We start from the raw sequence: 68,517 nt of genomic DNA on the forward strand, positions 1-68,517 counted from the left end.
GAGCTGACTCTCCTGGGTCAGTCCAGACAGCCCGTCGACTGACCTTGAGTGTTGTCTGCTCAGAAGGCTGTGCGACCTTCACGTCCACCCGTCCCCACCGCTGTTTACCTTGCACGTCTGAACCCTTTATCCTTACGCGGTAGCCCCCTCTGCCCCCTCGGTTCCCGGCCCCTCCACCTGCTCCTATCTGCACGCGCCGGCAGCTCTAAGCGCCTCGGGCAGGCGGCGCTGCTGGCGTTTGTCCTGCTGTGACCGGGGCATTTCCCTCAGTGTTACGTCCTCAGGCCTCACCTGTGCTGCAGCAGTCTTGCTCGGTCGCGTGTGATGACGCATTGATTTCCTTTTCACTGGTTTTCTATTCTTGTGTCTCTGGATTATATTTCAGCTGGCTGTGGTGTATTTCCGTATAGAACACGCCACATGGCCATCTGTATTCCGTTTGATTTGCTAATCTTAAAGCACTTTCGTGTTCATGCCCATGTCGGAGATTGCCATAATATTCCTATCTTGTGGTCAGATATTTATGAAGTTATTCTGGCCTTATAAATCAAGTTGTGAAGTATCACATTTTTCTTCCGTCTTCCCTAGAACAGTGTGTATAAGACTGCGGTGATTTCTTCCACGGCATCTGGAAGAGTTTACTCCTAAAGCCAACTGGATCTGGACTTTTTGTGGGAATATTTTTAGTAGGACTGCTGCTGCTGCTGCTGCTAAGCCGCTTCAGTCGTGTCCGACTCTGTGCGACCCCACAGACGGCAGCCCACCAGGCTCCCCCGTCCCTGGGATTCTCCAGGCAAGAGCCCTGGAGCGGGCTGCCACTTCCTGCTCCAATTTAGTAGGCCTGTATGGACTTAATCTTTTTTCCTGTATCAGTTCTGGCATGTTGCGTCTTCCAGAATTCGCTCCATTTGTCTAAGCTGTCAGGATTACTGGCACAAATCACTCAGCAGGCCCTCTCCTGACTGACCATCCGTGAGGTCCTCGTTGGTGGCTCCTTTCTCATCGTTGATGCTGCTAATTGTGTCTCTGCATCCTCCCTGGATTAAAGGTCCCAGGAGTTTATAATTTTGTTTTTCTCATTCTGTTTCAAGCAAGTAACATTTGGCTACTGATTTTTTTTCTTATATGTTTTATATTTCATTAATTACTGATTTTATCATTGCTGTATTCTTTCTGATTTATTGAGTGTAATTTTTACTTTCCTGTCCTTTTCTCAAGTTCTTGAATAAAGTAATTAGTTCCTTGATATTCAGCATTTTGTCTAATATACACAAGTAAAAGTTAAAACACTTTCTTTCCAGTACAGCTTTAGTACAATCACACAAGTTTTTATGTCATCCAATTCAAACTATTTCCTAATTTTCATTGAGACTTCTCTTAGACTAATGGATCATTTAGAACTTTGGCATGTTATTTTCAAACATTTCAGGTTTTCCCCAAGTATCTTTCAGTTATTGATTTCTAGATTAATTTCAATGTGATCATTCATCATTGTTGTTTTCAACACTTAAGAATTCGTTGAGGGATTTTAATGACACAAAAGGTCATCAGCTTTGGCAAATGTTCCTTGTGTACTCGGAAGAATGTGTGTACTGCGGCCGTCCGTTAGACACAGGGCTGTGTGCGTGTTGACCAGGTCAGAGCTGTTTATCGTGATCTTTAACTCTTCACTATTTCTACCAGTTTTTGTCGGCCTGCACGGTCCCTCGCCCCACTCTTCCTTATATACGTGCTCACGCTCACATGTGTCATTGGAGAAACAATTGTTCATTTTCTTTCATTTTTGTAATCCAGCCTGACCATCTTTGTCTTCAGTTAGAGTATTAGTGTACTTTAATTATTTAACAAAAGAATGGGCCTGTTATTTTGGTGAAATAAATGATACATTTGTGTCAAACTTACTGCGTTACAGTTTGCTGTGTAGGGATCTTCCTCTGCCAGATTTTTGCTAATCAATTGGTTTATGATTTTCCCCAGATATGTTTTCTATTTCTCTTTCAGTGATTTCCCACAGGTGTCCTTGATATATTAGAGTTAGTACTCCCAGCTTCCTGGACAAAAAGCAAACACACCTCAACTCTTGAATCCCATTCACCTACCCTAGCTTTTTTTTTTTTTCTGTACCCTAATTTTACATATATTTAAATTCTACATGCTATTGTTATTGTTACAGTCAGTCAGTAGCCATCTAGGTTTCCCTCCACATTTATTCTTTCTATAGTTTTCCATAAATTTCTCACTTTAAAAAAATCAGTATTTCCCTTCTACCTAAAAGTTTTCCTTTAACATTATCTTTAATGAAAATCACTATGACAAATTTTCTCAATATTTATTTTAATACATCTTCATTTTATGTTTATTCTAAAAAAAAAAGAAAAACATTTTAACTGGATAGAGTTCTGGGTGAGCTGTTATTTCCCCGGGATTGTAAATACACCCTTCAATTTTCTCCCACCTTCCATCATCTTGTGGAAAGCCAGCTGCCTGTCGCTGTGTGCAATACCCCCTTTACACCGTCTTGTGGAAAGCCAGCTGCCTGTCGCCTGTGTGCAATGCCCCCTTTACACCGTCTTGTGGAAAGCCAGCTGCCTGTCGCCGTGTGCAACGCCGCCTTCACTCGCGCTTTTGAAGCTGGACTGCAGTGTGCTCAGGTGTGCTTTCCTTAGTGTTCATTTTGCTTTGTTCTTGTGCATTTTCACAAATACATGGCTTGATATCTTCCACTGGCTTGAGAATTTCTTCACCAGCAAATCTTTCTCTTGTTCTCTCAGCTCTCCTTTGCATGTTATGGCTTCTCCCTAAATCTCAGGCGTTTTTGCGCTGTTACTGATTTTTCCCTGCCGACCTGTCTGCCCGTTCGCTGGCCTCTGTTCTGTGCTCTGAGGCATCACTGAACCCACATTTCAAGTGTCGCTGTTTTTCTGTCTCTAAGTCGTGTCTGACTCTTTTAGCCCCATGGACTGCAGCTCACCAGGCTTCCCTGTCCTCCACTGCCTTCCTGGGTTTGCTCAGACTCACATCTCTTGAGTCACTGCTGCTATCTAACCATCTCACCCTGTCGCCGCCTTCTCCTTTTGCCTTCCATCTTTCCCAGCATCAGGGTCTCAACCTTTCCAGTATTTAATTTCAATCAATGTAGACTTTAGTTCTAGAATTTCTACTAATTAAAAATATGATTCCAGTTCTCCTGTTAAATTGTCCATCTTGTCTTATCTCTGTGTATATGTTAGTAAGCTGTTAATTGCTAAAAACTGGTCCAGGAGGAGCGAAAACAGTTAACTGAAACCCACAACTGGTAAGTCCAGCGTCTGCCCACGGCTGATTCTGCTTCCTCTGTCTTTCTGTCTTGCCGTGTTTGGCCACTCGGTCCTTGGTATGGCTGGAGACGTTGGGTGTATTTCAGGTGCAGTGCACAGAAACAGAGGTCTTGGGTGATGTACTTTCCTCCAAAGACCGTTTGGTTTACTTCTCGGGGGACATAGCCCTGAATCAAGGAATCTAAACACTTGAGAACTTTAAAAATCACAAAGGGAAAGCCACAAACCAGCGAGCTTATAACATCTGAAACAGGTGTTAGGACAGACAGACTATTTGAAATTAGCACGACAAATGTCCTCAAAAAGTGAGGGAAGACATTAGCAACGGGGAAAGAAAAACATCTGGAAAAAGGAAGGAAGTAGAAATAGCAAGCACACAGTACTTGGAAGGACAAACTATTTTGAGGGCATAATAAAGCTATTCTCATAAGATTTCAAAAGACTTGCCAAGGAAACCCACAGTGAAAATATTTTTGGAAGAAACCTCAAAATAAAAAGAAACAAACCCAGAAAAGCTGTAAGATAAGAAAAAGAGAAAGGCTAGAACTACACCTTTATATGAAGTTTATTGTTGTCTTAAGAAAAAATTAAGACCAAAGAAAAGAAAGAAGCTCAAGCCCAGAACTAGAAGTGTCCAAAGTGTTGGCGGGTGAGGGGCCAGGACGCGGAGACCAGGGGCTCTGAGAGGCCACGAGACCCTCCTCTGATCAGGTGAGCCCGAATAAAGGCAGAAATAAGAAAAACAAGTGAGAAACAAGAATGGAAATTTAAGAGATGACAGGAACTGCCCAAATAGTCAGTGACCTCGGGAAACCCGGGTGGGCTGACAGGGCTGTGCCCAGCCTCCAGGCTTGCCGGCTGCCCTGGCTCTCGGCTCCCATCACCTTGCTGACCGCTTCTCCCGGTGCCCAGCCTCTCCAAGGTCCTCCATGTGATGACCTTGGCTCCTCTCCCCGGGGCCGCAGACGTGAATTTTTCTGACATCCTCTGTGGGTGCCCCTCTGGCACGTCCACTGACACGCACACCCACAGCCCGCCCCGCTCCCGGGAACCAGCCCCCGCCTCCTTCTGGGCCTCTGGATGAAACCCCAGAATGGTCCTGGCCGCCCCCCTCACGCTCCGCCCATCGGCAGATGCCCTCAGCTCCCCTGTAGCCCACCCAGGACCCAGGCACTCCCACGCCTGCCCTGTCCAGGCCCCAGAAGCTGCCCTGGGCACTGACCACCCTCCTGGTGGGTCTTGCTCTTATGCTCTCCATAGTGTATCGATCATGGGCCAAAGGACCCCTAGAACCAGGCCCAGCCACCCCTAAGCAGCTCCCGTGTGCCCACACTTCAGCCTCCCAGGAGGACTAGAGTCCCCGAAGCACCCACAGCACAGGCCACTGCCTGCCCACCTCAGCTTCCTCCAGCCAAACCCCCTGGTCCTGCCCCAGGACAGGGCTTCTCTGCCCGAGGAGCGCAGAGGCCAGATCCCACAGGCCTTGGGTTTCTGCTGGGAGCCTGCGCTGTGGGGACCACGTCCCCTGGGCCCTGGTCACAGCCGCCGTGTGGACACCGCACAGACATGCTCATACCTCCCCAGCCTCACCAGGTGGCTGCACCCCAGGCCCGGAGCTGGGCAACCCCACGCGCAGGGCCCAACGCCCCAGGGCAGTGGTGATGGAGGAGACTCCCTGCAGTCCACCACTGGGGCAGTCAGGCCGTTTCGGTTTGTGAGGCCCCTCCCAGATACGTCCTTGTGTCTGACGCCCTGCTTCGGGGTCTGTGTTGGGGGGGACACCACACCTGCATCCCTTCTCTGACCCACATGGGCCCCCGCCAGTACATGAGAGGCAACCTGTGCCCGCCGCAGCCCCTGGAGGGCTAACCCTCTTGAGGGTGGGGACATTATCTCACCGCTGGGTACCCAGAGCCTGGAAGAGGGCTTCCCAAGCAGGTGCCCCAGAAACTGTTGAGAAAGAGAAAAGAGAAAGAAAGAAAGACTATGGACTGAGTCAGCAAGGGCAGCTGCCCCGTGCCGGCAGAGGAGGTGCCTGCTGGGGTGGGCGTGGGGGAGGGGCCTGGCCTGCCCCCAGCCCCGGGGGTGGGGAGAACTTGGAGGGGGTGCTTCCATCGCCGCCGTCCTGTGACCCCAGCACACGCCCCGGCTGGATCTCAGCTCAAGAAGACAGGTACCGTGGGGAGTGGTCCCTGGTCTCCAAGCCCGGGCACCCTGGTCAGGCATCCAGCTCTGGCCTTCCGTCCAGCCCCCTCATATGGAAGTAATGCTGGGCCCCATACAAGACCTTAGTTCTTGCTTCAGCTTATGAAATGCCTTCTCTCTGGGTAATACCATGGCGGGCCATGAGTGAGGTTTTGAATTCCAGCTTCAAGAGGAAGTTAAATTAGTCCTAAACCACAGCATGTAAGTTTGTAATAAATTGGATGCCATCTTCTGCTGCCAATTAAAAGAAACTATTGGACGCATTCCTTTGAATTATTTGAATCTCTGTGCACATTGTGCCCTTTAGAGCCTTCAAGTCATGAACAAAAGTGTGAACTTCAACAATAATTAATGCAATTTGGAACAATAAATAAACTTCAAAGCCCTGCAAAACAGCAAAACTTCATCAAAGCAGAGAAGACAAATCTGTTTCCAATTGGGATCTGAAACCTGACCAGCAGCCCAGGGTCTCATCTTGAGGGGAGGCTTGCAAAACACTTTGGAAGGAGGCCACCCCTGCCCTCCCCGCCTCCACAGTCAGGACACGGCTCCATGCCCAGAAGGACGAGAAGGATGGCTGTCTACTCTGTTCCAAGAAGAGAAATTCCCACTGCTCAGAGCGGAGGCTGCCCAGCACCCAGCAAGATGCTGCCCAAATGGCCACTTTAGGTAACGTCACTCCCTTCTCCAGGTCCAGCCCTTTCCAGCAGCGTGACCTCAGGGCGTCCCTGCTGACCTCGGGCCTCCCTGTGATGCCTTGGAAATGAAAAGCAGATGAGCATAGTAAATCTGCTACAAACGAGTGAGTTCCCTTCCAAGAGCACATTAGTGCGTCCAGTGTGTTCGTAAGTCCAGCAAAGTTAGCCCAGGGGCCCGACGGACACGATTGGCTATGCGGTGCTATGCTGTAGTGGCTTTGGAAGACTTTCCACACAAATAATACATGGAAAAAATAACAAAAACATTTTTAGTCTTGCAGCACAGCGCTTTGAGAAGTAGAGTAGTCCAGGACAACAGCGGGCACCCAGGGGCTGGCACCCGTGAGCAGGCAAGAAGGGTCACAGACTAGAGGAGGGGGCGGGGGACGGAGCGGCACAGCTGAAGGGCCGTCAGCAGTGGGCACGGAGGGCCAGCCGCAGCGGCACTCACGCCGAAGTCGAAGGCGTAGGTTTCAGTCCCTTGCTGTGTTCAACCCTATCTACTGTCTTGAGAAAGTAATCCAGTGATGTCTGGGTAGCGGCGCTTTTTCTCTCGCCATAAATGGCACCCTAGCGCTGGGCTGTGCTCTGAGCGGCTGCTACAGTCTTCTGTACTCTTCTCGCATTCAGGCTCTATGCCTTAAAACCCAGCAGTGCCCCCTCAGATTCCTTGCCATTTCCTGTGTCCTGAACCTCTTTGGTTCTTCAGTTACTTCTGAAGAACTGAACCAGCTGCTTCTGGACATCCTGCGCTTGAAATAAGGGTCCTGAACCACCCACGCCACTGCTGCCGTTCGCCCGCCCAGCGGTGTCCGACTCTGCGGCCCCATGGACTGCAGCACGCCAGCTTCCTCCGTCCTCCACCATCTCCTGGACTTGATCAAACTCACTTCCATTGAGTCGGTGATGCCATCCAACCATCTCATCCTCTGTCGTCCCCTTCTCCTCCTGCCTTCAATCTTTCCCAGCATCAGGGTTTTTTCCAGTGAGTCAGTTCTTCGCATCAGGTGGCCAAAGTATTGGAGTTTCAGCTTCAGCATCAGTCCTTCCAGTGAATATTCAGGATTGAATTCCTTTAGGTTTGACTGGTTTGATCTTGTGGTCCAAAGGACCCTCCAGAATCTTCTCTGGCACCATTGTTCAGAAGCATCAGTTCTTTGGAGTTCAGCCTTTTCTATAGTCCACCCTAACTCTGCCGCTTCTGTACACAGGACTGTAAAGACGCAAAATGCAGCCACTTGTGGGTGACGCGCACACGTGAGCGTGAATCCAGACAAGTGAGCTGACTTTCCTGATTGCACGCGCCGACACACATTTGCATCTTCTAAATTTCACAACCTGAAGGCTCATATGTAGGGGACTTACTGTCCTCACTAAAAGTTAGTCTGTCAAAAAGATGAGCTCCGTGTTAAAATGTGCAAAGGTGGCTTCCCTGATGGTCTAGTGATTAAAGAATCTGCCTGCCAAAACAGGGAGCACGGGCTTGGCTCCTGGTCCAAGGAGATGCTGCATGCGTGGAGCACTAACCCCGTGCTCCACAGCTATAGAGCCTGTGCCCAACAAGAGACGCCAGCGTGGTGAGGAGCCCTCAGACTGCAGCAAAGAGCGCACCCTGCTCACCGCAGCCAGAGACAGCTCACAGCAGCACCCAAGGCCCAGCAGAGCCAAAGCTGAAACGTAAACACATGAGCATGTCTCTTGAAAAGCTTTAACAATTGGTACAGCCTCTAAAAGCAAATGAACGGAGATGCACAGAGGCTGACTGTGAGTGTCCATCACAAAGCCCTACTGTGTGAGTTAGTCCTTGGCTTCATGAGGCCCCCACTACTCCTGAAAGCACGCACGATCCCTCAAAATGTGCCCGTCGATGCTGGCTCTCACTTCAGCTCTCTGGGGTCCAGAAGGCTGGAAGCAATCCTTGTTAAAGCTCTCAGCTGCTTCCCTGTTTTCCTCTGCCCCGAGTCCTGGGCCTCCGACCCAAACACCCTGCAGAGTCCTGGGGCCTGGGGGCCAGGGGAAAACAAAGGCTTTCTTGGGAATCTGTTCTTAAGTTTAAGCTCCGGCCAGGAACTCATTCTTTGTCAACGTCTCCACAACACCACCATATTGAGTCAATTAAGGGAAAAATAGTCGCCAGCCCACATGGGGCTTCTCTGTGGACTGAGCTGATGGGCTGTAGGACGTGACTGTGGCCCTGGACGGTCTATTCCGACCTGTGTGCCTTTGAGGTCATTTGGGCCCATGTTTTTCTGCCAGTTCCCAGCTCAGGAGGCGACGGGTTTGCTGCAGGAGCCTCCTCTGCCACTACAGCGGCAGGGCGGCCTCCCCTGTCTCCTAGGAGAGGAGGAGATGGCCACACTGCCTGTCACCTGCTCCCTCGCCTGGTCTGTGCTGGGTGATGCCGCCTGCCCAGGTGAGGCAGGCCAGCCCTCTGTGCCCTGTTCTCCTGCAGAAAGGTTGGCAGACCCGAGCCTGCTCCCTGCCATCAGTCCACCGTGGCCCAGAGCTTGGGTGAGGCTGGGGCCTCCCGCAGGCCCAGCCCTGACGGCTCACCACTGCCCTGAAGTGTCTGCCGGGTCCCTGCTGTGTGCAGGGCACTCGGCTGCTGTGGGGGCCTTGGGGAGGTGGCTCCTGTTGTGAAGTTCTGGAAGCCTAGAGGGCAGGGAAAGTGACATGAAAGTCACTCAGTCGTGCCTGACTCTTTGCGACCCCACAGACTATAGAGCCCATGGAATTCTCCAGGCCAGGATACTGGAGTGGGTGGCCTTTCCCTTCTCCAGGGGATCTTCCCAACCCGGGGATCGAACCCAGGTCTCCCGCATTGCAGGCGGATTCTTTACCAGCTGAGCCAGGGAAGCCCAGAGAGGAGGGAAGTAAGATGTAAACCGGAGAGAGAGAAGGGCGGGGGCTCCTGGGCGGCACCCCGAGGAAGGAAGGGGACCCCCCCAGCCATCGCTGCCTGCACCCTGCAGAGCCTCTCGTCCTCCCTGGGCCCTCCCTCCCACCCCAGAGCCTCTCCCGACGACCTGGGGCCCGAGAGGCTGCTCCCAAGACCCAGCAGAGCCAAAATTAAGATAAAACGCATGAGACCACGGAGGACTCGGGGCCCCTCCCCCCGCGTGTGCGCCTTCTCACGCGAGACCACGAAGGGTCAGGCTGCAGTGAACCCTTCCCAGCCGGACCACGAGCCTTAACCAGGCGTCCAGCTGGCCTCCCCTGAAGCCCTCTCTCCTCACGCTAAAGGCTGCAGACTCATCACCCGGATGGCTCTCTCCACCCAGATCAGCGTCAGCCAGGCCACCGGGACAAATACAGACCTCCAAGCAGCTGCATTAAAGAAATCAGAAAGAAATGGATGATACTGATGCTAACAGTACGTGTTATTTAACCCCAGGCACCCTCCGCCTACCACAACAGCGAACGTTGTTGCTGAGCTGCCCTGCGTCCGGGCCTGGCGTCTTCACACCCGCAGCGCCTGTCTCCGCAGGGCTGGCTCCAGGTGCCCGCAGGCCTCCAGGTCAGCCGCTGCACCCTCACCCCAGGTCCCCTGAGTCAGCTTCGATGCTGCACTTGGTCTGCATGGCCAGTGGGGGAGACTGTGTCAGAGCAGTCCCTTGTGGGATCAGGGTCGGGAGGACATTTGGGGCCCAGGGCGGGACAGGGGCCATGTGGTCAGGACTGGCGAGGACCCAGACTTTCTGCCCTGGGACCCAGAGCCCCATGTGGGTGGTAGATGCCCAGCTCTGAGGGCAGATGCTGTCCTGGGCCCGGGGAACACCCGTCATGCCCAGGCCACAGGCCAGCCTCCCGGGGACCCCCACGCACCTTGTCCACTCTCAGGACACTTTCCCTCTGGCCTCGTGCTTGTTCATTGAAAAGAAGGATTGCCCTCCAGGAGCTCCCTGGGAAGTCTCGAGGGGGCTGAGCGACCCCCACCGCCCTCTTCGACCTGCTGCAGTGAGAGGGGGGAGGAGGTGAGGGATGATGGCAAGGACAGAGCAGGCCTGGAGGGTGGGGTGGGGGGTGGACTCGGCCCCCAGGTAACAGGAAACGCTGCCCTCCAGCTTCTCCCCAGGAGGGTGGGCAGTGAGACGGTGGGTCTGAGAGACCAGGGCCCCAGGCAGGGGGCAGGGGCCCCGTCCTGATCACTGGGGAGGATTGTCCTCACCCTGTCCTCTTGGCCACAGCGTGACCCCCAGAGGACTGAGGTCACACAGTAGGCCACCTCCCTGGATCTAGAGGGATGGGGGTTGCAGACCAGGGGGCTCCTCCAGTGGCAGACAGACTTCCCCAAACCTTCGTGGCCTTACCTTCAGGAACCCCACCAGGTTCTCATGCTGAAGATCCAAAACCATCCCCTCTGGGTGCTGAAGAACGGCAGTGAGACAGCCCAGAGAGCCAGTCTCCACGGAGGATGAAGTTTGATCACAGGGTTATGGGTGCCCGCCACTGACCACCACACCATCGGGGGCCCACTGTGACCCAGGGGTCATAGCTGAGAAAGCCACAAGTGCAGAATCCACACGAGGAAGGGCTCTGGGGACCCCAGCGACCAGGGGAGACGGACGCCAGGACCTGGGGGGGGCTGCAGCCTGAGGACCGTGAGTCTCGCAGGAAAGGCCCACTCAGCGCCGTTCCCATGACCCCGTGCTGGTCTGTCTGCCAGCAACTCAGTGCAAGGCGGGAAAGGTCCGAGGGAAACACAGTCAGGGGAGCAACTGAGCCATCAGAGCCAGACCCAACAAGATAGAGCAGAGATTTGAGGACCTTGAGAAGAGGGATTCAGAACACCTGTGATGACCCATGAAGGCCCCAGTGAGAAAACGGACAAGATCACAGCACACGGGTAGGGTCAGCAGAGACAAAACTCTCAGAAAGGTCCCAAGGAGATGCGAGGAGTCAGCCGCTGCAGGAACGAAGGCAGGCTCAGCAGTAGTCGGCCACGGCGAAGGAAGAGTCCACGAGCTAAGGCGGGCTGACATCATAGAGAAAGGAGGACACAGGTCACCCATAGGACAGTCCAGCAGTGCAGCAAGTGTGCCCCCGGGGCCCCGGGAAGACACGGGAGAGCGGGCGGGGAGGAGAATTTGACGCAACAACTGCTGGGAACTTTCCGGAAGTAATGACAGGCACCAAACCACAGGAGCAGGAAGCTCCACGTGAGCGGGAGGAGACGGAGGGACAGGGGCTCGCGGTGAACGGAGGCGGGGGTGCTTGCCTCTGCAGGGGCGCAGCCTTCTCTCCAAGACAGTGAAACAGGAGGGGAAGGGAGCCGTACCTGGTGGTCCTCCTCCAAAACAGGGAGCCCAAATCTGATGTCCAAACACTCAGACCAGTCATACTGCAGGGACGGCTACGAAACACCTGGCCCATCTCCCTCGAGGCAGGCCACGTCTGAGAAGCTGTCACGGCCGAGAGAACCAGTGCTGGCTCATCCCGGACAAGGTCCTGGGACGTTTGGTAAACACTGAGGCAGTCTGAAAACACCGTGGACTTTGGAGAATAGTAATGCCCAACGAGGCTGGTAGGCGAACATCCCGCACTAGCCCACGTGAGACACTAGCTCAGGGAAGCGGTGCCTGGCCCAGGGATTCTCGGTGCCACCTCAGCAGCTTCCCTGTGACTTCAGAACTACGCTGAAATTAAGTTTCTTTTAAAACAACAGAGAGTGAGTGAGAAAACGGTGGAATATTTTGACAGAGAGATGAGTGTGCTCAAAAAGACACACACGGAAATGCTACAGGTGAAAAGCACAAGTAAACAAGAAAGAGGTGAAAGCATCTTTAAGGAGACGCTCCCCCTCTGAAGGCACTCTGAGAGTGTGAGGGGGCTGGAGGGGGCCCTGGGTGGGCCCTGGTCCAGCCGTGTGAGGCGCCCCCATCTGGAAATAATCAGGTTAGCTCTCCCTTGGCTGGCATCCAGCTGGGCCCCACAGTTTCTGGGCAGCCCCCAGGCCCGCTGGCCCACAGGGACCAGAGAGCTCCCTGCCCCCGACGTCACCTGCCCCCTTCAGTCAGGGTTCCCGCGGTTCCCAGGTCAACTCTGGGGAAGCAGCTGCTTCGCCCCTCAGCCCAGGACACGAGCATCCCTCATGGAGGTTCCGCAGGGCCAGCTGGCCCGGCCGCGTCTTGGGCAGAGGCCCATGCCCTGATGACCTCACAGGCTTCCCTAGCCCCAGCCTCCCGTCCTCAGCCACCCAGAGCCCGAGGTGCCTGTTCCAGACAGGACTGAGGCGGGGTGCCCAGATGGCACGGCTCCTGGACTGGCCAGCTAGGGTGGGGAGTGAGCTCATGGGGGCGCCTTCCACAGCCCAGATGTGAGCCCCTGGTGACCGTAGCATCCCCACCTCCCGAGCGTCAGGGGCAAGCAGAGACCCCCGGTTCCGGGTGCATGAGAGCCTCAGTCAGGGGGCAGAAGCCTCCCACCCGCATTCCCCACCCTGCAGCTTGTGGTAAGTCATCGCCCTTGGGTGGCACAGATGCTTCAAGACCAGCCCTGCCCAGGCCAGGCTCCTGACTGTGTGACCCCAGAAAAGTCACTCAGCGTCTCTGGACCCCACTGTTACCAGCAAACCGGAGTGTTTGAACTGAAGAGGCCTGTGGTGACCTCAGGGTCATGAAGAGGAGGGCTGGAGAGGGCCTGGGTCCCCGCGAGGCAGCCCCACTACAGACAGCACCTTCAAGGTCACGGAACTCGGAGCCCAGGGCTTCGGGCCGGGTCCCCGCTGGTCGTGCCTTGGTTGTGGGAGGCCTGCCCTCGAAAGCTCAGGCGGGGTCAGTGCCCCCGTGCTGGTCTGGACTCTGTGAGCCCGACACCTGCCTTCAGGAGCAGGCAGCTGGACCCTGGGACGGCTCGGGGTGGCCAGAGCTCGCAAGGCTGGTCACTGTGGGGGCCGCACCCCAGCCTGGGCCCTGCCCTTCCCCTCCCCTGCTGGCCTCCGCACCTGCCCACGGTGAGGGCACCCTGAGGACAGAGGCCCTGGCGACTCTGAGTCTGAACGAGGCAGAAAGGACACGTGGACGGAGGCTGGCATGCAGAGCCTGAGGAGCTGACTGCTTCAGGGCGGCAGGCAAAGCCAGCAGAGAGAGGCACAACCCAGACGCCAGCCTCCCCGGGACTCAGGAGGAAGGGGGACCCCGCCGGGTCGACACAGACTGAGCTCAGAGGCTGAGCCTTCCCAGATGGAGGGGCCCATTCAGTTAGAAACGGCCTCGAGGGGGCTTCCAAGGTGGTCCAGGGGTTGAGCGCCCCCTGCCAGCGCAGGGCACAAGAATTCGGTCCTGGACTGGGAAGACCCCATGTGCGAAGCACTGAAGTGCGCGCACCACAGCCCCTGAGCCGGTGCTCCGGAGCCTGGCAACCGCTGACGCCGGGGAACGTGGAGCCTGGGCTCCACACAGAAAGCCGGGCACTGCCTCTAGAGGGGAGCCCCGGCTCCTCACAGCTGGAGCTCGCAGAGACCTGGCGCAGCCAAGACAACAACAACAACCACCACAAGGGGCCCTCCTGGATTTGTTCAGAGGAAGAGGCTGCAAACCATGCAATTAGAAACGGGAGGCTGCTTTCCTGGCGCGATTTCCCTGACCCGCGGCCGCTTGGGGTGCCAGGTGGCTGGAGGGCTGGCGGGGCGCGGGGCACGGGGTGCGGGGCGTGGGGCACAGAGTAGGGGCCCTTGCACAGCCCAGCCCCCGTCTGGTCGTGTGTGCCCACGTTCGCGTCTCTGAGGGGCCGTCTCCCCAGGAGGAGCAGGGTGGCCCAATCCCCCGGATTGGCCTGTGTGGATGCAGGGCCTGGGCTGACTGAGGCGGCCCTGAGGCCCGGGAGATCTGAGGCCCATCCACGCATCCTGCTTCACGCAGGCCAGCTGTGAGCGGGCCAGCTGCTGGACATAGCCACACGCCCCACTGACAGTGGGAGGCGACACAGCGTGCAAACCACACCCATGCCAGCTGTGGTGCAGGGTGGGCAGGGTGCCAGTGCTGGGGGCAGGATTCCCACGCAGCATTTTTCATCTGATGTCTGGCAGGAGATGGACAATGTGGGCAAGTGAGGCCAGGCCCACCCTCCCGCCTGTGCAGAAAAGAAGGGGAGACAGGCTCGGCGGGTGGGGCCACTGTGCCCCCGCCCAGGGCCAGAGCAGAGCTCACGAGGCCAGCGCCTCCATGCCGCCCGAGGCCCACGAGCCCTGGTCATGCTGGGCTCGGCCGCCAGCCGCCACGTCCACTCACACGCCTCCCTGGCCTCCAGTCTCCGAGGAGCGTCCTGATAACAGGCTGACTGGCCACGCCAGCAGTGCTCTGTGTGGTGAATTGAGGAGAGGGTGGACTCCCCGCTTGTGGAGGCTGACGAGGGACCAGTGGCTGGGGGTCAGTGGGAGTGTCCCTGGATGCCTCCGTCTCAGCTTCAGCAGAGACCTGCCCCCTGGACCCCCAGGTCTGTGCCCCGATCCCTGGCTTAGAACTCGCACTTTCCCGACAACCCGAGCTCACACTCTGGTCCTGGCACGCAACCCTTTGACCTGTGTTCACACAGTCACTTCTTTGCGAAACTTTTGAAAGAAAGACGCTCTAAATTTTGGTCAAGACCGCAGCCTCCTTCCTCTCTATGCTGGCCTCCAGGTCACCACCAGGGGCCCTGGCCGGGCTAAGACCGTGGAGGTGGGGGCGGGGGCACCGGCCATCTGTCAGGGGCCCCGTTTAGCCCAGACACCTTCCTGTCATCCTGGACACAGGCCAGCCATCGTGGGATAGCCAGGAGTCCCAACATGGATCAGCGTTGTTATGAAAAGAAAACCCTGGGTCAAACAAAACATAGGTCACCTGGCGTGTCCACCCCTGGAGGCTTTGACACCTGTGTGCTGACTGGAGCTGCCCCCTTGAACCTAGCATGGCTGTGGGCCATGACTCCTGCCCCCCGGGGGGCAGGTCACTATCACTCCAGGTCCCTGTGGGCCCACCTGGCTGTCAACACTGGCACAGAGGCCTCAGTCTTGGGCGCTGCTGCCCTCTGACTTTGCCCCCTTTGCCCCCTTTGCCCCACTCTTGCCTGGCTGGGTTGGAGGCCCCTGGGTCCCTGTGATGCTCAGGTGGCCTCCGAGAGGCATCGACTCTGGGAGAGCCTCTGCCAGGGGAACGTGGGGCCTGGGGTCTCTGGGCTGAGCCCTAAAAACTCTCCTGCCTGCTCAGGGGACCCCAAACAGCCTTCTGTTGCCCCTCGATGTAGGGGAAGGATTGGAAGCTCCTGAGAACCCTCCGCCCGCCTCTCCGGGAAGCCGACCAAATGGTTTCCCTGGAAGCAGTTCCCCTCCCAGCCCCACCTCCCGTGGTCCCTGCTTTCTGGACTCACCCCGAGCCAGAGAAGGAATTCGTCCTTCCTGAGGGGACCTCACAATGGGCCTGGGCTCCCACAGACACAGCGGCAGGGAGCCCCGGGAAGGCTGCAGGGAGTGGGGGGGCACAGAACCAGTGCAGGGCCTGGCGTCCCACCCTCAGCCAGGGAAACTTATTCTCACTGCTTCCACAGACGGGGCTTTCAGCAGAGACGGCTCTTGAGGGAAACTTCCTGGAGTTTCTAAAATCTGAGATGTGCTGGATGAATATGAGTGGCCGTGTTCCGGGCTCAGAGGGAATCTGGCTCCCTAAGGTCCTCACTGTGAGGGTCTGCTGGAGTGAGGCCTGCTGGAGTGGGGTCCCCTGTGAGGGTCGCTGTGTGGGTCCGCTGGAGTGGCAGGCGCAGCCCCTCTCCCCAGGCTGTCTGAGTGGAACAGCCACCCCCGGGGCTGTAGTGAGCCTCTGTGGGGCAATAGGCCACACATCCGCTCTGATCTGGCCCCCAGGTCACCGCCGGGGGCCGTGGCTGGGCTCTGTAAGAGCGTGGAGATGGGGGTGGAGGCACTGGCCACCTGCTCAGGACCCCGTTTAGCCCGGACGCCTTCCTGTCATCCTGGACATGGGCCAGCCCCCCCGGGACTGCGGGAGCCCCCCCCCAACCAGGGCCTGCGTGCACAGGGAGCCTGCGGCGAGTGTGGCCGCGCTGCGGTGGCTGCACAGAAGCGAGCAGCCGCGTGACGGGCACACGTCCAGCCCCGGACGCCGGCCGGAGGGGTCAGCAGGCACAAGAGGAAGGGAAGGAGCCGCTTTCTCAAGACAAACACGGGGGGCCCAGAGGAGCCGAGCCTGTCGACCGGTGTGGCCTCCTCCCCCTGAGGGCACACCTCCCTGGGGCCCAAGCTCCGCCCCCCGCCCCCTGGGGCACACCTCCCTGGGGCCCAAGCTCCGCCCCCCGCCCCCTGGGGCACACCTCCCTGGGGCCCAAGCTCCGCCCCCTGCCCCCTGGGGCACACCTCCCTGGGGCCTAAGCTCCGCCCCCCACCCCCTGGGGCACACCTCCCTGGGGCCCAAATCCAGCTCTGGCTCTTCCTGTCTGGCAGCCTCAGGTGGTTATTTCATCTCAAAAGCCATGTCTTCCTCTGTGTGTGTGTTCAATACGTTACCCAGACCTCCACCCCCAGCTTCCTCATGCCCACCACAATAGGTTTGCCTGGAGTCGGGGAAAGGACAGACACAGGGGCCACCCTGGCCCGGGGGTTCTGGGGGTCCTGCCCCCACCTCCCTGTGGGCCTGGAAGTCAGCACTGAGGCGGGGGCAGGTGGGCCCCAGGCTGAGCAGCTCAGCCCCTGTGGACAGACGCTCCAAATTTCAATAGCAGGACAGTCGACAGAGTAGGCTGGACTCTGCCCAGAGAAGAGTCAAGGCCCACACGTTCCTCATTCTGAAGCCAAGGAGACTTTCCTGACTGCATAGGCACAGAGCCGCTCTCTGGAGGTCAAATGGAGGGCATCACCTCAGAGTACGAGGTAACCCACCCACGAGCCCCTTCACGGGAGCCCATCTTGGCTGAGAGACGAGCACACACCTGGGAGGACCCTGAGATAAACCAAGTATCCAAGTATGGATTCAGAACCGGGCAGAGCAGGAGGACTCTCAGAGGAGACCCAGAAGTGGACCCAGAACCGGGCAGAGATGGAGGACAGGAAAAACCATAGCCTTGACTAGACGGACCTTTGTTGGCAAAGTAATGTCTCTGCTTTTGAATATACTGTCTAGCTTGGTCATAACTTTCCTTCCAAAGAGTAACAGTCTTTTAATTTCATGGCTGCAGTCACCATCTGCTGTGATTTTGGAGCCCCCAAAAATAAAGTCTGACACTGTTTCCCCATCTATTTGCCATGAAGTGATTGGACTGGATGCCATGATCTTTGCTTTCTGAATATTGAGTTTTAAGCCAGCTTTTCCACTCTCCTCTTTCACTTTCATCAAGAGGCTCTTTAGTTCTTCTTCACTTTCTGCCATAAGGGTGGTGTCATCTGCACATCTGAAGTTATTGAAATTCTCCCAGCAACCTCGATTCCAGCTTGTGTTTCATCCAGCCCAGCATTTCTCATGATGTACTCCGGATATAAGTTAAATAACCAGGGTGACAGTATACAGCCTTGAATTACTCCTTTCCCAGTTTGAAACCAGTCTGTTGTTCCATGTCCAGTTCTAACTGTTGCTTCTTGACCTGCATACAGATTTCTCAGGGGGCTGGTAGGATGGTCTGGTATTCCCATCTCTTTAATAATTTTAGTTTGCTGTGATCCACACAGTCAAAGGTTTTCATGTAGTAAATGAAGCAGAAGTAGACGTTTTTCTGAAATTCTCTTGCAGCTGAATACCCTTCTTTGCCCAGTGCCTACAAAAATGAGCACTCAGTGAACAGAGAAGTAAGGTTTAAAATCATAAATTATAACCAAGGTGACAGAGAAAGAAAACATAACTTCAAAAATGATCATCCATATGTTTGAGGCTTAAGTTCCAGTCATAAATAATTCAGAAAGGTTTCCAGTCATAAACGGTAAACCAGGTGTTAGGAAAAGGGTTCTAGTCGCCGATCATAAGTAAGGTGATAGTGGCTTCCTGCCAAAACATACCCCGGTAATGGAGAAAACCGATGTCCAGTCCAAAGGGCAGCACGGCTGGTAGAAGGAAAGTTTGCCGGTCGTGAACAGTAACTCAGATGATAAAGGTTTCCTGTCAAAAGTGTTACCTCAGGTGATAGAGACCGAAGGCCTCCGAGTGTAAATGGTAATGTGATTGAGACCAAAAGTTTTTCAGTAACAACAGCTCCAGTGGCGGATACGAGTCCACTCACAGTGATAACCCAAGTGCTAGAGAAAGTAGGTTTCTGTCATAAATGCGAAGGCAGGGGATAGATGGAAAGGCTATTCAGTTATGAAGGAACACTCTTGTGATGGAAAAGGTTTCCTGTTATAAATTATGATGTAGACGTTGGGCAAAGAAAAGCGTTCAGGTGCAAATGATAATCCAGGTCATGAAAAATAAGGTTCCTCATCACAAATGAAACCAAGCCATGCCCGTGGGGCCCCCCATGGGGGGGTCATGGTGGAGAGGCCTGACAGAATGTGGTCCGCTGGAGAAGGGAACGGCAAGCCACTTCAGTATTCTTGCCTTGAGAACCCCATGAACAGTATGAAAAGGCAAAATGATAGGATACTGAAAGAGGAACTTCCCAGGTCAGTAGGTGCCCAATATGCTACTGGAGATCAGTGGAGAAATAACTCCAGAAAGAATGAAGGGGTGGATCCAAAGCAAAAACAATACCCAGCTGTGGATGTGACTGGTGATAGAAGCAAGGTCCAATGCTGTAAAGAGCAATATTGCATAGGAACCTGGAATGTCAGGTCCATGAATCAAGGTAAACTGGAAGCGGTCAAACAAGAGATGGCAAGGGTGAACGTCGACATTCTAGGAATCAGCGAACTAAAATGGACTGGAATGGGTGAATTTAACCCAGATGACCATTACATCTACTACTGCAGGCAGGAATCCCTCAGAAGAAATGGAGTAGCCATCATGGTCAACAAAAGAGTCTGAAATGCAGTACTTGGATGCAATCTCAAAAACGACAGAATGATCTCTGTTCATCTCCAAGGCAAACCATTCAGTATCACGGTAATCCAAGTCTATGCCCCAACCAGGAATGCTGAAGAAGCTGAAGTTGAGCGGTTCTATGAAGACCTACAAGACCTTTTAGAACTAACACCCAAAAAAGATGTCCTTTCATTATAGGGACTGGAATGCAAAAGTAGGAAGTCAAGAAACACCTGGAGTAACAGGTGTTTGGCCTGGAATGAGGAATGAAGCGGGGCAAAGACTAATAGAGTTTTTCCAAGAAAATGCACTGGTCATAGCAAACACCCTCTTCCAACAACACAAGAGAAGACTCTACACATGGACATCACCAGATGGTCAACACCGAAATCAGAGTGGTTATATTCTTTGCAGCCAAAGATGGAGAAGCTCTATACAGTCAACAAAAACAAGACCAGGAGCTGACTGTGGCTCAGATCATGAACTCCTTATTACCAAATTCAGACTCAAATTGAAGAAAGTAGGGAAAACCGCTAGACCATTCAGGTATGACCTAAACCAAATCCCTTATGATTATACAGTAGAAGTGAGAAATAGATTTAAGGGCCTAGATCTGATAGATAGAGTGCCTGATGAACTATGGAATGAGGTTCGTGACATTGTACAGGAGACAGGGATCAAGACCATCCCCATGGAAAAGAAATGCAAAAAAGCAAAATGGCTGTCTGGGGAGGCCTTACAAATAGCTGTGAAAAGAAGAGAGGCGAAAAGCAAAGGAGGAAAGGAAAGATATAAGCATCTGAATGCAGAGTTCCAAAGAATAGCAAGAAGAGATAAGAAAGCCTTCCTCAGCGATCAATGCAAAGAAATAGAGGAAAACAACAGAATGGAAAAGACTAGAGGTCTCTTCAAGAAAATTAGAGATACCAAGGGAGCATTTCATGCAAAGATGGGCTTGATAAAGGACAGAAATGGTATGGACCTAACAGAAGCAGAAGATATTAAGAAGAGGTGGCAAGAATACATGGAAGAACTGTACAAAAAAGATATTCACGACCCAGATAATCACGATGGTGTGATCACTCATCTAGAGCCAGACATCCTGGAATGTGAAGTCAAGTGGGCCTTAGAAAGCATCACTACGAACAAAGCTAGTGGAGGTGATGGAATTCCAGTGGAGCTGTTTCAAATCCTGAAAGATGATGCTGTGAAAGTGCTGCACTCAATATGCCAGCAAATTTGGAAAACTCAGCAGTGGCCACAGGACTGGAAAAGGTCAGTTTTCATTCCAATTCCAAAGAAAGGCACTGCCAAAGAATGCTCAAACTACCACACAATTGCACTCATCTCACACGCTAGTAAAGTAATGCTCAAAATTCTCCAAGCCAGGCTTCAGCAATACGTGAACCGTGAACTCCCTGATGTTCAAGCTGGTTTTAGAAAAGGCAGAGGAACCAGAGATCAAATTGCCAACATCCGCTGGATCATGTAAAAAGCAAGAGAGTTCCAGAAAAACATCTACTTCTGCTTCATTGACTATGCCAAAGCCTTTGACTGTGTGGATCACAATAAACTGTGGAAAATTCTTCAAGAGATGGGAATACAAGACCACCTGACCTGCCTCTTGAGAAATCTGTATGCAGGTCAGGAAGCAACAGTTAGAACTGGACATGGAACAACAGACTGGTTCCAAATAGGAAAAGGCTGTATATTGTCACCCTGGTTATTTAACTTATATGCAGAGTACATCATGAGAAACGCTGGACTGGAAGAAGCACAAGCTGGAATCAAGATTGCCAGGAGAAATATCAATCACCTCAGATATGCAGATGACACCATCCTTATGGCAGAAAGTGAAGAGGAACTAAAAAGCCTCTTGATGAAAGTGAAACAGGAGAGTGAAAAAGTTGGCTTAAAGCTCAACATTCAGAAAACGAAGATCATGGCATCCAGTCCCATCACTTCATGGGAAATAGATGGGGAAACAGTGGAAACAGTGTCAGACTTTATTTTTTGGGCTCCAAAGTCCCTGCAGATGGTGACTGCAGCCATGAAATTAAAAGACGCTTACTCCTTGGAAGAAAATTTATGACTAAGCTAGATAGTATATTCAAAAGCAGAGACATTACTTTGCTGACTAAGGTCTGTCTAGTCAAGGTTATGGTTTTTCCTGTGGTCATGTATGGATGTGAGAGTTGGATATGAAGAAGGCTGAGAGCTGAAGAATTGATGCTTTTGAACTGTGGTGTTGGAGAAGACTCTTGAGAGTCCCTTGGACTGCAAGGAGATCCAACCAGTCCGTTCTAAAGGAGATCAGCCCTGGGTGTTCTTTGGAGGGAATGATGCTAAAGCTGAAACTCCAGTCCTTTGTCCACCATATGCGAAGAGTTGACTCATTGGAAAAGACTCTGATGCTGGGAGGGATTGGGGGCAGGAGGAAATGGGGATGACCGAGGATGCGATGGCTGGATGGCATCATGGACTCGATGGACGTGAGTCTGAGTGAACTCTGGGAGATGGTGATGGACAGGGAGGCCTGGCGTGCTGCGACTCGTGGGGTCGCAGAGTCGGACACGACTGAGCGCCTGAACTGAACTGAGGGCATCTGTTAAGACTGAGCGCCTGGACTGCACTGAGCTGAATCACCAATGATTAGAGAAAGAAGGACTTCCCGTCAGAGGTGGTGACTCAGGTGATTGAAAAGAAGGTGCCAGTCATGAGCTAAAACTTGGAAAATTTTTAGATGTCAGTGGTATCTCAGTAATAGATAAGGAAGGCTTCCAGTCATAAGTAATGAGTCAAGTAATGGAGAACAAAGATTTCCTGTCATAAATCATAAATTAGTTCATAAAAAAATAAGGTTTCTAGCCATAAGATACCTCAAAGTGTCTCCAGTCACTAATGATAACTCAGCAGATAAGAAACAAAGTTTCCAGTCCCAAATTTTACCTAAAAGAGATACGTACAAATAAGGCGGGTCCAGTCACAAGTCATAACATGGTCACAGAAAGAAGTGCTTCCATCAAACATCATAATCAAGATATAGAAAAAGAATCTGACTCATAAATGGAATTTCAAGGGAACGACAGAGGATGAGATGGTTGGATGGCATCACCGACTCGATGGACGTGAGTCTGAGCAAGCTCCGGGAGATGGTGACGGACAGGGAGGCCTGGCGGGCTGCAGTCCTTGGGGTTGCAAAGCGTCGGACACGACTGAGCGACTGAACTGAACTGAACTGAACTGATAAGGTCATAAGTTTCCCAGTATCACACGATGACTCAGGAGACAGAGAAAGAGGCTTCATGTCATAAATGAAAAGTTAAGTGATGGAGAAGGGAAAACTGCAATCATGAAGGGTGAAACACAAGAGAGAAAGAGGGTTCCCAGTCACAAAGGAAAAGTCAGGTGACAGAAAAGAAAGTTTCCCAGCCATAAATGATAACTCAGGTGAGAGAGAAAAATTCTGTCATCATGATGATTCGGGAAATAGAGAGAGAGGATCTCCAGTCATAAATGGTAACCGTCAACAGTGGTTGACGACAGAAAACTTTCTACGTTTACTTGATTACGCAAGTGATAAAGAACGATCCAAGCCGTAAAAGATAAACCATGTGATAGAGTGTTTCCAGTTCTGAATAACTCAGGTGACACAGAAATCTATCAAGTGAGAGAAAATGAAAGCTTTTCAATCAAAACTTGTAACTCAGGCGATAGGGAAAGAATGCTTCCAGGTTTAGGCCATAATTCATAGGCTAGAAAAGAGGGTTTTGAGTCACAAATGAGAACTTATAGAGAAAGGTTTCCAGTCATGAGTAATCATTCAGGTGATACAGAGAGAGGGTTTCTAGTCAAAGAAGAGAACTGAGGTGATAGAGAAAGAAGATTTCTGGTCACAAATAAGGCGGGAAAGAAGGTTTCCAATAACTAATGATTCAAGTGACAAAGAAAAAGTGTTTCACTCATAAATGATACGTCAGTTGAGAGAAGGAAGCTTTCCAGGCCTAAATGTTGCCAGGTGATAAAAAGACAAGGTAGCTTGTCATAAGTTATGGAGAAAGAAGATTGTTCGGCCATAGATGGTCACTCAGGAGAGAAAAAAATTCAGTCATGAATGGCAACGAGTCAATAGAGAAAGAAGGCTTCTAGTCAGAAATGGCAACCGACATTATAAAAAGCCTTCCACCATAAACAACAACTCGGGTCACAGAAGAAGACTTTTCGTCACAAAGGTAACAGGGGTCACGGAGCAGGAAACGTTCCGGCCTTGTGTGGCGACTCAGGTGCCGGGCCAGAAGAGGTCCTGTGGGAAATGAGGGTTTGCGCGCCAGAGGAGGAAGCGAGCAGTCACAAACGGCAGCTCAGGCAGCAACGCTGAGGCTGCTGCTTGAAACTAGTAAGAGAGGAAAGTCTGCACCAGGAATGGTGGCTCAGGAGGTGGTGGGAGGCGGCTGCCAGTCACAGCGTCGACGCCGGGGGCAGCAAGAGAAGGGTCAGCCACAGACGCTGAGCCGGAGCCGCCTAAGTGCGGCTTCCGACCCCGCGTGGCAACTCCAGGGACTCAGGGCAAAGTTCCCGTCGCAAATGGTCACCCAGGTAACATGAAAGGACTCCAGTCATAAAACCCACGTCGGGTGACACGGAAAGAAGTTTCCTGGTCATAGATCCTAAGTCAGGTGGTCCAGACGGAGGCTCGCCCATCAGAGGCACGCCGGGTGACGGGGAAGGTCATTTGCAGCCACAAGCAGCCCAGGGGACACGAAATGGAAAGCTTCCTCCCGCTCTGAAGTGATGATTCTCTGGAAGAGAGAACAGTTTCACGTTGTGAATGACGTCAGGGGACAGAGGAAGGAGGTCTGCGGTCAGTAATCAGGACTCGGGCGACTGGGGACGAAGTCTCCTCGTCCTAACCTATGGCGAAGGCCGGAGGACACAGGCTTCCAACAGCAGAGCCGACGGCCTCAGCAGGACGGCCCGGGGCACGCGGTGCCGGGGACTGCCAGGGCGAGCGCCACGGCTCTGGACGGTAAGGAGTCAGGGTCAGAAATCAGAGCTCAGGGGATGGAAACCCCCCTCCCCACCCGAAAGGACGCTTCAGCCGGGAGCGGGGCTGCCGCGGGGACACGAGCCCCCTCCCCGGGAGCAGCCCCCTCGCTGGGGCGAAGAAGCTGCCAGGCGGGAGCCACAGCCTCCGCAGCAGGGCCTCCGCGGTTGTCGGCTCTCCGGGGGCCTTTCCGCCCCGCGTCGCCTCCGCGCCGGGCAGGGGGGCTGTGGCTCAGCACGTGTCTCCTCCGTGGCATGACCCTGACGCTCACCCTTGCGGTCCCTGTCACCTCGGCCTCCGGGTTGTCCTGCCGGGGACGGTTGCTCCGTCGGGCCGTGTCCTCGGCCTCTCTCGCAGGCGCCCCTGCCCGCGGAGGGGTCGGACCTGAGGCCTGTGTGCTGGGCCGGGGACTCAGCAGAAGCCGGGCGGGCAGCACCACACCCCTGGGCGTCCCAGGCTGGCACTCTGGCCCCTTTCCCGCCCGTGCCCACCCAGAAGCCTGCCCCCGTGGGAGGACAGCGTGCCCCCTTCCTGAACCCAGGGCCCAGCCGCGGGCACCTCGGGCTTTCAGCCATGGCCCAGAAAGTGCCCACAAGCCTGTGCCCGCCTCTATTTGGGGGCCCGGGTGCGACCCCTCCTCCTACCAGGCCCAGCCCCAACCCAGTGCGCTGGCACCGAGGCAGCGGTCAGAAGAGCCACGCCCCACCGCTGCCAGGCATGCGTGCTCAGACCTCCGTGGGGCCTGGACGCATGCTGGTGTGGGCGGGCCTACCAGGCCGGGGCGGGGACGCAGCCAGGCGGCTGCCTCTGCGGACCACTCCTCCTCTGCCCCGAGGCCCCTCCTGTCCATCCCACAGAGCAGCGCTGCCCCCTGGTGTCCGTGGACGGCGGCATCAGACACGCCCCCTCACTCTGGGAAAGGGCCTGGAGGACGGGCCACCCCTGACTCAGGGTGCAGGCCTCGCCCACCCGCCCCCAGCCCGCTCGGGGCTTCAGTGGCCACTGCATGGACCACCCCTCAGATTTGGGGTGCAGGCCTCGCCCACCCGCCCCCAGCCTTCTCAGGGCTGCCCCCCTGGGCTGCCCCCTCACTCATCTGTCCGCCCCTGTACACGGCCCCGCCCTGGGCAACCCCTCCCAGACCCTCTCTTCCCTTTGGGACGCTGGGCTCCTCAGCAGCAACCGTGGAGCATGGAGCACCCCCCGTGTGCACAGACCTCTCTTCTCACCCTATTTTAGGGTCTTGAGGAAACCACAGAGCCGGGCCCTGGCCCCCAAGGCCATGCTCGCTCCAGCCCTGGACCTGACCAGAGCCGAGGCTGGCTGATGGCCCAGGGGTGGAACCCTGGGTCCCCCACCCCAGCCTGGCCCCGATCCTGGGCCTCCCCAGGCTGCACGGCCACGTGCAGACAGCGCACCTCCACCCCCACGGGTTAAGACAGGCTGAAGTTATGTCATCATGTGAGTGACTTAAAACTCAAAGCGTTTGGAGTGTTAAGAGAATCAACATGAGAAAATTTTGGAAAAAGATTTTTAATACTTAAAAAATTTTAAAACAAAAGGTAACATATTCTTTTAAAAATGTTTTATAAAACAGTGATATGAAATTTATTTTAGCATGAGATAAAAGCAAAGCAAGGTTCTGTGGAATACACCAATTATTGGCCAATTCACTTTAAATCTGTTATTGGGAATCTTCGTTTAAGCCGTGACTAACGTCCCTCAACCAACGCCTCACCGGGAAACATCGCCATGAGGCCGGCCACGCTGGTCCCCAGGGAGGCAGCCCCGTCAGCTGCCCCTCCCTGACAAGCAGAGCTGCTGTACCTGCTACCAAGAGCACTGGCCTTAAACTTTTCTCTTGATTCCTGTAACACAGGGACAGACCCCTATTCACCGCATAGTCTGCAGGACGCACGCACTAACCAGGACGAGCTTGCAGCAGGAAGCAAATGCTGCCTCGTCTTAAGCAACGAGTACTTTTTTTTAATGCTATGATTATATTCTTCTTCAAGGCAATGCAATTTCTCTTCTGTTTCTATAAAACTTACATTAATTATCTTTTTAAATAAAACGTCAGCATTTTGGGTCCAATCAACCAGAAGCAGGATACAATCAGGACATCTCGACAGGTCTTTATAAAGAGACACTGAGCTCAGATGATCGTCTTTCAAAACAGAAAACAGGCTGTTCTGTCTTCAAACACGCACTTAAAGCACATAAACGCAACACACTTCTTGAGCAACACCGTGTAAGCACAACACGCTTCTGGAACCACACCAGCCTGCAGGTCTCAGCCGTGGCCTCAGCTGTCCTGGGGCAGCCGCTGCTTTGAGGAAGTGATGGTGCCTTCCCGCGGTGTGCTCAGCGAGGATGGGGGTGCCAGGTCATGTGCACGACGAGAGCTTCTTTCTCTCCTCAAACTGCTTCTCCACAGCCAGAGACAGGGCGTGGAGGAAGCCCTCGACGGTGACGGTGGGGGCCTGGGGATACACAGCATCGCGGCGGTCTGCCCTCGGGGTGGGGGTGGCCTGGCAGCACCCCCCTCCAGGGCACAAGCACTCTGAGGTGGCAGGGAGGCCCTGGGCGTGAGCTTTCCACACACCAGTGAGGTGAGCAGACACACGCCAGCCCTCCACTGCCCCCGGGCCCGTCACTTCAGAAATACGGGAGGTGGTGGAAACCCCAGGGTGGCAGGCGGGACGCTCCTCGAGGCCAGCCCTGCAGACAGCGCGGGCGGTGGGGCCGGGGCCCAGGCACTCACCTGGACGTACAGCGCGTGGGCCAGGGTGGCAGGCCAGCCCTGCGGACAGCGCGGGCGGTGGGGCCGGGGCCCAGGCACTCACCTGGACGTACAGCGCGTGGGCCAGGGTGGCAGGCCAGCCCTGTGGACAGCGCGGGCGGTGGGGCCGGGGCCCAGGCACTCACCTGTATGTACAGCGCATGGGCCAGAAAAGGGAGCTTCCTCAGGACGCGGCCGCTCAGGCCCTCGCTCTTCCTGTGAACATGACCACACTGCTGTTAGCGCCACACGGGCCGCGGGGCACTTCAGGACGAGCCCCCAATCTCCCCCCAGAGCCCCTCGGGGGGCGGGCAGTCTCCCACACGCCTCAGCTACTGCTCCGGGAGGGGCAGGGTCCCGACACCACCCATGGCCTCGGCCGGGGCACCGTGAGGTGGGTACAGGCCGGCTCACACCTCCGAATTCTTGCACAAGTCTGCACTGCTGCCCTCTGTCCCGCCTTGGCCACTGTAACTGAGTCTCCCCAATGCCCCGCCAGCATGTCTGGCCCCTGGCGTCTGCCCCACAGCCCACCTGAGGCCCTCACACAGTGGACGCGGCCTCCCTGACCTCCCCAATTTATCCAGAGTCCAGCTGTCCTCAGAGGCTCTGCTCTGCTTCCCAGCTCGATCCCCGGGGGCCACCTGAGCACCTGCCAGTGCTACCAGCACGGGCTCGGGCAGGTGTGCCGGTGACCCTCCCGTGTGCTGTGGCTCTCAGCAGCCAGGCAGTGGGGTCACACAATGTCCTCCCCACAGCACCAAGGCCTGGGCCCTAACTTTACCTGTTTACTCTGCTCGTCAAAGAAAAAGCCTCCACTTTCCTTTCTTGGCCATTTGTAAAAACTCAACAAACGCTGTTTAAGAATCACTGATGCTACAGAGAGCCTTAATCTGAAAGCCTGTCCTGTACTGGCACAGTGCTTTGCCGGCTGTCCGTGGGCACACAGGGAAGGCAGCTGGCCTCACCCTCCCATCCAGGAGCCCACGGTCGGGGAGGCCGGAGGGCATCTGCTGTGGGGGAGACGCCCTGGGATTCAGCCCCTGCCACCCAACCCACGTCACCACCTCAGGTGCTACAGGCAACGACCACCCCTGTGGCCAAAGGGAATGGGCTTCTCTAGGCTGCAGAAGTGAGGTCACCTCAGAATGGGAGAGAATGCTTGCAAGTGAAGCAAGTGACAAGGGATTAAATTTCCAAAACATACAAACAGCTCATGCAGCTCAATATCAAAAAACCAAACAGCGCAATCCCCAAACGAGTGGAAGATCTAAACAGAAAGAAGACAGACAGACAGCAAACAGACGCACGGAAAGAGGCTCAACATCACAAATCATCAAAGAAATGCAAATCAAGACTACAGTAAGGCATCACCTCACACTGGTCAGAGCAGTGATCATCAAAACGTCTACAAGCGATAAATCCTGGAGAGGGTGTGGAGAGAGGGGACCCCTCCTACGCTATTGGTGGGAATGCCAACTGATATGGCCCCTACGGAGAGCAGCACGGAGGTTCCTTAACAACCTAAAGACAGAGCTACCGTATGACCCAGCAACCCCACTCCTGGGCAAGCATCTTGAGAAAACCGAAATTCAGGAAATCCACGCAGCGCTGTGTGCACAGCAGCACTACGCACAAGAGCTGAGACACAGAGACGCCCAGATGCCCACCAGCACGTGGATGGGGGAGGGCAGCGCGGCCCAGAAAGAGCGCGCAGCGTTACTCCACAGTGAAGAGTGAGAGCGCCATCTTCAGCAACATGGATGGGCCGGGAGGGGAGCATACTAAGTGAGCCAAGACGGACAAAGACAAATACCACACGATACCACTAACACGTGGAATCTAAAAATCATACCGATACACTTCCCTACTAAACAGAAACTGACTCAGACTCAGGAAACAAGCTTCTGGTTACCAGAGGGGTATGGGGAAGAGGCATCAATTGAGAGGCTGGGATTGACACGCTGCTGTCGAGTCGCTCAGGCGTGTCTGACTCTGCGACCCCACGGGCTGCAGCGCGCCAGGCTCCTCCGTCCTCCACCACCCCCTGGAGTCTGCGCAAACTCATGTTCACTGAGTCAGTGGCGCCATCCAGCTCTGTCACCCTCTGCCACCTCCTTCTCTCTGCTTTCAGTGTCTCCCAGCATCAGGGTCTTTTCCAGTGAGTCAGCCCTTCAACTCTGGATAACATACAAGCTGCTACACATAAAACAGGTGACTGACGAGAATCGGTCACCGTGGGGCATAGGGAACCCTACCCGGTACTCTGTCATGACCTGTAAAAAGAATCTAAAGGAGTAGATACATGTATACATAACTGAGTCGCTTTGCTCTACGATATTTATTGCAAATCAACTATATTTCAAAAAATTTTTTAAAAAGAAACAGTGAGGTCAGCACACACCTTGAAATTTCGCTCAGGAAGAGGCTCAACTTGGAGACGTTGTTTTCAACGAAGCCGATCACCTCCAGCTCGCGGAGGGTCAGCAGCTGCTGGCGAGGGTATACGATCTGGCACTGTGGGACAGAGGGCGGGGCAGCAGGAGCGTCGGGTCAGTGATTCCCCCCGCGCTCAAGCTGCAGACCCAGCAACTGCAGTGTTCAACGTAGGGCGGCGGGTGCAGGCTGAGGGACACCTCCTTCTACACCGGAACCCGCCATTGTAAGCTATGCCAACAAGTCAAGAACCCACAAGAAAGTTAATGTGTTCTCAGGAAAGCAAGAAAAAACTCAAGGCACCCTCATCAGCTCTTCCAGGCAGGAGAGGTAAATCCTGAAGATGGCCGCTGCCGAGGGCGGCCCGACGTACTGCCTGATGTCAGCCCTGTCCACGAAGGCCACGTCGATCTTTTCTGTGATGTTGGACGTGGTCAGGATCACCGCGTTGGAGTGCCTGCGGGCAGAGGGCGGGCCCGGTCACCCCGGGCCACAGGGACTCGACCCCCCCGCCCTGACACACGCAGTGAGAGGACAGACCGGCGCCAGGGCCCAGGCGTTCAGCCAGCTTCGCACCCTGTGCCTGCCCCCCACCCGCGAGGCCTTCTGAGGCCCCGCTTCTCGCGCTCCGCCTGACGCCCCTCCTGCCAGGCTCCGGCTGCGACAGCACGGAGCCCCCGGCTCTCGCTCAGCAAGCTCCCCACCTATGGACAGCTCTCGCAGCCCCAGCTGGACCGCCCCCGCCCCCTTCACTGCGGTGGAGCCCTCACTCTGCACAGCGTCCCTGAGCCCCCGCGCTGACACTGGCCTGCCTGGGCACCGCCACACCCGCGCATCACTCTGATTGCCCCGACAGCTGTGGCGCCGAGCTGTGCGATTCACCCTGGGGACTAGCGGCCCTCCCCTCCGGCTCCCAAACTCCCCAGAGGCCCTATCATCCAGTCTGCTCACCCCCGGGCCGGCAAGGAGCAGGAGGGGCACCCTGGGGAGCACACCGCCTGGCCTGCTGGGCTCGAGTCCCGGGGATGAGGCAGGGCTGCCCCGGGCCCGCAGGCAGCACACAGACCACTGGCAGCTTTGTGGCCGGGGAGCACCTGGACGGCTGCCCCTTGACCGACCCCGGTCCTCTGACCACAGGTAGCCAGTCCTTTACAGGGTGAGCAGAGCTGAGCCAGGTGAGGGAGGCACACGGGGCCCAGAGTCTGGGCAGAGGCTGGTGAGCGTGGAGTGCACACGGGGCCCCACACACAGCTGGGAGCACGTGCCAGGATCGGGCTCTTCACAAATGGTCACTGGAGCGGGCCTGAATCGCGCGAGCCAAGGGAGGTGAGAGAGACTGCAGAGACAAGTCTCCACTCCTCCCAGAGCGGCAGGCCGGGGGTCAGGGAGACCCCCTTTTCTGAGCAGAGGGTCCTTCTCCCCACACCAAAGCTTTGCTGTGCATTGTTGACACTTCCATAACGTAAAAAGTGCGCAATTTGTAAAAAGCTTATGTAACACACACTGCTTCAAACATAGAGAAAACAGAGTCCACACCCAATGCCAGACGCATTCTGAGCTAGAAAAGCTGAGGGTGAGGCCGGGGGTGTGCGTGTGGAGGGGTACCTTTTAATCTGATCGATTTGGGTCAAGACAGCATTGACGACACGGATAGCGTCCGAAGGCTCGGTGCCTGCTCTGCATGCGTTCCGGGCGGCGGTCAGGCTTTCCACCTGTGGGCGCAGAGCGACGGGGTGGTCAGCTGGGTGGACGCGGGGCGTGTGGACACAGCACGGAGGGCCTGAGAGGCCCCGGGGCCAGGCCTGCAGGATGCAGCCTTTGGGGGCTGGACAAGCACGGGCTGGTGGCGCCGGCAACGCCAAAGGCCACCCAGTCCTGCGCTTCCTCTGCTCAGTGTGACGTCTGAACACACCCACCTCATCGATCAGCACGAACACCAGAGCATCCTTGTCATCAATCAAGTCCTGAATCTTCTGGAACATCCTAGTCACCAGCTTGCCACTCTGGAAGTGAAACACTCCTTACTCTCAGGTCGCGCGCTGCAAGCTGCCTGGTGCACGCATGCGTCCAGGCTCCACCTGGCTGCGCTGACCCCAGGGGGCCCCACAAGCCTGCCGTCTCCTGACAGCCCCTTGGAAAACTCCCTGAATCAGAGAAGCCAGGTCTGCAGGGAACCTGGAGGCCTGCCCTCCTGGCGTCATGGGCAGGGCCATGCTCGCACCTCAGCCCCTTTCCCCCCTTTCCTGCCCCGGCGGTCCTGGGCGGACTGGGTCTCGGGTGCAAATCGGCCAGGCGCACCTCGACAGGCACTCCTGTCCCCGCCCACCATCCGCCAGGGGCACCGTCCGACATGGGGCCTGCAGCAGAGCCTTCCAGAACCAAGGGGCAGCTGTGACATCACCCAGCCTGAGTGCCTCAGTTCACAGCTGGCGAACAAGGCTCAAGCTGAGGGTGCAGTCCCATCAGAAGGTGACCCCTCCCTCCTCAGGTAACAGTGAATGCCCCGTGCCCTAGCCCAGGTCTGGAGGTGACAAGCAGAGGGTCCTCTCAGGCCTCAGGTGGTTTCCAGGTTATCACTAAGCTCTGGAACTTTCCTCTGACTACACAGAGTCCCTGTTCACGTTCCTATTTAATCTATTTCTCTCCTAAAGCTTTTGGAGGAAAGAGTTTGCCTAACCTACCAGACAAGTTTTCAACTGCATGGTGGACAATCCAGAAAATTGGATTAGCATAAATACTTACCTCTGAAAACCACTTAGAAAAGAGGCTGTGGCTGTTTATTTCAATTAACTGGCCATATCGGTACCTAAGATGGTTTACAAAAAAGAGGGAGAGCAATCGTTACAAGTCGTCCCACAACATCCCTGGGGGCAACCACCTCGGTCTCTATAATGCAACGCTGCTCAAGGGCCCAGCAGGCTGAGAGTGACTGCTCTGCTCCTGCCGACCCAGGACGAGGCGCCCGCAAGCTGCACACTGACAGCTATGAGCAGTCTAACACGACGCGCCAGCAGCGACAGTTCCAGCTGGAGCAGACTCAAGTGTCTCAAGCTGACGGCGTCTTCACTTCAACTAGAGCAGGAGAGAGTTTTGCTAAGATGGCGGAGCAGAAGGATGCATGCTCATCTTCTCCTGTGAGAACTCCAAAACTGCAACTTGCTGCTGAGCAACCAACAACAGGAGAGTGCTGGATCCCACCAAAAACAGATACCCCACATCTAAGGCAGAGGAGAAGCCCCAACAAGATGGTAGGAGGGGCAAAAATCACATTTGGAATCAAACCCCATACCTACCAGAGATGCTCAGAGGGCGCAAATAAAACCTTGTGCACACAGGATCCCGGGACCCCAGAGGCTGAGCCAGACCTCCTGTGAGTGTCTGAGCGTCTCCTGCAGAGATGGGGGGACGGCAGTGGCCGCCGCGGGCATGGGGGCTCTGGCTTCAGCAGACCTGGGAGGCGCGGCGTGTGGCCTAGGCCCTCGTGGAGGAGATTGCCATTATCTCCATCACTGAGCCACTGAGCAGACGACCCACAAACTGCAGAACAATTATACCAAAGAAGTTCTCACACTGTTACAAACATTCCAGGGCACACAACAGATTTGCCAACCTGGGGATCCGGCAAGGGGACTGAGAACCCCCAGGGAATTTGACTTTAGAGGCCAGTGGGGTTTGATTCCAGAATTTCCACAGGACTGGGGAGACAGACTCTTGGAGGGCACAAACAAAACCTTGTGTGCACCAGGACCCAGGAGAAAGGAGCAGTGACCCCACATGAGACTGAGCCAGACTTGCCTGTGAGGGCAAGAGATGGGAGCACCAGACCAGCTGACCCGCCTCCCGAGAAGTCTGCATGCAGCTCAAGAAGCAAGTTAGAAACGGACGTGAAACAACGGGCGGGTTCCACACTGGGCAAGGAGTGCGTCAAGGCTGTATACTGTCACCCTGCTTATTTAACTTCTACGCCGAATATATCATGCGAAATGTCAGACTGGATGAAGCACAAGCTGGAATCAAGATTGCAGGGAGAAATATCAATAACCTCAGATATGCAGATGACACCACCCTTACGGCAGAAAGCGAAGAGGAACCAAAGAGCCTCTTGATGAAAGCTAAAAAGGAGAGTGAAAAAGCTGGCTTAAAACTCAACATTCAAAAAATGAAAATCATGGCATCTGGTCCCATCACTTAATGGCAGATAGAAGGGGAAATGATGGAAACCGTGACAGACTTTACTTCCTTGGGTTCCAGAATCACTGAGGACAGTGACTGCAGCCATGAAATTAAAAGACACTTGCTCCTCAGAAGAAAAGCTATGACCAACCTAGACAGCATATTAAAAAGCAGAGACATTATTTTGCCAACAAAGGTCCATCTAGTCAAACTACGGCTTTTCCAGTAGTCACGTATGGATGTGAGAGTTGGATCATAAATAAAGTTGAGCACCAAAGAAATTGATGCTTTTGAATTGTGGTCTTAGAGAAGACTCTTAAGAGTCACTTGGACTGCAAGGAGATCAAACCAGTCAATCCTAAAGGAGATCAGTCCTGAACGTTCACTGGAAGGACTGATGCTGAAGCTGAAGCTCCAATACTTTGGCTACCTGATGTGAAGAACTGATTCACTAGAAAAGACCCTGATGCTGGGAGAGACTCAAGGCAGAAGGAGAAGGGGACGACAGAGGGTGAGATGGTTGGATGGCATCACCGACTCAATGGACAAGAGTTTGAGCAGGCTCTTAAAAGTTGGTGATGGAGGGAAGCCTGGCGTGCTGCAGTCCAGGGGGTCGCAGAGTCGGACACGACTGAGCGGCTGAACTGAAGACTTGATGCTTTTCTGGTTGCTTAGCCGCTCAGTGTCTGACTCTGTGACCCCCTGGACTGTAGCCCACCAGGCTCCTCTGTTCATCGCATTTCCCAGGCAGGAATACTGGACTGGGTTAGCATTTCCTTCACCAATAGTTAAAATAACTACTTAAATACAATTAATTCTTAATACTGTTTTTCGTCTACTTATAATTTAGACCATTACCGGTATTAACATGGCAAACAAATCAAAACACAAGCATCAAAAGTCTTTTGCTCACAGTTGAACATTTTTTTCTCCTTCCACAAAACCCAAAGGAATGTGAGAATTTGTTTTCCAGAACAAAATCACTTCCCTCAAACCTGGAGCCCTGGAAAGCTCCAAGGGAACCGGGACACTCACTGTCTGAAATCCAGCACTGATACCCCATCTATCATGGAGTCAGCGAGGGCTCTGGATGCACTTAGTTCTGATTAGAATCAAACAGGAAACGGCCAGCAGAGAAGCCACCTCCCAGATCCTTTTCACAGTTTCTTTCATGTTGAGAGTCCACAGAAAAAAATAATTACTTTAAAAAGTATCACTGACTTTCCAGTTGAAAAACATCATTTAATAATTTTGTTTACAAAAGAGGAAAAGGGGGAGATAGACAACCTAGTGAATATAGATTGGGTGGAATATCACAAAATTAATCATAAAGCACTCTGACTGTTAAGGAAGGTGAACTTCAGTTAATAAAGCAAAAAGGCTCGATGAGGCTTCTTCTTGCCACAAAATAAATACCAATTTCCATATCTTTGTACTGGAAAACGTCACATTTCTTGTAATAACACCTTTACTTTCCAGTGTTTCAGAAAACTGCCCTCAGAGATTACCAAACACACATGTGTTTCACTATGTCAAGATAAAGGCCAAGATACTGAGCATAAAACAAAGGGCCGAAACAGAGCAACTTCCCTACTTTTAAGACAGTTTTGAAAAGAAAACAGATTTAAAAGTAAATCTCACAGGATTTCCTCTTCTGAAGTCATACTAGGCTGAAAGGGTGATTTACCTTCTGGCTTAACCAACTAGAAAGCTAGACAAAACAGAGAAACAATGTCTGAGAAGGGCAGCAGACAACACCACCGGGGACTGCACCCTGGAGGCGGGCAAGGGGCAAGCGCGACGGCCTGATCTCCTGCCTGGAGTGACACTGGAGGGGACCCAGGAGAAGAGGCCAGGGTACTGAGCTGAGGAGACGGAGGCCAGAGTTCAAGCAGCTGAGGTGTCTGGAGGCCACAGGGCAGGGCAGGGTTCCAGGGAAGAAGGAGACGCAGGCAGGAAGCCTGGCGAGCGTCACGGGGCTGCAGTGTGTGAGGAGGGAGCCCAGCGCTGGAGGGCTCGAGACCCAGGGCCGAGAGTACTTGCTGCTGATTCAGGGGCTCAACCGAGACCCCAGAAGGGTCCTCCTGAGGGTGAAGTCTAGACCACACTGAGACCAATCTTGAAAAAGCTTATAAACAGACCTCAAAAGGATCACACCAAATGCAAGTACCCAAACCCCTGTCAGAATAAAACCCAGCGGTTGTTAAAGACAAGCAAGAGAACCCAGTCACTTCACATCACTGTGTCCACGTTCAACAATCACCTGGCACGCCAAGAAGCAGCAACATGTGACCCATAACCAGACCCAAATGGCAACGAGGATGGAATTGGTAGACAGAGCTTACAAGCATAAACAGAACTGAACAATCTTCAGACAAGAAAACCATTCTCAGAGATGGGAATTTCGCTGAACAGAAGTAAAAGTAAACCAGATACTGCAGGAAACCATCCACAGTGAAACTCAGGAAAGTTTTAAAACTTGAGAAAAGATGACAGAGCGCACGAGTGGCCTGCAGGGCAACATGAGACAGCCCCACAGGCGGGGGCGGGGCCCCACAGGCGGGGGCGGGGCCCCACAGGCGGGGGCGGGGCCCCACAGGCGGGGGCGGGGCCCCACAGGCGGGGGCGGGGCCCCACAGGCGGGGGCGGGGCCCCACAGGCGGGGGCGGGGCCCCACAGGCGGGGGCGGGGCCCCACAGGCGGGGGCGGGGCCCCACAGGCGGGGGCGGGGCCCCACAGGCGGGGGCGGGGCCCCACAGGCGGGGGCGGGGCCCCACAGGCGGGGGCGGGGCCCCACAGGCGGGGGCGGGGCCCCACAGGCGGGGGCGGGGCCCCACAGGCGGGGGCGGGGCCCCACAGGCGGGGGCGGGGCAGGGGAACTAGCCAAGAGCCGGTGCCCAAGGAGTCTCCAAACACAGGGGAGCCCTAAATCCCCAAATGGCCCACACTCAACAGAATGAGCTACCAACAAATACGCTGTAACATAGAAGAGCTTTGGAAAACATTACGGTGAGTGAACAGAGCAATTAAGAAAAGACTACTACATACTGCATAATTTCAATTACATGAAATGCCTGGAGTAAACAAATGTGGTGGAACCACAGATCCATGAATGGACTACACTCAAAAGCGGCAGACAAACCCAGCGCTAGGCCTGGACGGCAGACAGGTGGTCCACACAGACATCAAGCCAGCACGGATGGTCGGCCCAACGTGAGCAGACGCTGCCCCAAGTGTGCACAGGCGGGCACCACGAGAGACCCTGTGCCGGTCACAGGGTGGGTCTCAGCACATGTAAGGAGACTGGGATCAGAGCTCAAGACTATGTGAGCACAGAAGGATCCGTTACATTACGCTGAGACACCTACTATTCACGCAAGATGATTTAAAAATAGAAGCAGCTCCTCATCATCACAGCTGCAACAGGGCAAGCCCGCCTCCACGGCTCCTCTTTCCAATCACCAAAGTTACCTGCTCGAGAGTCTGATGGTCAATTTCTGGGCTAAGGCTTTACACAGCGATGTTTTTCCAGTTCCTGGAGGACCTGTAACAAAATGCAAACAAATAAGTGTAAGTGTGTGCTGTAACAGATTTTTTGAAACAGTAGTTGCATTACTCACAGGATATAACATAAGGAACAGAGTGTAATGCTATAAATGTTACCATCACATGAATCGCTTAAGTTACCGAAAATCTGTTGACAATGTAAATGCTGGAAAGCATCACCAGGAGCTTCTTGGCCATTAATCCACTCTGATTTCTTGATTCGATCCCTGGGTTGGGAAGATTCGCTGGAGAAGGAAATGGCAACCCACTCCAGTATTCTTCCCTGGAGAATCCCATGGACGGAGGAGCCTGGCGGGCTACAGTCCACGGGGTCGCAAAGAGTCGGACCCGACTGAGCGATTTCACTTTCACTTTTCACTGAAACCCTCCCTGTCCCTACATGTCTTCTATGAAATCCATTGATTATGAAAATCCACCTTTCAAAGGTCAAACAAGCCTTTCCTGATAACCACCAGGAGCTCAAGGAACTGGTGCTTGCTGTTCCTGAAGCCCACGGCGCCCACGTCTTTCACTCTAGCTCCGCACACGTGGGCCCGAGCCCCAAGCTACCCAGGGAGAGCGGTCGGGCAAGGCCTGGGCTCTGTGTGCCCCTCAGCATAGCAGCTGACAGGAGCGGAGGACACTGATGTGAGAGCACAAACGCACCCAGCAGAAAACGATGACATTCAATTCTGACCTTCTGTGTTTTCCGTAATTCACAAGTAAATATGTAACCGATTCTAACTGGAAACACTGTATTGCACCTTGTGATCACGTTCTCTGACTCTAGTATTAGAAAATTTGCCAAGACACCCTAAAGACACCGTTTTCATAAAACTGAACACAAGCCTACAGTCTTCATTGTATACGGAAGCTAATCACTCTTTTAATTATAGCTCTTACCTCACTATAATTTGGGCTTTCAATTCTTTTTCTCTCCTGGGATAGTAACAATAAAAACAACAACACCCCCAGTATTCTCTTCCGAGAACTAGACAGAGTTCTGTGAAGTGTGGACTTTTGCGGTTTATTACCCATCAAGAGAAGCTCCAAGGATACTGTGAAGAAATACAAGGCAACTGCTATCCTGAGAAACCCATAACCAGTGGGGAAACAAGGCAGATACTGGGAAAGCTGAGTAACAGCATAAAAAGTCACAAGGGATGATCAGGTGGCTGCCCTACGAAGGGTCAAGTAACCAACGCGCACAGAGCATGCTCACGCCTGGCTTCACAGAGGACGACGTTCCTGGCCCCACTAGGAAGGAGGAGCTGTAACTCTTCGCAGGGCAAAGGCAGGAAGAAAAGCCTGACTCCACGCAATTTATTTTGTCAAACGAAACCAAAGTGCTCACCGTGAAGCAGCACCACCCGGTTCCAGGTGACGAGGTTGCTGTCGACATTCTTGTCTGAAAACAGCAGGGCCGTCGTCACGTAGTCGAGGAGCTGCATGAGGAAAGGGAAGGGCGAAGCTAAGTCCTCGGCAGAGCAAAGGCTAGGCTGAAAGTGCCCTGAGTGAGCAGAAGGAAGGAGAGTCTTCAGAGCCGCCAAGCACACTCAGGCTCTCACACTGAGGTATCTCAGAAGATACCTCAAAATCTAAGAGGACCAGGGCTGGGTGTGACCATTACAAGGATAAAAGGAAAACTGAAGATCACTTAACTGAGGGCTACACCAAGTCAGTGAGCTCCTTCCTCCAGGACACAGCACTGGACAAGCTGTGTTTGCTAAAAGAACAGCCGGGGCTCCCAGGGGAGCCGGGGTGGGTGACAGGGGTGGTGGGGACGGACTTTCTGGCATCCTCCCCTCCCTCATCTGTGTGCAGGACTCTTCCCCTTGAAGGGGGCTCAGATACGGTGGTACTCGCTCAGATCGCCCACCTCCTCTGCCCCTTGGCACTGCCTTCTCAGCCCACAGGTTCCTAAGAGTGTGACCCCAGTGCCAGTGGGTTCACTTTTGAACCCTCCCCCTTCTCCCGAGGGGAACTCCCCAGAGTACAGCTCCACTCAGAGCAAGCCCAGAGCAGATGCCCAGGACCGAAGACAGACCCCCAGGGCACGGGCTGCTGGCAGGCAGCACTCCTAGAAGCCCATGTGAGATGAGAGGCGCTGGAGAGAACACAAGAGTGAGGCGCCTGAAACATGGAAGCCTTCCAGGAAAAAGCATAACTCACGTGAGATTTGACTTCCGTGTCATACACCAGGCTGTCCCAAAGCCCATGGAATTCAGCTGAAAGAAAAAGACAAAACCAGATGTTAGGAAAGCAAGCCTTGTACCTACTGGTTACGTTCACCCTGAGCCACTGACATCCTCAACTGCTCCAGAGGTGGCAAGCTACAATCCTGGTTACAGAGAAGCTAAACTTTCAAAGTCATTTCTAAGTTAAGGATGTTGAATAGGCGGCAGTCACACGTGGCTTTGGGCAGAGAACGAACCTCCTGTGGACCTGCGCGTGGACCCAGCACTGCCCTGAACTCACCACTCTCCCCACAGGCCAGCGCTCTGGCGGGGCCGCGGGGCAGGTGGAGTCTAGCTTTGAAGACGTCAGGCCTAACGTGGCTTAGACGTGGGATTCAGCCTGCTAGATCCCAGTGGCACAGAGAAGTACAGAGAGGGTGGGAGGAAGGAGTGGTCCCGCAAGACCGGCCGACTGGGCAGGAAAGAAGAGTGCCAGCGTCCTCCTCAACTAGCACTAGCTTTGAGACCCATCCAAGCAGCCTCACACTGGGAATTTCTACTTTTCTCTCGTGTGATATACTTCCTAACAGTTGAAATGCCCTAAAACTCCGCACAACAGACACGATATCCGGAGCCTGAGGTGTGCGCTGCCCCTTGCCCTCCCGCGGCCGGCGTGGGCCGCCTACTGCTATGGTCGCAGATACCTGCAGGCAGGACCCAGTGATTTGCTGCAATTATGTTTTCTGTCTCTTCCTCCAGATTTTCACTGCTGGGGCCGTCCTCATTCAGCTGGAAGATGTGAAGTGCAATATTGCACGCGCTCAAATCAATGGGCTGTGACGAGAAAGGAAATCAAATAAGTCTATACAGCACACTATCAAAACAGCAAATGCGTGCTCTTGGGCCACGGGCTAACTGTCTCTTAGCCTGAGAATTAAGTTACCTGTGGATCTTTGGCCTTTAACTCCGTGTCAACAATAGCCACAGCCTGCACATTTCTGGTGAGAAAAGGCTCGTCAAACTCAGACCAGGTGTAATCGCCGAACACAATGTTATGCCTGTTGAGTAGCTTTCTAACACTCAGCTTTATATCCTCTTTCTTTGCAGTGCTAGGAACACAAAACACATAAAATCAGATCTGAGTTTAAAAAAAACCCTAACATCTTAAGAAAGAGTGATTAAAAACAGAACAGACCATAGTGGGGGAAATGCACCCATGGGGAGGGCTGGCGGGAGGGCCTGCCCGGAGTGATCTTGTGCCAACTATGGGGAAATGCATTCATGGGGAGGGGGCTGGCGGGAGGGCCTGCCCGGAGTGATCCTGTGCCGACTAGGTGCTGGCGTAACTGCAGGCTGTATGACCCAGGGAAGCTGCCCAAGGACTCTGCCCAGGCCCCTCAGAGGCAGGGGGTGAAGGCGGAGTCGGTGCCACCTGGGCTGCTGGTCAGCAAGCTGGAACTGCTGCCTAGGTGCCAGCCCCACAGCTGGGAAACAGCAGCAAGTCGGGGGGGCGGGGAATGAACGCCCACAGCTGGGGGCCCCAGAGGTGTTTCCCGGGCTGGGGTCCGCCCTCAGCCCCTGCCCCCCGCGCTCGCTGCCTCCCCGAGGGCCCAGGCCCTCCAGCGGCCCCTGCGGCGGTGTCCGCTCCCCAGAGCGCCCGGCCCCCGTGGAGACCCGCCGCCACCAGCACCTCCGGGGCCCATCGTCCCGAGGGCCTGGCCGGGGAGACGGGATGGTGGGCGAGGGTGAGGGCGCAGGGGCGTTTCCCAAAACTGAGTCTGCGGGGCCGGCTTCGCCGGGCTCGGCGGGGCCTGCGGCCGCGGTCTGGGCCGACCCTGTCAGGGCGGGTCTGCCCGGGGCGGGGTCCCGTCAGCTCGGACCCCGCCAGGGCCGGGCGGAGGCCGGGCTCACCTGCCGCTCCGCTGGTGCACCTCCACGTGGACCGTGGGCGCCTCGGCCACGCAGGGCAACGCCTGCTTCAGGTCTCCCACAGCTTCGTCCATGTCGGCGCCGCCGCTGGAAGCCGCGCGGAGCCGGCCGTCCCTTCGCCGCCGCCGCCTCGCGCAGCGCCGCGCCACCTCAGCCCGCCCGGGCCCTCAGGCGGCGCCCCGCGCGCTTCAAACCTGCCGCGCGCGGCGCGCCGCCCCCTTACCCGGAAGCGCCGGCGCCAAAGGGCGCGTCACTTCCGGCCGCCGCAGCCGCTTCCGGCCGCCGCAGCCGCTTCCGGCGCGGCCCGGCGAGCTCCGCGGGCGAGGCGGGCGAGGCGGGCGGCGGGCCGGGGCCGGCGCGCGGCGGCCGCGCTCCAGGCGGGGTCGCTGCTGCCCTGGGCGCTGCCGCCATGGGCAAGAAGCACAAGAAGCACAAGGCCGAATGGCGCTCGTCGTACGAGGGTGAGGCGGCGGCGCGCTTTGTGACGCCGGGCGGGTCTTCGCGGCGGCGGGGGCCCGGGCTCGAGGGCGGGGACTCCCCGGGCCCCGGGGGCGCGGCTCTCAGGCGTCCGCGCCGCTGTCGCCGCGCCCTGGAGAAAAGCGTGGAGCATCCCTTTTCTTTGGCCGTGTTTCCTGAGTCTCTCCCCGCCTGCGCGCTGTCCTCCCGGTGTCAGGGACCCCGCACCGGGGGGCTGCGGCAGGGCGGGAAGGGGGCGACCCGGGACCCGGAGCTAGCGGGCCGGGATTGGGCTCCGGGGCCCCAGGCGTGGTCTGGTTCCTCCGACAGTGGCCTGGAGACCCTCCTTTCGTCCGGTGGAGGATAACTGGGCGGGGAGGGGAAGGCCCCCCCCCCGGCTACCGTCCTTTGCACTCACCGCCGTCTTTCTCTGATGGTTCAGGCAGTGCCCTGCTCGCCTCAGCTCGGCCTGTCCTCCCACCTTCCCGGACCTCAGTGACCTCCCGGTGTCCCCTCACCTTGGGCCGAGGTGCCGCCGGCTGGGTAGCAGTGTGCGCTGCTGAGCGGCCTTCCCGAAGCTCGCACGGTGAAGGCCGCCTCTGTGTCCACAGACTATGCAGACAAGCCCTTGGAGAAGCCCCTGAAGCTGGTCCTCAAAGTTGGAGGAAGCGAAGTGACGGAGCTCTCGGGGTCCGGCCACGACTCCAGTTACTATGATGACAGGTCAGACCACGAGCGGGAGAGACACAAGGAGAAGAAGAAGAAGAAGAAGAAAAAGTCGGAGAAGGAGAAGCACCTTGACGATGAAGAAAGGCGGAAGCGAAAGGTGAACGAGGGCGGCCCGAAACCCCTGGGGCAGAGGTGGACGGAGCCAGGGCTTCTGGGCTTGGGCTGGGGTGTCCTCTCTGGCGGAGCGCGCCCCGCAGAGTCAGGGCCTCCCGTTTCTCGTCTCTCGCCCGGCCCCTGTGGAGGGTCTCTGAAAGGGTCGGGTCTGCAGTGAGAAGGGTCCCGGAAGAGGCTTTTCGCTCTCAGCGCCCCCTTAGAGACGGCAGGTCTGTTGAAGACCACCTCGCTGCCTTGACCCTGCCTCGCAGGAGGAGAAGAAGCGGAAGCGGGAGAAGGAGCACTGTGACACGGAGGGGGAGGCCGACGACTTTGACCCGGGGAAGAAGGTGGAGGTGGAGCCGCCCCCCGACCGGCCGGTGCGGGCCTGCCGGACGCAGCCAGGCGAGTGGCGGCACTCGGGGTGTCCTGGAGCTGGGGGGCATGTCGTGGGGAGCAGCGGTTGGCTTTCTGCCCTTGGGCTTGGGGAGACGCCTAGGGTGGAAGGAGCCACGCTCTCCGTTCCCAGGCCTCACAGAGAAGCTGGGCCAGCCTGAGTTTCTTGCTGCTCGCTCTGAGCTTCTAGAGCGGGGCTTGGCCTGCTGCAGCTCCTGGCCTCTTAGCGCGAGAGTCCCAAGAAGGTCCTCGGAGATGGGAGGAGGCGAGCGCTGGCGTCAGTCGTTTGGGCCCTTAGATCCCCAGGAGCTGTGCTGGCTTCAGGCGCGAAAACCTGGAAAGCTCTGGCTCCCTCTGATCTGTGTGGGGAGTTCCCTCTGGTTTCAGACTGTCAGGCGCTTCTCGGGGGAGGCATGCTGGCTCTGACTGGAGGTCTGACCACCTCTGATTTGCTGGGGGAGCAGGGAGACATTGTCTTGCGGTCATGGAGGTGGTGTTTGCTGGTAGCCCCACTCCCGGGGAGCAGTGAGACATGGGGCCACTGGGCCTCCTGTGGGGGAGACAGGTCAGCACAGGGCAGCAGCTGCTCAGCTGGATGTGGCTGTGGAATGCCTGCGGCTGCTGCTGAGTCGCTTCAGCCGTGTCCGACTCTGTGTGACCCCACAGATGGCAGCTCACCAGGCTCCCCCGTCCCTGGGATTCTCCAGGCAAGAACACTGGAGTGGGTTGCCATTTCCTTCTCCAATGCATGGAAGTGAAAAGCGAAAGTGAAGTTGCTCAGTCACGTCCGACTCTTAGTAACCCCATGGACTGCAGCCCACCAGGCTCCTCCATCCATGGGATTTTCCAGGCAGTGGAATGCCTGCGGTTGCTAGTAATAACTCAGCTCATTCACACCGCCTGTTGAGTGCCCTCCCCTGTGTGCCTGGAAAGCCTGTGGTCAGATGAGGTTTCCTTGGGCCTCTCCTGGTCTTGCTCAACAGTGTTGCCCTGGTGACCAGAGTGACCCCAAGGACCCTGGTTCCTTGGTTGAGAAGAGCATTTTTAGCCCCAGATCTGGGGCTCTGGGTGCAGCCTCGGGGACACAGTGGGGAAGACCATGAGCATACGTACTCTTGTGGAGGGAGACCTGACTTCTGTGTTCACGTTCCCTGGAAACAGTGCTTTCATGCTGTGCGTCCAGAGATGTAGTTAATAGTCGGAGTCCTCACAAGAACACCCGTTTTGTCCCCGTTTTACTAGTGAGCAGAGGCATGAGCAGAGAATACAGATAGAATGCTATCAGGGCATTCGTTGGCAACTTCTGCTCAAAGTCTTGATTGCATCTTCTTAGCTTGTCTGGAACGTCCTAGGCCCAGGAGCGGTGCAGGCTGGGGACGGGGTGGCACGTGATAGCCCATCTTGGTTGTCTCGGAGCGGCGGTGTTGGGGGCTGCTGCTGGGTCCTGCCCCTTTCTCCGGCAGTGTTGGGGGGCTGCTGCTGGGTCCTGCCCCTTTCTCCGGCGGTATTGGGAGGCTGCTGCTGGGTCCTGCCCCTTTCTCCGGCGGGGTTGGGGGGCTGCTGCTGGGTCCTGCCCCCTTCTCTGGCTGCACTGAGTGGGGACCACGTGTGGGTTTGCTCACCTTCTCATCTGCTCGTGTGAGCCTGGAACAGGAAATAGATTGATAAGGGCCACGAAATTGGCGTTTTCTTTATGGTGAAGTGTTAGCAAAACGCTTTTGTTTAATTTTCCTTTTTCCGTTTTTAAATCGGCAGCTGAAAACGAGAGCACGCCGATTCAGCAGCTGCTGGAGCACTTCCTCCGCCAGCTGCAGAGGTAAAAGGTGCTTCCGAGGGGCTCCTGCTGGGGGCGTCTGAGCTCTTCTCACTGTGTGCTCTTGCTTCACGGGGGGTGGGCATGCCTGTGGGAGCAGGGCTCAGCGTTCCCCAAGTCAGCACCAGGGATCAAACGCCAGAGGGTGGGGTCATGGCAGGACCCAGGACGGTAGTTTTGGAGTTTTTAGTGTGTCTAAAATACTGCAATCTGGAAGAGCATGCTGCTGCTAAGTCGCTTCAGTCGTGTCCGACTCTGTGCGACCGCATTGACGGCAGGCCACCAGGCTCCCCCGTCCCTGGGATTCTCCAGGCAAGAACACTGGAGTGGGCTGCCATTTCCTTCTCCAGCACATGAAAGTGAAAAGTGAAAGTGAAGTTGCTGAGTCATATCCGACTCTTAGCGACCCCATGGACTGCAGCCCACCAGGCTCCTCTGTCCATAGGGTTTTCCAGGCAAGAGTACTGGAGCATGAATTTTGTTAATTTTAAGAAGCAACCTTAGATTTTGGTTAATTGCATCAGATTTTTTACTGTGAGGTGTTTTGTTCAAACACTCAGGTCTTAGGGTTTTCCCAGTTTAAATAGTGATATTTGTGTTTTCAGAAAAGATCCTCATGGATTTTTCGCTTTTCCTGTCACGGATGCAATTGCTCCCGGGTACTCGATGATAATAAAGCACCCGATGGACTTCGGCACCATGAGAGACAAGATCGCAGCCAACGGGTACCAGTCAGTCACGGAGTTCAAGGTAGGGCATCTCACGACTGTAGCCAGCAAGCGCCAGTCAGTTGCGGAGCTCAGGCTAGACCGGCGCCCCTCCTGGAGCTGTCGCCAGGGAGCTCCGTGTGTGTTCACGCGCAGCAGCCTTCACGCGGCTTCGGTTGCTGGCAGTCGCAAGCTTTGTGGGTGTTTCTGTGTTGGGTCGGTGCTTTGAAACTACAGGGGCCAGTTGTGGCTTTCTCCGTGTTTCGGGGAGAGTTAGCCTGCGTCTTGGGTGCTAGTGGGCATTTGTTCTTGAGCTGCTGCTTTGGCGTAAACGGACGTGTCGGGTCCAGCGAGGGTGTGTTTGATTTGAACTGCAATGTGATTTTTCTAATGTAATTAACTGGGAGTTTAGATTTTTTAGGATCGTGGGTGTTTTGTCTCCTGAGCACTCTATTGCTGACTCTCTGTCTTTTCAGCACTGGCTGTGAAAGGTGAGAGCTGCTTTTTGGCATTCAGATTCAGGGGAAGATCAAAGCAGATGTTTGTCAGTGTTGACAGTAATGCCGTTTAGAAAAAGGCGTTGCGTTTCTTTCTTAGGTTCTGTTCACTTTGGCCAAGCTTGGCTTTCCTATTTTTGCTTACTGGAGAACTCACTGAAAGTGTTGGCTGACCTGTGACTGAAGGGTGGGTGGGAGAAAAGGAAAGTTTTCCTGGCAAGTTCGGGCAGGTGGTTACCTGCGTCTGTGTCCTGAAGTACACCCGGCCACCTGTGGGCCCAGTCTGGTCAGTCGCCCAGTGACAAAGCTGAGATGTGAAGAGTGCCACTCTGTCCCCCGTCGTGACCTGAGCCTGTCACAGTCGAGACCTGCGACACGGGCTTTGTGGCCTCAGCCCAGCCCTGGGAGCGCTGGCCTGGCGAGGGAAGGACTCCCGGTGGCACACACCGCCTCAACAGTCTTTGCCATCCTGAGGCTAACTCCCCTGTCCGGGTCCCCTGAGTAGTTTGACTGGGGTGACAGTACCAAGATTTCAGGCCGTTTACCTTTGATGTAAGTTGCTCACTTATTTTAGGGGAAAGTGTGTTTCTAATGGTACCAGAGTAACCATCTGTAGGCAGAATTCCAAATTCTATGAAAAACTTGAGAGAGAGAGGGCGTGCCCACCTCTCAGTTTATCCCTCTGCTTTGCTTAAAAGAACTGGTTGTTGATTCTTGTTCCTGTTAATGTCTGAGCTCCTTCCAAGGAGAGGGAAGGGGGCAGGTCAGGAAAGAAGCGGAGGAACCAGCATTTTACCCCCGTGAAGTGTGTGTGCTGCGTCCAGAACGGATGCCGCAGTGTGGCAAGCTTCTCATTCAAGTGCTTTTGTGCGAGTGAAGACTAGTGAACAGTTAGGAAAATTTCTCAAAGTTTTAAAAAATGATTCTTGAATTACTCAGCCATAAAAAAGAGTGAAATATTGTTTCGCTTTTGCAACAACATTTGCAGCAACTTGGATGAAATTAGAGGTTATCCCGAGTGAAGTGAGTCAGGCAAGTGTTATATGGCATCACTCACACGGGGAATCTAAACAGCGACGCAGATGAGCTTGTCTACACAAGAGACAGAGCAGGGGGCTGGCTGCTGGAAGGGCAGGGCTGGGGGCGAGCAGATCAGGGCTTCAGCAAGAGCACACACAAACTGCTACGTGCAGGCAGTTACTGTGTGGAACAGGGAAGTATACTTAGTATCTTCTAATAAGCTGTGACTGAAAATGAGCTGAAAAGTTGTCCATAGATTAAAGGAAAGGTCTTCTTTAGAGCGGAGAGCCGCGTCTGCTCTCCAGGGTGTCCAGCATCTCCTTTGGTGTCCTTTGGCAGGAGAAAGGCCTTTAGAGAGGAGAGCCGCGTCTGCTCTCCAGGGTGTTCAGCGCCTCCTTTGGCGGCTTCGGCAGGAAGCTCGAGTCTGCTGGTGTCTGTGTGGCTCCACATCCGGGGAACTGTCTCCTTTCCAGGCAGACTTCAAGCTGATGTGCGACAATGCGATGACATACAACAGGCCGGACACCGTGTACTACAAGCTGGCCAAGAAGATCCTGCACGCCGGCTTCAAGATGATGAGCAAAGTGAGGGCCTCTGGTGGTGGGCGCGGGGCTGCGTGCGGCTGGGCGCCACGCCGCCGCCGCCGCCGGGGCTCTCACACCCAAACGGAGGCTCACAGCGAATGCCGTGCTCCATCCACGCCCCCCGGCCTCGGCACGGGCCCTCTGCTCTAGGGAGCCCCCAGCTAGCTGCCCTTGCGAGCACGCCCCTCCTCCAGACACGCCCCCCTCTCTGCTCCTGCCCGTGGCCATGTCCCCCGCAGGCTCGGGGCGGAGCTCCAGACGCATGGGTCTCTCTGGCTTGCGGCCTGCCTCGTGGGTTCGGCGTGTGTGGCTGCCTCCCGGAGCCCAGCACCCCGCCTCCAGCCCCGGGGCCCCCCTCTGTCCCGTGAGCCAGGCTGCATGTGCCACGTGTTAGGACCAGGGCCGGCCTCATCAGCCTCGGGGATGCGCCCCGCCCCCGGAGGGTTAGCCGCCAGGCCGGGTGAGGCTGCGGCCGCCCCCCCCCTCGCTTCGTCGGTGCTATGGCCGGAGGGAGAGGTCAAGCCCGCGGCTCTGTGCTTTCTGGTTCCAGGAGCGGCTCTTAGCTCTGAAGCGCAGCATGTCGTTTATGCAGGACATGGATTTCTCTCAGCAGGCGGCTCTTCTGGGCAACGAAGACACGGCTGCCGAGGAGCCTGTCCCCGAGGTCGTGCCCGTGCACATAGAGACGGCCAAGAAGTCCAAGCGGCCGAGTAGAGAAGTCATCAGGTAGAGCCGCCCACCCGCCTGGCCCTGCGGGCGCTGATGCCCTCGCTGCTGGTGGGCGCCGCATCCCAGCTCGTCTCGCTCAAGGCAGCTGGGACGGAGGCTGCACCCTATGTTCACTCAGAAGCAGCCCCCCTCCCTGCCCACTCGAGAGTGCGGCGGCTCGTGGTGGCGGTCCCCATCCTGCCAAGACGGTCGGGCGGCCTGGGCCCTGGGGTCGGTCGCGCGGGCTGCAGCTCTCCACTCTAGCCCCCCCCCCCACGTGCTGGTGCAGCGACAGGTCCTGTAGGGAGTCACGGCCACCCCTGCGGGTCTCGGGGGCACGGGCTGAGCCACCTTCACCGGCCACGCTCACATTCGGTCCCGGGTGTGGCTCGCCAGGCCTGCTGCCCGGCCGCTGCTGCTACCGTGTCCTGTGAGTTCTCGCTGCCCCTCCACTCCCGAGGGGCCCCTCGTGCAGGACGTGTGCTGGTGGTCAGGGCTCCGCATCCCCAGCTCGGGGGCTCCGTGGTGCCATCGTAGGTGACAGCTTGGGTCAGGGCGGGCAAGAGCCTGCGTCTGGGCTCCTGCAGCTGGGGCCCTGGCTGTGAGGGGCTTCCTGTAGACTTGGGACCCCAGAGGGCTCGCCCCGCACTCATGGGAGGGGTTCCACCACTCTGCTTCTAGAGCCTTCCACGAGGAGACCCCCTCCCTTGGGTGCTGGCAGCTGCCCTTCTTTCCTCTGCCATCTCGGGGCACTCTGGGGCCTGGGGGCTGCTCACAGCCCGGGCTCACAGCCAGCGCCCCGACCCTGCACGGAGTTGCTGCTGCTGTTGGTCCAGTGCCTGAGCGACGCTGTTGGCAGCGAGGCCCTGTCGCCCTAGGGTGACCAGAAGCCGGGGCTGAGACCCAGGGCCCTCGGCTCGGCTGGCGTCCACGCACCGTAGCCCGCGGAGGGTCAGGCGCGTGTGCCCCCCGCCACACCCTCTGCCACCGTGGGTGGGCCTCTGGGAGGGCAGGCCTGACTCGTGCGTGTCCCCACCTCACAGCTGCGTGTTCGAGCCGGAGGGGAATGCCTGCAGCCTGACAGACAGCACCGCGGAGGAGCACGTCCTGGCACTGGTGGAGCACGCAGCCGACGAGGCCCGGGACAGGATAAGCCGGCTGGTGCCCGGCGGCAAGGTAGCGCCCCCGCGGGGCGGCTGTGTCACCTGCCAGGCGCTGGCCTGTCGGTACGACCGAGCATCAGCGGTCGTCGTGAGTGTCTGGCTGGAGCGCTGCCATGTCCTGGTGCCGTTGTCACTGGGGGGTTAGCGCCTCGTCCCCGCGGCTGCCGCAGCCAGCTGGCCACCTCCTGGGAGCGGGGGTGGCATGTGGTGTGCAGGTCGCCAGCCAGCAGAGGGTTGCGCTCTGTCTCCGGGCCGAGGCCAAGCCTGCCCTGCCTCTCCGCGGTGGCGCATCCTCTCCGTGTTCTCAGGGTCTGCGCCTGTGCAGTCTCCACGGGTCTGACCAGGCGTGAAACGGTCCTCAGGGCCCGCCCGGCTCTGCACACCTACTCTCTGACACAGGAGGCATCCGGTAGGCTTGGCAGGAATCACATGGGCCAGTGGCTTCAGATTTCCTGGTGATTGTTAGCGAGGACACAAGCAAAGTTAACCCTGGTGTTTTGTTTGACCCGGGGTGTGTAACGTTCTCTTTTTACAAAATGTACGTGGAAACCTAGTTGAATTTTCTATTTATACTAAGGCTGCAGAGGTTTTACGTAAGAACCGTGAAGTGGTAGCAGTTGGGACGTGTCGGGTTATATGAGACACACCACGCTTTACGTCACCTGTTTCCTGCTGGTTGCACGTGCCTGCTGTAAGGTGTGAGGTCCCCGTGTGGTCACGTGGCAGCTCTGTGTGTCGAGCCTGGTGTACACCGTGGTGGCTCCTCAGCCCCGGAGTCAGCGCTTCCGCAGTGAGCACTGACTCCTCACAGACAAGGACTCCCCGTCCTGGCTGGGCCCGGGTGCACAGAGAGCTGGGACGGCCACATCTGTCCGTGCGTCCGTCTGTGCAGCCTGCCCTGACTCATTTCACCAAAGGCTATTCGTCCACACCGAGACCTCAGGTCTGCCCACACCCGAGGGCCCTCTGCTCCTTGCGGGCTCGAGGCTGCAGTGAGGAGCCCTGCCATCCCCCGCGCCCCATCCCTGGGCTCCCCTGCACCGGTGCACGCGGCTGCTCCCAGCCTGCAAAGCGGCCCTGCTCCCGGCTGGAGCTCAGTTTAGATGGAGGCGGGCTCCATGTGTGGGGCGGGGCCTCTGCTCTCCTTGGCCAGGCTCTGCCCCAGCTCGCGTTGGTCAGGCTTCCAGCTCCTGGAAAAGGCTGTTTCTGGGGAATGTCGTGTGTCCTTGAAGCTCCTGGTCGTGAGGGTCCTGGGAGCTCGGCTCAGGAGCTCCTCTGTGGCACACATGTGCCCAGGGTCGTATGCTCACTGCACGAGGCGTGTCTGTGGTCTCTGTGGGCGGGGAGCTCTGTGGTTGTTCAGGGTTTACTCAGGACAGGCCGTCCTCAGAGGCCACGGTTCTCCTGGCCCCTCAAGGGCGCCCTGCTTCGGGGGAGCCCTGGGCGGGGCCTGGAGGCCGCAGGGGGTTGGGGGCATGGGGGCCCTGGAGGCCGCAGGGGGTTGGGGCCGCGGGGGCCTGGAGGCCGCAGGGGGTTGGGGGCGCGGGTGCTCAGGCTGTCCTCTTGCAGATGGGTTACTTGAAGAAGAATGGGGATGGAAGTCTGCTCTACAGCGTGGTCAACACGGCCGGGCTGGATGCCGACGGTGCGTGCCCGCCCCCCACCCCATCCTGTCTGCTGACCGGCCCCGTCTCTGACCTCCACGCCTTGGTGACGTGTAGATGGGGCATGGCCCTTCACTGACGTGGCAGGATGCAGTGTAGTCAGGGGTCCTCTCTGGGTGCGGAGGGCAGGAGTTGGCCACTTTAACCGTCAGCTGGAGTAAATCGTAGCGTTCTCGATAAAAGAGAACAGGCAAGCTGGTTCTGCTCTGAGCGCGAGATTGAGGTTCTGATGGGGACGCGGAGACCTATCAGGCCCCAGTCCCCGTGGGAACCATCCACAGGCCTGTCAGGAGGCGGAGGCAGCCGTGCTGCCCCTGTAGCACGTGGCCTGAGGCCTGAGGTGGGATCCGTGGCGTGAGTTGGGGTTGTGTTGCCGCGCAGTGGGCCGATCATTGGCTTTCCACTCTGAAACCGTGGGCAGCCAGGGTTTCAGGGTGCTGCCGGCTGTGTAGACCTGAATTCAGATGGTTCCAGGGGCCCCCAGGCTGTGCTCCCACACGCCCCCGCTGCTGCGTGCAGCTGGGGCCCGCCTGTTTACGAGCCTGGTCCCCTTGCAGAGGAGGAGACCCACCCGGTGGACCTGAGCTCACTGTCCAGCAAGCTGCTGCCTGGCTTCACCACGCTGGGCTTCCGGGAGGAGCGGAGGAGCCGAGGTGAGGCACCACCCCCGACCCAGCAGCTGCTGCATCAGGCCCAGCTCTGGGTCTGATCACGCTCGGGGGCGTCCCGGGAGGGGCAGGAGCTGGAGCCCAGAGGGCAGGACCCGCCTCTGCGTCGGCCAGTGTGGGGGCTCCTCCCCACGCTCAGCTGCCCTGCGCGTGCTGGTGGTCCAGTGACGCCACTTAAAGTGCCTCCAACAAAGTCACTATTCCTCCACTTGGGGGCCATGACGCTGTAGGCGGCGGACAGACCCCCTGCCTGGAGGCTCCTGAGAACTCGGTGCGGGGAGCACGTGGGCTCTGTGGGGCCGCGTGGTCCCTGGAGATGTGGCGTGCACGTGGCCCGTGCGTGTGAGTCCCTCACGTCGGCCCCCGCACCCCCCCAGTCACCTTCCTCTCCAGCGCCAGCACCGCGCTCTCCACACACAACAACTCCGTGTTTGGCGACTTGAAGGCTGACGAGGTGGAGCTGCTGTACTCGGCCTACGGAGACGAGACGGGCGTGCAGTGTGCACTGAGGTGGGTGGGCTGGCCAGCATCTGGGGCAGGCTGCAGGCCGTGGTGCTCAGTAAGATGACTGGCCTCTGCTGGTGGCCTCGAAGCTCAGGTAGCTGGACCAGGTTTTTAAGGGGATGACGATCCAGGCCAGAGCCTGCAAGAGCCTGGTGTGACCCACCGTGCTCCGGGAAAACCAAGGTCACAGCCGTCCAGGGGCTCCTGCGCCCGTGTGTCGGCTCAGGCTGCCAAGACCAGGTGTCTGCAACAGCACCCGGCTCTTGAAGGCGGGATCCAAGCTGCTCCTGGGGCCTGGCTGCCGGGCGCAGAGGCTGCCCTCCTCAGCCCCTCCCCCGAGTCCTCCCCCTGCTTCACTCTGCATCTCGAGCTCCTTTGCTCTGGGGACACTGAGGGCCACCAGGAAGGCTTCATTTTAACTGGATTCCCTCTAAGGCCCCCGTCTCCGTGTACAGCTGTGTTTGAGGGGCAGGGGGTCAAGGCCTCAGCGTGTGATGTCGGGGGCATAGTTCAGCCCCAGTTGTGACAGGTGTGGTGCTACAGTTAGTGATCTGGTATTGCACCTGTGGACTGGGGTTTGTATTTTTTCATTCCTGAGAGAGGACCATTCCTTTAGAATTTAGTGTCTTACGTGGGGGCTGTGACAGCTGTGCTGGTCTGTGAGAAATGGAGTCTCCTCACGTTAGATCTTTGTCTCACTCCAAAAACAGCGTGGAGTGTGTTTGAAGAACATGCAGGGATCCGTTAGCCTCTAATACAGTGAACAAGTAGCTGACCCGACGTCTGTGCAAGAAAAGAAATAGAGGAGGGAAACCAAGAGGGAGGTGTGATGGCGGAGGGTGGCCTCCCAGGAGGTGGCCCTGCATCGTCCTGCCCCGGCACTCGGCTGTGGGGCCCGCTACCCTTGGTCCAGGCAGCCAGACGCTGGGTGCAGAGTCCAGGCAGCCAGACGCTGGGTGCAGAGTCCAGGCAGCCAGACGCTGGGTACGGAGTCCAGGCAGCCGTCCTTGGTCCAGGCAGCCGGACGCTGGGCGTGGAGTCCATGCAGCCGCCCTTGGTCCAGGCAGCTGGACACTGGGCGCAGAGTCCAGCCCACGGCCGTGTGAAGGCCTTTCCCTCAGGGCTCCTTCAGGCCTGGCTGTGCTGCTTGGACTGTGGGCTCTGCTCCCAGCTTCTGTTTTCAACGTGTGGCCTCTGTTTTAAACTCGCTAGCGTGGTTTGGGATTTTCTCACTTTCTTATGGTCCAAAATGACCCCAGAGGTGCTCCCAGCCCACCCAGTGTGGAGCCCTCCGTGTGATTTCTCCATTTCCTTGTGTCCCTGAACCCAAAACAGACGTGGGTGCTCTCATAAAGTGGGCATGAGGGCTTAGGTGTGCAGACGCCTTGCTCTCTGCTTTGCCTTCCCCTCTGCTTTGCCTTCCCTTTGTTTCTTGTTTTGGGGCCACTGTTGTCCACCTTCCACCCGCCCCGTCTGGACCTCGGGGGTGGGCAGCTTTGGGGGTGGGAGGGTGAGGAACGCAGGTCCCAGCTGCTCTCACGGCCCCCTCCAGCTTGCAGGAGTTCGTGAAGGATGCCGGGAGCTACAGCAAGAAGCTGGTGGACGACCTCCTGGACCAGATCACGGGTGGGGACCACTCGCGGATGCTCTTCCGGCTGAGGCAGGTGGGCGCCAGCCCCATGTGGCGCAGCCGCCACATGGGAGCAGGGAGTGTGTGTGAGGTGGCCTGGAGCTGTTCCTCCCCGCGGGTCGGCTGCCTTCCAGGGAACCCTAAGAAGGACGCCCTCGTCTGGCACGCGTTCTTTGTCCCTTTTCAGACCTGCCTTTGTTCATCAGCTGTCACCTTCCATCGTCCTGAAAAATGTCCTTTCACCTTAAAGGGCCTTTTTATTTAGCTGAAAACTGTCTTTTACTTTCACATTTGAAACGTGCCTTCCGGGTGTGGACGCCTAGATCGATGTCTTGGCCTCTTTTTGGAGTGATGTCTGACTCACCTGTGGCTGAGGAAGTGTCTGCAGTCACTTGTATTTTTATTTTCCATTTGTAGTATGTCTTTTTTCGGTCAGGATCAGGATTGGCAAACTTTGGCCTGTGAGCTAACAATGTTTGTTTTTTTACAGATTTTGAGTGTTTTAGAAAGTAGAAGTGGAGAGCGTGCCACGCCCTGTGCGTGACCACAAAGCCTCGGATGTTCCCTCTCCAGCCATTCTGGGCTTCTTTTTGCACACAGTACTAGGGGACAGTTTAATCTCACTTCTTCGCCTGCAGCATTGCGGTTCTTCCAGCACTGCTTATTGAGTAGACTCTCTTCTTGCACTGGAAGAGTTAGTGTCGTTAAAATGATCACATACTCCAAGGCGATCCATAGATATAGTGCAGTTCCTATCAAAACACCAGTGGCATTTTTCAGAAAGCTGGAACAAATGATTTTAAAGTTTACACAGAGGCACAGGAGACCAGAGAGAGCCCGGGGGCATCACTCATGCAGATTTCAGCTGTGCCGCTGAGCTGCGGGAATCCGAGCAGCGCAGTGCCGGCACCGAACTGGCTGCATAGACGAGTGGAGGATGGGGAGCCCAGAAGGAGAGCCAGGCGCGTGCGGCCAGCTCAGGCCAGAGCGCTCTGGTCGCGTTAGTGAGCGTGAGCTGCTCAGGGCGGCACAGCTTCAGGCCATTGGTGCTTGTCTGTGCTGCGTCTCACTCCGCGACCCCGTGGGCGCAGCCCGCTAGGCTCCTCTGTCCTCCAGTGTCCCCTGGAGTTTGCTCAGACTCACTTCCATTGAGTCGGTGACGCCATCCAACCATCTCCTCTGTTGGTCTCAGCACCCCGCCACCCCCGCCCCCGCCCCGCCCCGCCGCCCGCCGGGTCAGCCGTCCTCCAGGTGAAGCCCCAGCCCAGCGTCTGACTGCCCTCTGTTTCCCACCCCTGGGGCTGCGGGTGCAGCCTGGGGGCTCTCGCGCCTTCACGGCCGTCTTGTCCCAGGTGGTCTCGTGGGTGCCCAGCCCGCCGGGGGTCTCAGCTGGTCTTGTGTGGCAGGCGCTGCGGCAGCCTCGCTCTGGCTGTGGCCTGTGAGGTCTGCTCGGGTCGCAGGTGGGCCTGTCCCGCCTCATGGGTGAGTGGGAGGGTGAGCACGTGTGCTTCTGGGTGCAGCTCCTGCGAGGTTGGCTCCTGTCTGATTCTTTGTAGAGGAGAAGCATTCCGATGAAGCCTCCGGATGAAGTGAAGGTGGGTTCCATGGACAAGTTACAGACAGTAAAAGCCTAGTGGTTCAGGCCCCCATGAGGATGTTGCATGTGGCCTTTGAGACGGCGCCAGTGAGAGGAGCTTCAGTCCCTTTGCTGAGGAGGAAAGTGAGATGGTCCGACGTGACCGGGCCTGAGGGTGTGCAGCCAGCAGGGGCTCCTCCCGGGAGTGGGCTCACTGGTGGGCGAGGGCGGTCAGCAGGGACGGCCCAGGGCCTCACCAGCCCCCGAGGACGCGGTCCACTGTGGTCTCTGCCCCGCCCTGCAGTGACCTGGTGCACGTTTGGCCCCAGCTCTGAAACTGCCTGTATGGGCAGCAGCCCTGGGACTGGGCCGAGCTGTGGGGGTCACCAGCCTCCCTGATGGGGCCTCGCGGGGCAGAGGTCAGGGCAGGTCAGGTGCCCGTCAGCCAGGCCCTTGACTGACGGAGATTGGAGAGGGTGCCAGCCGAGGGCGCGTCTCCCCATGTGTGCAGGGCAGCCAGGCATCTGCTTGGTCTCTGGGCTTTGCAACACGTGTGGTGTTAGGCGCCGGCCCCACACGGCCTGCGAGGATCTGGGGCGGGCTGCAGCCGCCTGAGCCGGGACCTGCCCCCCCCACCCCGCTCCCGACCCCGACCGGCCCACAGCAGGGCCCCTGCAGGTCAGCCCAGAGGAGGCAAGGACCTGCCATGCTGTCTGTCGAGTTCCTGAAGGAGCCTGGCCTCGAGTCCCGGGCATCTCCCCGGAGACCCCCCAGCATCTGCGGGTCTCTCTCCAGTCCCCCTCGCGCCCATGGGTCCCCTGGGACCAGTTCCCTTCCCAGCTGCTCCAGGTGGAGGCGTGCCCTGGGGAGCTCAGGTCCTGTGGTCCCCAGGCTGCGGCACGGTCCCCCGTCTGTGGGCTCCTCGCACGCACAGGGCACAGCCGCCCGGCCTCTGTCCCCAGGTGGTGGGTGGGCACCAGCTTGCTGCCTCCCCTCCGTCTCACATGGCTTGTCTTCCGCAGGCTGGGGACCCTCTCGGGGATGGCAGCTCCACGCTGGACTTCATGGCCATGAAGCCCTACTCGGACGTCTCACTGGACATCTCTGTGCTCGGCTGTCTAGGTAGGTTGTGCCGGGCACCGTGCTGTGCCTGTTCCCGGGAGGGTGGCTCAGCCCAGCCCAGCCCATGGGCCCTCGAATGACGACCCCACCCCCAGCCCCTGTCCTCAGGACCCCCCAGCCCCCAGTCCTCAGGAACCCCCAGCCACCCAGGCCCTGTTCTCAGGATCCTCCCCCCAGCCCCAGTCCTCAGGACCCCCCCACCCCACCCCGTTCTCAGGATCCTCCCCACCTTGTCCCCAGGACCCCGAGTGGCTCCCAGCAGGGCTCGCCGGGCGCGCTCTGACCTCCACCCATCCCTGGGTCCCCTGGCCCTCTGGGCAGCGGGAGCTCCTGCCGTGGCCGCCGTGCTGCTGCATGGGCCTGGTCGCCGCCCTCACGGCGTGTGCCCCCAGGAGGGTCCTCTGCCCTTGTTGGCCCTGTGTGTGGGCCCTCCCTGCCGGCCCCTTCAGACCTGCTGACACGTGGAGTCTGCAGGCGGTCATGCTCGTGGCTTGTCCCAGCGGACAGACCAGGGCCCTCCGGGGGCCGTGCTGGGGGAGGGGGTGCTGCGGGAGCCAGGGTGAGTTTGCAGAGCCCTGTTCCCGCGGAGCCCCCGGCAGCAAGCGTGGCCCCTGTCACCCGCTGCCGGGCGCGTCCCCAGGCCCTGGGAGGAAAGCAGGTGGGGGCCCGGCAGGTCCTCTGTCCCTCGGTGCGCCCAGGGTAGCCCGCCGCCTGCCGGCTCCCCTCCCGCCGAGTCCGCCATCTTCTCCTCTGTCTCGGTGGTCGGGCTGTCACCAGCCCTGTTTGCTCTCTGCCAGGTCTGTTCTTGGGCTGCGTCTCTTTGCTGGGCCCGGGGCCGGGGGTTTATCTTGAACGTGGGGAGTCTGACTGTAGTTTGTCCCACGCTCACCTGGGCCTGATTCAGCCCATCTTCCTCGGGGCATATATTCTCCGCTGGTCTCCAGCCGGGGCAGACATGGCCCTGCAGGCACCGATTGTTGACCCCCAGCTTTCCTGCGTCTTCCCTCCTCCTCGCGTCACGTGTCCTTTCCCTTCTGAGGGTGCGGTGGGTCCCGCTCGCTGCCCCTGCTTCTTGGTTGCGATGTCCCCGGGGCTGAGCCTCCCTGCTTCTTGCCCGCCATGCAGGTGCTGCCTGACGCCCGTGCGGAGCCCTGTATGGCATTCTCCTGGCCTCCTCAGGGTGGGGAGCCGCTTGGCGCAGGGGAGCATGGCCCCGCCACTGTGGGGAGGGTCCTGCCGGGCCGCCGCGGGGTGCGGCCGGTCATCCAGCGTGCATCGCTCCCCGCTGCACGGCACCTCATGCGGCGTGAGCCCAGCTGGGCAGTGGTGGCCGAGCCAGGCTCAGCCCCGTCTCCGTGTCCACAGGGAAGGTAAAGAAGGAGCTGGACCCCGAGGATGGGCACCTGAGCCTGGACGAGACGACGAAGCTCCTTCAGGACCTGCAGGAGGCGCAGGCGGAGCGCGGAGGCTCACGGCCCTCGTCCAACCTCAGCTCGCTGTCCAACGCCTCTGACCGGGACCAGCACCACCTGGGTAAGGCCCGCCGCACGGCTGCGTGGGTGCCTCGGGGGTTGGGGAGCCGGGGGCCAGCAGGCTGGGCCAGGCCCAGGGGTGCTGCAGGCCCCTACAGGGACTCTGGTCAGGCGGCTGCACTGGGGAGGGGTTGGCATGGAAGTCAGTCTTGTGAACCGGGGGGCTTGGCCTGAAGATGCCGGGTCCATGTTGGGAAGAACCCCAGCTGGTCGCGTCCGAGCCATGGACCCCATAGTGTCATCGCGGAGGGAACGCAGGCTTCTTCCTGCTTCTGCTCCTGAAGCAGCGTGGGCGGCACTGTGCTCCTGTCTGGCCCTCGTTGGGGGTCATGGAGCCTCGGGGGGGTGCACAGGACAGACCTCAGGACCCTTGGTGGAGGGGCGTACAGGACGGACCTCGGGGCCCTTGGTGGTGGTGGAGGCCACAGGACCTCGGGGCCCTCAGTGGGGCGTAGAGGACGGACCTCACGGTCCTTGGTAGGGGGTCATGGGACCTCAGGGCTCTCATTTGGGAGGGGCACACTGCTGTCCTTGGTCGGGAGCCCCCGTTGGCACATGAGGGTGGGTGGGTGGTGGGTGGCGACCCCGCCAGGACAGGAGCAGATATCGTCTGCTGGCCCTTGAGCACACTGTTCACGTCCTCAAGGTCCCGCATCAGCTCCAGACACAGCACTGAACTTCTTTTTCTGCGGCCCTGACGTTTAGGGGAGGGGAGGGGAGCGATCAGCCGCGGACCGTTGGCTGAAGCTGTCCAAGTAGAGGGCCGGCATTTTGGTCCCGTTACCCTGGTGATAGAAGCGTGTGAAGAGGCTCCAGGTAACTCTGGCGTGGGTCCCAGCTATGAGGATCCCAAGGCCCTGGTGGACTCGGGGACCCTGGGACTCCTTGGGGTCTGGGGGTCTGAAGACCCCGAGGTCCTGGTGGACTCAGGGTGACCCTGGGGCTCCTTGGGGTCTGGGGGTCTGAAGACCCCGAGGTTCTGGTGGACTCAGGGTGACCCTGGGGCTCCTTGGGGTCTGGGGGTCTGAAGACCCTGAGGTCCTGGTGGACTCAGGGTGACCCTGGGGCTCCTCGGGGTCTGGGGGTCTGAAGACCCCGAGGTTCTGGTGGACTCAGGGTGACCCTGGGGCTCCTCGTAGTCTGGGGGTGTCCGAGGATCCCCAAGGTCCTGGTGGACTCAGGGTGACCCTGGGACTCCTCGGGGTCTGGGGGTGTCCGAGGATCCCCAAGGTCCTGGTGGACTCAGGGTGACCCTGGGACTCCTCGGGGTCTGGGGGTGTCCGAGGATCCCTGGCCCAGGAGCTGCCTTCCTGCAGGATTGACAGCCCTGCTGTGTGGAGGCTCGGTCACCCCTCCCTGGGGCCCTCGGGTGGTCTCTGCCCTGGGTCCGGGGCTCTGGCTGAGCCATGGGCCCAGTTAGCCGCAGCCACAGGACACGCGTCCAGCCGGGCCTCCTGGGCGGCGTGCGTGGCAGCGCTGGGCTGACGTGTCCCCCTCCCGTCGCTGCAGGGAGCCCTTCTCGCCTCAGTGTTGGGGAGCAGTCGGAGGCGGCCCACGACCCGTACGAGTTCCTGCAGTCTCCAGAGCCTGCGGTCCCCACAAAGACCTAGCCTGTACATGGTGTTTGGGGCTTCTCTACTTTGCAGTTTTTTTTTGCATGTACAGAGTTTTTGTCAGGAGACAAAGACTTCATCTTGTCCCCTTCGGCCTGCGGGAGCAGCCCCGGGGAGCTGGTGAGCTGTCTGCAATCACGTCGGCTGCACTCGGGTGTGGGGTGTCTGTGGACAGCCCTGTGCACCCTGGGGTGGGCGCCACTTATAAAGGGTGTGCGAGCAGATTGTGAAGCCAGCGTGATCTGTCTCTGGGCTGCTTCGTGGCGGGGACATCCCTCTCGGTGCCCTTGTAGACACACTGTTCAGTCCTTGTCCTCGGGGAGCGGACGTGGGTGAGCCCTGTGTGTACCCTGCCCCACCGAGCCCACGTCCCCACAGTGCTGGGGCAGGTCATGGCGGGGGCTGCTTGGGGAGCTCTGTTGGGCAGTGGCCCATCCTGTGGCTGCAGCCACAGGTCACGCTTTGGAAATGCTTTGTTCTGGATGTGTTTACTGGATGCCTGTTTGTGTCTGCAGATTGTAAATACAGATCTTGATAAAAAGAGACAGTGTCGTGTGCGTCATTTACAGCCCTGCCAGGTGTCCCCTGTTGACTTCCTGAAGACCCTTCATTTCTCACTCAGCTTGATGGCCTGCCTTCTTCCTGATGCTGTCTCCTGCTGTCTCCCCCGCCTCCGGCCCGGCTCTGGGCACCTCAGTGGTGTCCAGAGTCAACGTCTGCTCCCACACAACTTCCCACTCTGTTTTCCTGCTGTGAAACAAGGTTGGAGCCTCCAGAAGCTCCCTGGGCACTGGGTGGCCCTGGCGGTACCGCTTGTGGGTGATTGAGCTCATCATCCCTCAAAGCCCCACGGGTGAGGGGCTGGGGTCTGTGATACTCTGGCTGTGGCTGCACATAAGTTTCTGGAGAAGCGTGTTCTGTGCAGGAGGCTGTGATGACAATCATCTTAACCAGAGAGCGCTTCCCAGGACGTGTGAAGACACACGGATCAGCAGCCTGGCGGTGCTGCTGTGAGTGGGAGCCGTGGCGCCCGGGACCCCCGAGCCCAGCCCCGCAGAGGGGAGAGCGTGGGTGCTCTCCCGGGACCCCCGAGCCCGGCCCCGCAGAGGGGAGAGCGTGGGTGCTCTCCCGGGACCCCCGAGCCCGGCCCTGCAGAGGGGAGAGCGTGGGTGCTCTCCTGGGACCCCCGAGCCCGGCCCTGCAGAGGGGAGAGCGTGGGTGCTCTCCCGGGACCCCCGAGCCCGGCCCTGCAGAGGGGAGAGCGTGGGTGCTGGCCACTCTGCTGGCTGAGCTCCTTCTCAGTCTCCCAGGAGCTCTGTCTGAGCTCGGCCCTCGGTGGGGAAAATGTGGGATGCAGGCCTTGGGCTCTTCCTGCAGGAGCTAAGCTCTGCCTTTAGTCTCCAGAGATCACGGCTGCAATGTCTCCAAGGCCTCTGCTGCCTGTGGGCTGGGTCTTGAGGTCAGACCCTGGGTCTTGGGGTCAGATCCTGGGTGGGTGCCTGATCTTCCGCCCGGATCTCGCTGATACCTGTGGGCTCCAGGCAGCACCGTGGACAGCGATTGGAGCCACTGGCCTCCCTGGAAGCACCTTCTGGCGCAGGTTCCTGTTCTCAGGCCTGCCCGTGGGCGGGCACTGTGCAGGGGCCCTGGAGGCAGGCACCAGCCCCCTCATTCCCTGGGGTTCCCGGCTGGTGATCCCAGGTGGCATCTGGCTCTCGCGCGCCTGTCTGCCTGTGGTCAACTGGGGTTCTGGAGGAGCGTCCCCATCACCCAGGGGTTGCTGTGCTCCAGGACAGTGCTGTTGGGCCAACGGCATGTGAGGAAACTGAAGCCAGTGAGCGGGAGGTTGAGGCCAGGTAGCTGGGGGAGCAGGGCCCACCAGGAGTAGAGTCGGCCTGACCAGCCCCGCCCCGCGGGAGGCCCCAAGCCCTGGAGGAGCCCCCTCCTCACTGGCCTCCCACCCAGCCAACTGCCTGCAACCCGCTGGCTCCTCCCTCATGCCTGTCCATCCGGACCAGACCCAGAGGACCGGGTGGAGGCTGACCCCTGATCCCCATGGGCCTCAGGCAGCACGCTGCCTGGAGGAGGCCAGCCTGCCTTCCACCACTGACGGAGCCCGGAGCGGTGACTCCCCAGGGAGGCCGGAGGCCATGGGATGCCGCCTATGTGGACGGAGAGGGACCCCATCCACCTGCCTTCCCCAAGGGAGGATTGAGATCGGAATCCGCCACATCAGATAGGAGTCCTCGGATCCGACGCTGAGGACCAGGAGTTTCTTGAGCTTAGACATGAGACCCTGTGGGGTGAGGCAGAAGGCGGGAGACCGCAAGACCGGAGCTGGCATCACGTGAGCCGCCCGCTCACCGTGGCGTCCACATGCCTGCAGTCCCCTCTCGCCATCTGCTGTGGCCCTTCTGCAGCCAACAAGGGGCAGCCGGGGGCCGGTCAGGCCCGGACAGAGGTGCCCACAGCCCTGGACAGAGCCCGGCCTCTCGGCCCCAGGGTCAAGCGTGAGGATGAGGTTGGGATGGACGCCTTGGCCACCCCCGGCCCGAAATGCTGAGGCAGCAGGTCCGGGGCAGGGGCGCACTGCCTTCTCAGTCCCGGCTGAAGTTCTGCAGCCTCGGGCGCGGGCGGCGAGGGGCCCTGGGCCTGCCCCTCCCCCGCTGCGGGGCCGCCTTTGTGATGCGCCTGGGGCCCCGGAAGCCTCTCATTCGGGCCTGGGCTGAGTGAGGGGCGCCCGGGCGTCCCCAGCTCCCCAGGACCTGAGAACCCAGAGGAGCGTGTGCTCGAGGAGAGCGCGCTCCGCGCTTGCTGTGGCCGCGCCTTCCGGCTGCGCGCGAGGTGGGTGCCTCGCCTCGGGCGGCTCCGCTCCTGGACCCCCGTCCGCAGAGAGCCAGGCCGTCAGGGCAGCGCAGCCCTGGGCTCGGGTGGCCGGGGGCTGCGCCACGTTCAGAGGTCGCGTGGGGCCTGGCCGCCTGCTGCGGGGAGGACAGGAGCAGCGTGGGGCGGCGAGCGTGCTGCTCGTGCTGGGGGCCCCGAGGGGACGCCGCCTCACAGGCCGTCCCAGCACCAAACAGACCAGAGCCTCAGGGACGAAGAAAACCAGACGCAGGAACCGGAACAGAGCAGAAGGGGGCCCCGGGCACCGCCACAACCCGGACGGCCAGCGAACCGAGCGCGACCCGGCGTCCGCCCCGGGAGGCCAGGGCGGCCCGAGGGGGCAGCCCCAGGACGGGCCCGAAGGGAGGCGGCGGGGCGGGCAGAGGGGCCGCGGGCCAGGAGCCGGCGCTCGCCTAGGGCAGCCTGCGCGGGGCCCGTGGCGTGTGTGCGTGCAGTGTGCCTGTGTGTGTGAGGTGTGTGTGTGCGCCGTGAGCTGTGTGAGGTGTGTGAGGTGTGTGCTGTGAGGTGTGTGAGGCGTTTGAGGTGTGTGAGGTGTGTGGTGTGTGTGGTGTGTGAGGCGTTTGAGGTGTGTGGTGTGTGTGGTGTGTGGTGTGTGTGGTGTGTGAGGTGTGTGAGGTGTGTGAAGTATGTGTGGTGTGTGAGGCGTGTGAGGCGTGTGGTGTGTGTGGTGTGTGTGGTGTGTGAGGTGTATATGGTGTGTGAGGTGTGTGTGGTGTGTGAGGTGTGTGTGGTGTGTGAGGTGTGTGTGGTGTGTGAGGTGTGTGTGGTGTGTGAGGTGTGTGGTGTGTGAGGTGTGTGTGGTGTGTGAGGTGTATATGGTGTGTGAGGTGTGTGTGGTGTGTGTGGTGTGTGTGGTGTGTGTGGTGTGTGTGGTGTGTGTGGTGTGTGAGGTGTATATGGTGTGTGAGGTGTGTGTGGTGTGTGAGGTGTGTGAGGTGTGTGTGGTGTGTGAGGTGTGTGTGGTGTGTGAGGTGTGTGTGGTGTGTGAGGTGTGTGTGGTGTGTGAGGTGTGTGGTGTGTGAGGTGTGTGTGGTGTGTGAGGTGTATATGGTGTGTGAGGTGTGTGTGGTGTGTGAGGTGTGTGTGGTGTGAGGTGTGTGGTGTGTGAGGTGTGTGTGGTGTGTGAGGTGTGTGTGAGGTGTGAGGTGTGTGAAGTATGTGTGGTGTGTGAGGCGTGTGAGGCGTGTGGTGTGTGTGGTGTGTGAGGTGTGTGTGGTGTGTGAGGTGTATATGGTGTGTGAGGTGTGTGTGGTGTGTGAGGTGTGTGTGGTGTGTGAGGTGTGTGGTGTGTGAGGTGTGTGTGGTGTGTGAGGTGTGTGTGAGGTGTGAGGTGTGTGAAGTATGTGTGGTGTGTGAGGCGTGTGAGGCGTGTGGTGTGTGTGGTGTGTGGTGTGTGAGGTGTGTGTGGTGTGTGAGGTGTGTGTGGTGTGTGAGGTGTGTGTGGTGTGTGAGGTGTGTGGTGTGTGAGGTGTGTGTGGTGTGTGAGGTGTGTGTGAGGTGTGTGAGGTGTGTGAAGTATGTGTGGTGTGTGAGGCGTGTGGTGTGTGTGGTGTGTGTGGTGTGTGTGGTGTGTGAGGTGTATATGGTGTGTGAGGTGTGTGTGGTGTGTGAGGTGTGTGTGGTGTGTGAGGTGTGTGTGGTGTGTGAGGTGTGTGTGGTGTGTGTGGTGTGTGTGGTGTGTGAGGTGTGTGTGGTGTGTGTGGTGTGTGAGGTGTGAGGTGTGTGAAGTATGTGTGGTGTGTGAGGCGTGTGAGGCGTGTGGTGTGTGTGGTGTGTGAGACGTGAGGTGTCTGAGGTGTGTGTGGTGTGTGAAGTGTGTGGTGTGTGTGCTGTGTCCACGTGCAGCAGCACTGTGGAGCCGTGTCCTAGGACGGGGGGGACAGGAGATCCTGTCCCCCCAGCAGCTGCTGGGCCCCCCCGGGTTCCCGCTCCTCGGGCGTTGGCGGTAATGGCGGCGGCGGTGGGGGCAGGGGCTGGGGGCCGCCGCCCGCCCCGGGTGCTCAGCTGAGCCTCCTCTTAGTGCACCCGGCGAGCAGGGCGTGGAGTCGAGACGCGGGGAGGCTGAGCCACCGCTCAGAGTTGGACAGCCGGGCAGGGAGGGTCCGGCCTCGGGCAGAAGGCCGGGCCCCCATGAGCGCCCCCGGAGGAGGGCGGGCACGGCCGCGGTGCACCGAGGCAGACGCGCTCTCCCAGCCCCGGGTGCCCTGATCCCTGGGACCCTGGCCCTCGGGGGTGCGGCCCAGGAGGGGCAGGGGCAGAGGTCCAGCCCTCGCAGCTCGTCCGCCCTCCCCAGGTCCCCAGCATCAGAACCACCTGACGGACTCCCGACGACCCGCGCGGAGCAGAGAGGAAGGTCTGCAGCCACCACCGGCCAGGTCTGCCTATGGGGGCCCCGGGTGGGGCGGGTGGCCGGGCTCCCTGCGTCCGAGCGCGGCCAGTGCTGTGGGCCCCGGCTTTCACGCAGACACACTGGCTCCCCCTGCGGCCTGAATGTGAGGTGCCTGGGGTATCGGGGTGAGTCTCGGATCTGAAAATGTGAGCGGGTGCCCCTGCGTGCCCCAAGGCGCCTCCTTCTGTCCTGCCTGCGGTGACAGCCTGGCTGCTCATCTCAGGACAGGAGACTCGGCACTTGAACTTGATAAGTGCCAGTTACATCGCGTTGCAGGTTATGCCACTGTTTCCTTCCCGGACACTGAGGACTCTGTCCTCGGAACTCCCATCTTTGCCACTGGAGGTCATTCCTTTATTCCCTGCTCGGTTCTTGGAATGTGATTTAGGGCTGAAGCCTTCAGCCCCCTGCAATGCACACACGCTTCCCTGTTTCCTTGTTTCTTCTCTTACACCCTCTTCCTTTTCCTCGCCTGGAAACCCTAACAGGCCAGCGTCATGCTGTGTCTCCAGCTTTTAGTCTCATAACCATTGCTTCCCCACACCTCTGTCCGAGACCTGCAGGAATCCTTGACGCGACCTTCCGCATGCCTGCTGTCTGGGGGGTGATGTCAGCCCTTCCATCCCATGTTTCTGTCTGGGAATCATGTTTCAGCTCCAGGCCTGCCCCTCAGGGTTCCAATTCCCAGGTGCCTTGGCCTTGTTGCACAAATGTGCCATTTGATTCGCTAGACCCCAGCAAACTCGGGACTGCTGTGGCCTCTGTCCGAGTGGCATCTCGTCGGAGGACCTGGGTGGACGGCCAGCAGAGGCAGCAGCTGAGATCTGCCCTTAGGACAGCCCCCAGGGGGAGTCACAGCTCACACAAGAGCTGGAATCTTTTTCAGTGTTTCTGTCTCTTCCTAAAGTAAAGAACTCCTGTCAGCTACTCTTGCTGTGTAGGCTGTGCACAGGGTCTTCTAAACTCCCCCAAGTTCCACCTGTAGCTGTTAACAATGTCACCCCTCAGTTCAGTTCAGTTCAGTTCAGTCGCTCAGTCGTGTCCGACTCTTTGCGACCCCATGAACCGCAGCATGCCAGGCCTCTCTGTCCATCACCAACTCCCGGAGTTCACTCAGATTCATGTCCATCGAGTCAGTGATGCCATCCAGCCATCTCATCCTGGGTCGCCCCCTTCTCCTCCTGCCCCCAATCCCTCCCAGCATCAGAGTCTTTTCCAATGAGTCAACTCTTCACATGAGGGGGCCAAAGTACTGGAGTTTCAGCTTTAGCATCATTCGCTCCAAAGAAATCCCAGGGCTGATCTTCAGAATGGACTGGTTGGATCTCCTTGCAGTCCAAGGGACTCTCAAGAGTCTTCTCCAACACCACAGTTCAAAAGCATCAATTCTTCGGCATTCAGCCTTCTTCACAGTCCATCTCTCACATCCATACATGACCACAGGAAAAACCATAGCCTTGGCTAGACAGACCTTAGTCGGCAAAGTAATGTCCCTGCTTTTGAATATGCTATCTAGGTTGGTCATAACTTTTCTTCCAAGGAGTAAGCGTCTTTTAATTTCATGGCTGCAGTCACCATCTGCAGTGATTTTGTCACCCCTGAGACACCCACAAACACTCCATGGCCTCTCCAGGACACATCCCTCCCATTCCTGGCAGGCCTGCCCACCTGATGGGCCGGAAGGGCCCGGTTCCCTCCCACCCCTGCAGGGCACACCCCTGGGCCAGGACCCTGGCCTGCAGCCCTCCTGCCCTGGGGAAACACACAGGGTTTCTGGTCGGTGAAAGCATCTGACTGACCTGGCTCCAGCTGCCTTTTGCTCCCACTCTGGGCTTTCCCAGGGATTTGGACCTCCTCCTCATGTGGGTCCCCCACATCCGTGGATTTTCTGATGAGGTGTGTGCGTTTGTAAAGTGACCAGCTGATGGTCGCTGTAGGTGGCCCGCCGGCTGCAAGGGACTGGTAACTGCCCACCCTGGGGTCCCGGCAGGGGTAGGGGGGCCCGGGGACCACACACACCCTGGAACTGCTGGCCCAGCTGTGACGTCCCGGGTTGCAGGGGCAGTGGACAGGCGCCCACGGCCCCCTGTGCCCCCTGCTGTCTTGCAGATGGCCTTCTGCACCAGGAGGTCGAGGCAGGTCCTCTCAGAAGCTGCGTCCAGCAGGAACACACAGGTGTCGCCGCCCCGCCTGTCCAGGGTGAATGGCTGGTCGCGGCCCTTGCATTCCTTCCAGATCGTGGCCTGGACGGTGTTCCTGATTCTGGCCTTCACCACCTTCCTGGTCTTCATCCCCCTCCTGCCAGGGGACTCGAGATACATCGCCTACGGTGTATCCTTTTCCCCGGGACAGCGCTGTGGTCTAAGCTGGGAGGGGCTTCCCAAGGGGCCTCCAGCAGGCCTGGCTCCGCCCACAGGGGTGGTCAGACCTGCCTCCGCCCCGGCTCCCACGGTTCAGCCGTGGTTCACCCCCACTGCCTGCACCAGAAACCCCACAGCCGCCCTCCAGTGGCTGCTGGATCGGGGTCCCGGCTGCCAGTTCCCACCTGTGCTGGGCAGGGGGAGGGCACCCAGCTGGCAGCAGGGATAAGAGGGTCCTTGGTGGGCAGAGACCCCAGGAGGGGAGGAGCTGCAGACAGGCTGCAAGCTGCCCTGACTGTGGCTGCACGGCCAGTCTGTGCTGTCCGAGAGGAATGGCGTGCGTGTGTGTGTGTGCACGCGCATGCGTATGCGTGCATGTGTGCATGTTGTGTGTGCACGTGTGCATGTCATGTGCTCACTTGCGTGTGCGCGTGCATGTCATGCATTTGCACACACGTGCGTGTGTGCATGATGTGTTGCGTGTGCGCATGCGTGTGCACGCATGCATGTTATATGTGTGTGCATGTTGTGCGTGTGTGCGTGTGCATGTGTGCACTTGTGTGTGTGCATGTTGTGCGTTTGCACACATGCGTGCGTGCACATGTGCATGTTCTGTGCGTGTGGTGCGCATGTGTGTGCATGTGTTTGCGTGTGTGCATGTGTTTGCATGTTGTGTGCGTGTGTGTGCATGTGTGTGCACATGTGCATGTGTGCGTGCATGTGCATGTTGTGTGCGTGCGTTTGTGTGTGTACGCACTTGCGTGTGTATGCATGTTGTGCGTTTGCACACACATGTGTGTGTGCATGTGCATGTTCTGTGCGCGCATGTGTGCATGTGTGTGCATGTGTATATGTGTGCACATGCGTGCATGTGTTTGCGTGTGTGTGCACGTGTGCATATGTGCATGTGTGTGCGTGTGCGTGTGTGCATGCGTCCGTGTGCGTGTGTGTTAGTATTTGCTTTCTCCATCTGTCTGTCTGCACTGGGTCTTAGCTATGGCTCTCAAGATCTTTAGTCACAGCATGTGGGGTCTTGTTCCCTGGCTGGGGTGTGAAGCTGGGCCTCTTGCGTTGGGAGTGCAGAGTCTTATCCACTGGACCGACTTGAGGTGCTCACATGCCCCCCTCAGTGTCAGGTGCATGGAACCTC

The 68,517-nt window shown here is 57.7% G+C and overlaps 2 protein-coding genes across 9 annotated transcripts; one reads left to right on the forward strand and one right to left on the reverse strand.

Moving 5' to 3' along the window:
• Positions 1–25,829: 25,829 nt before the first annotated feature.
• Positions 25,830–41,313, reverse strand: TRIP13 (thyroid hormone receptor interactor 13). The gene is made up of 13 exons (XM_068990642.1): positions 41,222–41,313; positions 40,254–40,419; positions 40,015–40,144; positions 39,306–39,361; positions 38,488–38,578; positions 37,059–37,131; positions 32,157–32,220; positions 31,331–31,417; positions 31,020–31,126; positions 29,718–29,871; positions 29,383–29,495; positions 27,125–27,194; positions 25,830–26,679 (listed from the first exon to the last, which is right to left on the reverse strand). Exons 1-13 carry the CDS (start codon positions 41,311–41,313, stop codon positions 26,584–26,586), a joined length of 1,299 nt encoding a protein of 432 aa, XP_068846743.1. The 3' UTR covers positions 25,830–26,583.
• A 280-nt stretch (positions 41,314–41,593) lies between these two features.
• On the forward strand, positions 41,594–60,198 carry BRD9 (bromodomain containing 9). Of its 8 annotated transcripts, none has more exons than XM_068990431.1 (16): positions 41,594–41,700; positions 42,307–42,521; positions 42,790–42,922; positions 44,669–44,736; positions 45,332–45,476; positions 47,424–47,534; positions 48,085–48,260; positions 49,286–49,418; positions 50,975–51,050; positions 51,627–51,722; positions 52,115–52,247; positions 53,794–53,905; positions 55,428–55,466; positions 56,470–56,569; positions 57,935–58,102; positions 59,611–60,198. In XM_068990431.1, the coding sequence occupies exons 2-16, from the start codon at positions 42,409–42,411 to the stop codon at positions 59,709–59,711; spliced, it is 1,704 nt and encodes a 567-aa protein (XP_068846532.1). In that variant the 5' UTR covers positions 41,594–41,700; positions 42,307–42,408; the 3' UTR covers positions 59,712–60,198. The 8 variants fall into 8 exon arrangements, with proteins under 8 accessions (XP_068846532.1, XP_068846533.1, XP_068846526.1 ...); XM_068990432.1 differs by having other exon boundaries at positions 44,669–44,729; positions 45,337–45,476; positions 48,145–48,260; XM_068990425.1 differs by having other exon boundaries at positions 41,600–41,700; positions 44,669–44,729; positions 49,199–49,418.
• The last annotated feature ends 8,319 nt before the right edge of the window (positions 60,199–68,517 follow it).

Source organism: Capricornis sumatraensis, chromosome 18, assembly GCF_032405125.1.
Source record: "Capricornis sumatraensis isolate serow.1 chromosome 18, serow.2, whole genome shotgun sequence".
Classification (NCBI taxonomy): domain Eukaryota; kingdom Metazoa; phylum Chordata; class Mammalia; order Artiodactyla; family Bovidae; genus Capricornis; species Capricornis sumatraensis.

Excerpts from the sequence above, each read along its gene's own strand:
- TRIP13 (XM_068990642.1), bottom strand. The coding sequence starts at position 41,313 with ATGGACGAAGCTGTGGGAGACCTGAAGCAGGCGTTGCCCTGCGTGGCC. Across the intron at positions 38,579-39,305 it reads ACACGGAAGTCAAATCTCAC|CTCCTCGACTACGTGACGAC; the intron begins GTGAGTTATGCT and ends TTCCTCATGCAG. Across the intron at positions 31,418-32,156 it reads TTTCTAAGTGGTTTTCAGAG|AGTGGCAAGCTGGTGACTAG; the intron begins GTAAGTATTTAT and ends TTTCACTTCCAG.
- BRD9 (XM_068990425.1), top strand. The coding sequence starts at position 41,649 with ATGGGCAAGAAGCACAAGAAGCACAAGGCCGAATGGCGCTCGTCGTAC. Across the intron at positions 51,051-51,626 it reads GGCCGGGCTGGATGCCGACG|AGGAGGAGACCCACCCGGTG; the intron begins GTGCGTGCCCGC and ends GTCCCCTTGCAG. Across the intron at positions 51,723-52,114 it reads GGAGGAGCGGAGGAGCCGAG|TCACCTTCCTCTCCAGCGCC; the intron begins GTGAGGCACCAC and ends GCACCCCCCCAG.